This window comes from Theobroma cacao, chromosome 5 (assembly GCF_053813885.1).
Source record: "Theobroma cacao isolate CCN51 chromosome 5, ASM5381388v1, whole genome shotgun sequence".
Classification (NCBI taxonomy): Eukaryota; Viridiplantae; Streptophyta; class Magnoliopsida; order Malvales; family Malvaceae; genus Theobroma; species Theobroma cacao.
In genome coordinates, this window is record NC_142643.1 from 9,078,134 (window position 1) to 9,147,888 (window position 69,755).

Here is a 69,755-nt window from a genome sequence, read left to right on the forward strand (position 1 = left end):
TTTTGCAATGTGTCTAGGAGGAGAGCCTTCTGGTAAAGGCAAGGAAGTTGTACCCGACGAACAATGATCGGGGCACCTAAAAAGCAATTAGTTTGTACAAACGGTGAGTAAACCTATTATTATTGTAAATTATCTAGAGTTTATTTTTAAATGCTCTTCATGGATTTTATGAAACTAAAATGAGATTAAAATGAGATTTTTGATGTTTTAGAAATAAATGTGACAAATAAAAATATATTGTATTGATTATGAAATTGAGTAATTGGAGACTGTCAATTATTTTGAAATATATATTTTCCTATGAATGGCTTATGATATATGAGTATATGTAACTATATGTTATAATTGCATTGATAATTTATGTAAGCTGTCTTTTACTATGCAAGCTGGGTAAATAAATAAAAGTCACGCTATACTGTCGAAATTTTATTAAAATTGGTTGGTTTAGTCACTACAGTGACAGGTTTCCGTGGACTGCCTATTAGAGGGGCACGGTAAATCCTGTTATATAGTTACTCCAGTTGTAGAGGCGAGGAGGGTAACTCCCGGGGTAGTGTTAGAGCTCACTTCACGTCGAACCCCCACATGAATGTGTAACTCGGCCAACGCCAAGGAACGGCTTGTTTTCAAAACTAACATGTGTTTAACATGTAAATATCTTAACAACCTTGGCGAACTCGGTTAGATGCCTCGGTCAAGCTATCCCCGAGGACTAGTTTTGGCTTGAGCCTTGTTTTTAATAAATGTCAGAAGCCTTAACAACTATTTTGGTAAATTACAAATATTTTATGGTTTAAGAAATAAATTGAAAACCTTATGAAATTGGTTGTAATTTGTTGTTTAAACTTGCCTCCATTTTACTCGCCTTTAGATATTTATGATAATGTCTGTTTACTCAGTGAGATTGTAAAATCTCACCCACCTCCTTTCCAAATATTTCAGGCCTGTGGTAGCTTGTAGATACCCGATTTTGTCGAGGATTCCAGTTGACCCCTTTATCACACAGACAGTAGGTTACTATCACCAACACTTGGTGTATTTATGGGCCACTTGTCATTGTAATTATTATTGTACATTATAACTTTGTAAATTATTGTATGTATGAATTTAGTTTACTTCTAAGTTACAAAAGATTACTTACATCTATTTCTATAAATATTGTTTTATATAAAAATGCTATATTTTTGTCTTTTGATTTACTTGAGTCGAAAACGACTGAAAATTGTTTAAAACTTATATATAAGCCTTGCGGGGTTCCGATTGGTATTCCGGGTAATGAGTATCAATCGGGATGTCGCGACAGTTGTCATGGGCCCGAGGGAGGTTCCGGGTCGTGACAGAGAGACTTTCCATGATAGCTTGAGTATTCTTGAAAAGGAGTTCAACTACAAATCCACTAAGGTGAGTAATGAATGAGGATTGATTTTAGATTGTTGATAATGCCTAGTAATTGGAGTTGTGAGTTGTTTTATTATTGAGGTTTGTTTATTTATTTCTAGAGTTACTAGAGTAGAAAGAATAGATAGCCATTTAATGGCAATTAGAAGCTAGTTAGGAATAACTAGTGGAACTTGATTTAGGAAAAAGCTTTTGGAATTATATTAATGCCAATTTGGGTTTGTTGTGATGTTGTGTGTGACAATAGGTTCCAATGAGACCTCACATGTTCACTTGAAGCAATAATCAAGTTAGAGTCAATTAAAGATTCAACAAATATCGGTGAGTGAACTTGCATCAAAGTGTTTTTGGAAAATACATATGTGTTGGGATGAAGTATTTAAATGATTTTACTTGGCTTTTTATTAAATTATGCATGGGAACAAGCCCTTGATAAATTGTCTCTATGTTGTGACATGTGGCTGTTATGGATTCATGTACCATTACATTATGTTGGTATATATATGTATATATATATATATATATATATATATAGGTTGTGTAATGATATTGACCCGGCTATGTGCGAGTAGGAGTGCGCATAAGCCGATGATGACCCGACTATGTGCGAGTGGGAGTGTGTATAAGCCAATGATGACCCAGCCATGTGCTAGTGGGGAGTGCATATGAGCTAATGATGATGGGAGGGTGTGCATGATGATGGATATATATATATATATATATATATATATATATATATATATATATATATATATATACATAGATATGTGTGTTATAGAAAGTTTATGAAAATAATTGTGATTGTGTTGTGTGTTGGTATTGTTAATTGCTCTAAAAATTACTTTTCATTTCAACAAGAAAAGGGCTTTTGATGTAACAAGACCCATTTCACTCAAAATGCTCTGTTTCTGGCTGCAGCGAGATTCATTTTCGCTACAGCGAGAAACTCTCGGGTTTTGGAAGTCACACTGGCCTGATTCTCACTGCAGCGAGAAACTCTTGAGTGCTAATGTAGTACTTTTATTTTGATAAAGATTTTGACCACATTCCCATTTGAACTGGGAAAAGTGGTAAATATAAAAATTGTAGCCCTACCTCTTAGCTTTCTAATGGTTTAAAAATCAGGTCAATTGGACTTCTGTAGTGGGAGATATGATAGAAAAACTGAAATATATACAAACTGAAACTGTTTCTCGCTGAGCGAGAAACTTGCTGCCATGCTTGCTACCTTGCTTGATTTTGACCTATTTTCACCTATTTAACTTCATGGATTGATCATGGATTTTTGCAACACTATGAGGTTATTGATAAAAGTTTGAAATGAGGGTTTTTAGTAAGAAATTAAATCAATTGCATTGTTTTGGAAACAAGTGCATCATGATTTCCAAATTCCTTCTATCGAGTGCGTGTTCCCTTCTTATGTTCACTCACTGAGTTTTATACTCACGTTTTTAAACTTCATGTTTTCAGATTTGGAAGACAATTGGGACCTAGATTGAGTGTCCACATATGCTCGCCCTCTTGATAGGTACTATGGCATCTCAGTAGCTGTACCTTCACCCACGGTCACTCTTGAGTGGCCCTCTTGACCCCTCTATCACACAAACAGTAGGTTACTATCACCAACACTTGGTGTATTTATGGGCCACTTGTCATTATAATTATTATTGTACATTATAACTTTGTAAATTATTGTATGTATGAATTTATTTTACTTCTAAGTTACAAAAGATTACTTACACCTGTTTTTATAAATATTGTTTTATATAAAAATGCTATATTTTTATCTTTTGATTTACTTGAGCTAGAAACGACTGAAAATTGTTTAAAACTGATATATAAGCCTTGCGGGATTCCGATTGGTATTCCGGATAATGAGTATCAATTGGGACATCACGACGGTTGTCATGGGCCTGAGGGAGGTTCCGGGTCGTGACAGAGAGACTTTCCATGATAGCTTGAGTATTCTTGAAAAGGAATTCAACTACAAATCCACTAAGGTGAGTAATGAATGAGGATTGATTTTAGGTTGTTGATAATGCCTAGTAATTGGAGTTATGAGTTGTTTTATTATTAAGGTTTGTTTATTTATTTCTAGAGTTACTAGAGTAGAAAGAATAGAAAGCCATTTAATGGCAATTGGAAGCTAGTTAGGAATAACTAGTGGAACTTGATTTAGGAAAAAGCTTTTGGAATTATATTAATGCCAATTTGGGTTTGTTATGATGTTGTGTGTGACAATAGGTTCCAATGAGACCTCACATGTCCATTTGAAGCAATAATCAAGTTAGAGTTAATTAAAGATTCAACAAATATCGGTGAGTGAACTTGCATCAAAGTGTTTTTGGGAAATACATATGTGTTGGGATAAAGTATTTAAATGATTTTACTTGGATTTTTATTAAATTATGCATGGGAACAAGCCCTTGATAAATTGTCTCTATGTTGTGACATGTGGCTGTTATGGATTCATGTACCATTACATTATGTTGGTATATATATATATATATATATATATATATACATACATAGATATGTGTGTTATAGAAAGTTTATGAAAATAATTGTGATTGTGTTGTGTGTTGGTATTGTTAATTGCTCTAAAAATTACTTTTCATTTCAACAAGAAAAGGGCTTTTGATGTAACAAGACCCATTTCACTCAAAATGCTCTGTTTCTGGCTGCAGCGAGATTCATTTTCGCTACAGCGAGAAACTCTCGGGTTTTGGAAGTCACACTGGCCTGATTCTCACTGCAGCGAGAAACTCTTGAGTGCTAATGTAGTACTTTTATTTTGATAAAGATTTTGACCACATTCCCATTTGAACTGGGAAAAGTGGTAAATATAAAAATTGTAGCCCTACCTCTTAGCTTTCTAATGGTTTAAAAATCAGGTCAATTGGACTTCTGTAGTGGGAGATATGATAGAAAAACTGAAATATATACAAACTGAAACTGTTTCTCGCTGAGCGAGAAACTTGCTGCCATGCTTGCTACCTTGCTTGATTTTGACCTATTTTCACCTATTTAACTTCATGGATTGATCATGGATTTTTGCAACACTATGAGGTTATTGATAAAAGTTTGAAATGAGGGTTTTTAGTAAGAAATTAAATCAATTGCATTGTTTTGGAAACAAGTGCATCATGATTTCCAAATTCCTTCTATCGAGTGCGTGTTCCCTTCTTATGTTCACTCACTGAGTTTTATACTCACGTTTTTAAACTTCATGTTTTCAGATTTGGAAGACAATTGGGACCTAGATTGAGTGTCCACATATGCTCGCCCTCTTGATAGGTACTATGGCATCTCAGTAGCTGTACCTTCACCCACGGTCACTCTTGAGTGGCCCTCTTGACCCCTCTATCACACAAACAGTAGGTTACTATCACCAACACTTGGTGTATTTATGGGCCACTTGTCATTGTAATTATTATTGTACATTATAACTTTGTAAATTATTGTATGTATGAATTTATTTTACTTCTAAGTTACAAAAGATTACTTACACCTGTTTTTATAAATATTGTTTTATATAAAAATGCTATATTTTTATCTTTTGATTTACTTGAGCTAGAAACGACTGAAAATTGTTTAAAACTGATATATAAGCCTTGCGGGATTCCGATTGGTATTCCGGATAATGAGTATCAATTGGGACATCACGACGGTTGTCATGGGCCTGAGGGAGGTTCCGGGTCGTGACAGAGAGACTTTCCATGATAGCTTGAGTATTCTTGAAAAGGAATTCAACTACAAATCCACTAAGGTGAGTAATGAATGAGGATTGATTTTAGGTTGTTGATAATGCCTAGTAATTGGAGTTATGAGTTGTTTTATTATTAAGGTTTGTTTATTTATTTCTAGAGTTACTAGAGTAGAAAGAATAGAAAGCCATTTAATGGCAATTGGAAGCTAGTTAGGAATAACTAGTGGAACTTGATTTAGGAAAAAGCTTTTGGAATTATATTAATGCCAATTTGGGTTTGTTATGATGTTGTGTGTGACAATAGGTTCCAATGAGACCTCACATGTCCATTTGAAGCAATAATCAAGTTAGAGTTAATTAAAGATTCAACAAATATCGGTGAGTGAACTTGCATCAAAGTGTTTTTGGGAAATACATATGTGTTGGGATAAAGTATTTAAATGATTTTACTTGGATTTTTATTAAATTATGCATGGGAACAAGCCCTTGATAAATTGTCTCTATGTTGTGACATGTGGCTGTTATGGATTCATGTACCATTACATTATGTTGGTATATATATATATATATATATATGTTGTGTAATGATATTGACTCGGCTATGTGCGAGTAGGAGTGCGCATAAGCCGATGATGACTCGACTATGTGAGAGTGGGAGTGTGTATAAGCCGATGATGACCCAGCCATGTGCTAGTGGGGAGTGCATATGAGCTGATGATGATGGGAGGGTGTGCATGATGATGGATATATATATATATATATATATATATATACATACATACATAGATATGTGTGTTATAGAAAGTTTATGAAAATAATTGTGATTGTGTTGTGTGTTGGCATTGTTAATTGCTCCAAAAATTACTTTTCATTTCAACAAGAAAAGGGCTTTTAATGTAACAAGACCCATTTCACTCAAAATGCTCTGTTTCTAGTTGCAGCGAGATTCATTTTCTCTACAGCGAGAAACTCTCGGGTTTTGGAGGTCACACTGGCCTGATTCTCACTACAGTGAGAAACTCTCGAGTGCTAGTGCAGTACTTTTATTTTGATGAAGATTTTGACCACATTCCCATATGAATTGGGAAAAGTGTAAATATAAAAATTGTAGCCCTACCTCTTAGCTTTCTAATGGTTTAAAAATCAGGTCAATTGTACTTCTGTAGTGGGAGATATGATAGAAAAACTAAAATATATACAAACTGAGACTGTTTCTCGCTGTAGCGAGAAACTTGCTGCCATGCTTGCTACCTTGCTTGATTTTGACTTATTTTCACCTATTTAACTTCATGGATTGATCATGGGTTTTTGCAACACTATGAGGTTATTGATAAAAGTTTGAAATGAGGGGTTTTTAGTAAGAAATTAAATCAATTGCATTGTTTTTGAAACAAGTGCATCATGATTTCCAAATTCCTTCTATCAAGTGCTTGTTCCCTTCTTATGTTCACTCACTGAGTTTTATACTCACGTTTTTAAACTTCATGTTTTCAGATTTGGAAGACAGTTGGGACCTAGATTGAGTGTCCACGTATGCTCACATTTTTGATAGGTACTATGGCATCTCAGTAGCTGTACCTTCACCCACGGTCACTCCGTTGACAGTCAAGAGTCTTATGCTTGTGTACATGTATAAGTAATGAAGACCACTAAGATTCATGTTAAAAATCAAATATGTATATTTGATTATCGATGCCACTGTAAGGTGTCAAATGAGTGATACTATGTTAACATAATACAAATGTGAATATTGGATTGCTATAAAATGTTACTGAAATATTTTTAGTTCAGAATTTCAATACGTGGTTTTAGAAATGATGGTTAGGAATGATGATCGGGTTTACTAAAAAGGCTTGCTTGGGCTTAGTGGGCTATGCCCATTGGGCCTATGCGCCGATCATGGCCAGATATTTGGGTTGTGACACCCCCATCCCCTTAGTGAGCTTTGTATTAGATACTTATTTGGATTATTATCAGCTGTTTACACTGGATTTTTTTTATTAATTATGATTTGTATTGCATTTTCATATTTTTATATGCATATACGTTTGCTATATGTTTACTTTATCAATAACAGCATCATATAATAATTTTATTATGAACCGAAAAAAAATTAATTTCCCAAAAAAATCGGTTCTGCAATTATTATTGACAGAATTATGGATGGAATTCATCTATTACCAACAGAATTCATCAGTTACTAACGAAATTCATCCTTTACCGATGAAGTTCATTCGCAATATCAATGAATTTGAAGCTATTGTCGACAATTACTACTAGTGAGCTTCAAAGTCGGCTCTATTGGCTATCTGTCAACAAATTCGTCAATAAATACCAAAAAAATTACCAGCATCACTATTCCGTCAGTAAACACCGAAGGATTAAGATCTGTCAATAATGTCATTAACGGAATTCCCCTATTATCGACGATAAATTAACCAACAAATCCAAGCCTTTGTCGACGAAATATTCGATCAATAATTTATAGACGAAATATATTATCACCGACAAATTTGTCATTATTGACCCTAGTATATCTGACCAAAGATTGACGAAAATTTCTGTCGATAATGTAACAAACTAATGGAATCTTAACTATTACCAACAAAATTTTCTGTCGATAATGTCTTGATTTTTCTAGTGTCCTTTAATTTTGTGTTCACCAAAATCACATTCTTTGCAAAAAGAGTTTGAGTGCATTTAGTCTCTAAAATTTTAATTTTCAAATTCTTATTTGCTTATAAAATTGAAATTGCAAAAAAGTTTCAAAATTTCTAATTCACCCTCTCTTGAAAACTCACCACTATTTGAGCTCTAACTCTAACACAATAACAAATATATATTTTTTATATAAATATAATATATATATATAAGATTAAGTTCAATTTTTTGATCGATTTGGCCTGAAAATTTTCCTATCCAAAATTGATCGAATAAACCAATAAAACTAAAATTTTTGGATCGAAAAACCGATTGCACCAATCAAATTGAACCGTTTTACACAAATTTCATTTGGATAGGCTGGGTTATTGGGATCAACCCATATTTGCCAACCCTAGTCACATCAAAAAAAAAAACCCTAGTTACATCAAAGTTCTAATAAAAATTTGTTTTTTTGACTCTTTTTGTTGGCTCAATCAAAAAATAATCAATTGAAATCAATTGAATTCGGTTTGATTTGTTCGATTTCGGTATTAATAGATTAAGAAAGATAATTTATTCAATTATCGTCATTGGTTTTCGATATTGAAAAGGTAGAATCGAATTGATTGAACATACAACTATTAATAATATATAAAATATTATTAATATTTTCAAAAATATATCTCAAAATATCCCTTATTCAAATCAAAATAATTGGTCGAGATAAGTCAATTATTGGTATTTCAATTTTTGATTATAATTCAGACGTTTTTATTATTTCTTGTGAAAATTCAATTAATTCAGTTTTCAAAATTTTAAGATCGAAGGAGCCAAAGACTCATCTTAAATAAATATATTTAGTATATATTTCTTCTTTGTAATGTGTTTTGTTTGGATGGAGTGGAGGGAATGGTCATAGGTTGAAACCGGTAGAGCCCCAAGCACAAAACACCAGAACCCTACAATAGGGGTTTGGTTGTAAAGGCCCTAGACCTTGGTCCGGAGTGCGCCTTGCTATTTTTTGCTGACTAATAAGGAATGTTAGGGACCATCGGATGGTGACACGCTTTACTTTGCTGCTGGTAAAAGGGTTGAATGCCATTGGCAATCTCAAAACCTGCACTTTTCATTTAGAATGTCTCTTATCTGCATTTAACTACAAAAACCTAAGGCTTCATCGACCCATCATATTCAAACAAAACTTACCAATCTTTTATTAATAATGGACAATTTTCATTCATAATGATCTTACAACTTACATAACTTAACCATCTTTTGCTCGGCTTGATTGCAACTCCAATTTGAACAAGGCAAGAAATGGATGATCAAGTTTCAATACCTCAAAGTAAAGAGTCTCTAATCTTCTCCAATCCCAATCTAAGATTAAAAGGATTCATGGCCCAACTGATGTTTGGAAAAGGAAACAGAAAATGCTGAAATAGAAAGGTAATTAAAGAAATTAATTTCTTCTGCTCTTTGTTAAAGTATATAGGGTGCCCATAACATTAAAAAAGGATTAGTATTATTTCTTTGCAAAGATAACGTTTGGTATAAAAAAAAGTGAAATCAGATTTTCTGTGCTCAATTAAATTACATTACAATATTATTTTACAACAAACCAATGTAATGCAAAATTAAAATAATCAAATTATGTTACGCTCTATAATATTATTAAAGATATGTTTACGTTTCAACTTTATTACTTTGTTCAAAACATTTTACAATGTTATAATTTATTTTTTTACATATAGATTTCAAAAAATATCTTTTTATTATTCTCAATACTATCAATAAAATTATCTTAAAAAAATAAAAATACAATATATGACATTAAAATTATTTTTAAAAAATAATATTATATAAAAATTAATAATAAAAAATATAAATATATTATACTTACATTTTAATAAATATATTTTATTTATATATTAAAATATTATAACTGTAATCATATTACTTACAAGCGAATTACCTTTATTCCCGTTCCCTTATATAATCTCAAACGCCAAATGTATGACATAAAAGGCGAAAGTTAAAGTTGACCATTCCGACATATCAGAGGCAATAAATAAACTTCGAGAAGAGACCATACTATACAAGCAAATCAAAATTGTCTGTTTTTTAAGGAGGTTTTAAATATTCTACTACTACTGTTAATAATAGGTGCATAATACAAAAAGATGGGAAAAAGCAAGTCAATTCACCATAATGACCTTTCCAACACACACTTTATTTATCTCTACACTACAGAGGTTAAGAAAAGAGACTAGACCTACTTGCCTCAATGCCTGTTATATTTTCTACAGGCTGCACAAAACCCAAAAGTTTATTTCACCTAGAGCTCCCTTATTCTCTATCATCATCATATTTTATGGCAAACCACTGGTTGCATGGAAGAGTGAAGAGAAAAGGTCAGTATGTCCAGTCCCTAGGCAACCCCATCTCCGCAGGAAGATGATAATAGCAATCCTCCTGCTTGGCAACAGTAACACCAACCCTTTTCATGGAGCTGACTTGACTCTCCTGCAATTGTCTATTTCTCACACCTGCCAAAGAGAATAAGCAAAATTTGAATCTTTTAAAACAACCCATTTAATAGAAATGTTGTAGCTAAAGAAAGGTTTTTCTTAGCAGCTACAGCTAGCAAGGAGATTAAAGTTTCAATAACTCGTGGGCTTTCCCCTCACCAACCTACAATAAATGTTTGGGTAAAATGGAATTCCTCTTTTCCTTTGAAGAACTAATATAGATTCATTCTGTTTGCTTCATTTCATATTAACATATCCATCAATGTACACAAAAAAAATACCCCTCTGTACTCCCTCCCGCTTTCACTTGGTTTTGAACAGCCTAATTTGTCCAGACTGTAAAAAGTAAAATACAGAGACCACATTTCTAGTAAGAATACCTCCTTTTATCTTTCATGCAAAGACCATATAACCATCTATATACCCTTTCATGCCAAAAGTATTTCATAAAACAAAGAAAATGAGAGGAGCTGCCTAGTAAAGAGATGGTACAGAATCAATTTATTACCTTTGCTATTTTGATTATCTGTAAAAAAAATAAAGCAACAAAAACTGCAGAAAACCCTATGCCTAAGTACCAAAAATAAAGAAAAACCAGAACCCGAAATAACAAATATCAGAAACCCTTACTACTGAAAACCAGTTCACCTCCAACGGCGAAGAACAAATGCTTTAACACAATACCAAAAAAAAAAAAGCAAATAAAAAAATTACTTTGTTTCTTCTTGTAATGAAAAGTAGTGCTGGCATTCAGGTCAGTGTTAACAGTGCGGGGATGAAAAACTCCAGTGCCTCCACATTCTCTCACCAAACCACCTCCTAACCCATACTTATTAGTATTAAAACCACTTGCTTGAAATGGAAAAACCCGGTTTTGAATGAGCCGGTTTTGTTGCCTTTGCAGAACCCTAGCCCTTGCTTCAACATAGCTCTCAACCTACAAAGAAAAATAAATGATGACAACCCATTATTTAACATCCCATCATTACTGCAAAAATAGTTAAAGCACTGAAAAGACCGTTCATAACTGTATTGAAACACCAAAACCAAAAGCTTTCACAAAAGGCTTTTCGTACCTGGGCTGGGGTTGGTTTCAAGAACTGAAATTCGTGAACCGGCTTAGTCCCGCCGAGAAATGGACCGGTTCTGAAACCGTATAAGCTTTGACCCCCTTTAAAACCACTGCCATTCATCGAACCGCAACAAACCGGTTCTTTAAGCCTCTGCAAAGAATTAAAACACACACACACACAACGAGAGAAACTAGACGAGGTTACTAACGGGCACAAAGGCATGCAAACCAAGAAACAACAAGTAAGGGGTAAAGAAAACAACCTCAAAGTTGGTAGCTTTAGGTAGCTTTTGCTGATGTTTAGGAAGAGAAAGGGAGGCAAAGCGAGGAGCTAAATCGTCCATGCAAGAGAAAGGGAGATGGTGGGGAAGGAGGGGCTTGAATTTGGAAGGGGCTTCGTTAAGGAAAATATCAGAAGGGAGCCACAGTTCACCATCATCCAAATTTGGAGGAGAGTTTGACAACTCATTTGCCATTGTTTTGGCTTCGTTCTGCAATGCGAATATATAAGAAGAAGAAAGTGAAGCGAATTTCAAGGGTCGGGAGCGGGCTTCCTTTTTGATTTCTAGGAAGAAGAAAAGAGGAGGGCTGGGGTGGGTGGCTCTGCGTTCAAAGTGACGTTACGGGTTCTCTTTAAAAAGGAGAGAGAATGGTTGATAGAGAAAGGGCATATATGTTAGGGCTTGTTTGTATTTTTTGAAATTATATTAAATATGTATATTACACTTAATAATTTTTTCTCTAAAGCTTCTAATCTCATACTTTTTTTGTTCAATTATTTACTTTATATTTAATTATTTAACTTAAAAAAATACATATATATTCCATTCAAAAAATCAAATATGTATTTCTCTTTTTTCAAATAAAAAAATCTTTTATCGATCTTATTGCTAATTCATATATTATCTTATCAGCTCAAAGTTTACTTAAATTAATAAATATGTAGTCCCTACAATGGATGCATCTAATCCAACAATAAGTTGATGGTTGGATTGATGAAATTTTGTTATATACAAAATGTGGTGTTTCAAATTATGAAAATATGAGATTTAAATTAAATTCTGAAAATAATGTGCAATTTACTCAAAGGATAGAATTAAGCAAACTAATTATTTCCTCTTTTAACATTCAAAATTAAAAATAAAATAAAAAACTAAAAATGAGCCCAAACAGGGAATTAGGTTGCTACTGGGATGAAATGACCGTACAGAGGTCACGTGACCAATTCGACACACGCCTAGCGAGTCAGGGCCGTATCGCTCGGTTCCCCTCTCCCTCCACCCCTCAGCCGTTTTGGCTCTGTGCGTTTTATCCATATCTTCCCCCCCACTCCCTCTCCCAACAACCGTGTGCCCACTCTCCACCTTCAACAAACACATGTCCATGTTGACACGTGCCTTACTTGGTGCAGGCTAGTACATGATCTTGCGTACGTGCGAGTGAAAATCGTGGAAAGGCTGAAATCTCGCCAGGGAGAAAATCGAAGCAAGGGGTGCTGATCTGCACTACAAATATTAGTCCGTCGTTTTCATTACACGTGTCGACTCACCATTCACTGGAGAGAGGTTGAGTTACGGTGCGAGCGCTTCCATTTTTTGCTAAGCTTGAGGGTGGGGCCTTTTCACGGAAATGGAAATTATACTGTAGAAACTTGAGAAAGGAAAGCTTCAGAGGCCTGGACGGGTTTTGGGCTTGCCCGCTTGGGTTTCAAGCTGGAATTCAAGATTTTTTTTTTCTCATTGGAAAAATAAATTAATAGTAGTACTTGTTACACAATGAAAAATAAAATAATAGTACTATAATAGATTATACTATAATTATTTCCAATTTTATGTAAATTTTTGTCTTTTATTAATTTTAATTACTTTTTATTATATTAAAGATTATAGTATTCAGATAAAAATACTTATAGTGATAGGATGTCTATGAAATAATTAAATAAAAATAAATAATAAAGCTTTGTTGGGAAAAAATATAGTAAATAAAGAGATGAAAAAAAGGTAATTTTCTAAATTACTTAAAAAATTTAAATAAACTTTTATTTTTTTATTATGTTCAATTTCCTCTTTATATTTTTATTTTGAGTTAAATAAGTTTTTATATTTTTATTGTGAGTCAAATAAATCTTTATAACTAATTATTAACTTAGTCAAAATATCACTTGTCATTCTATTCCACATGATCCTAACGTGACATATTGACATATCATAATAAATGATAATATGACATATTAATATGGTATAATGACATGGTTATATAATACTTTCATACTCCATGTCAACGCCATGTTGTTATAAAATAATAAGTAGTATTTTAAATAATTATAATTAATCAATAATTAATCATAAGGATTTATTTTATTTAAAATAAAGATACAAGAACTTGATTAAACAATGTAAAAGAATAATAACTTATTTAAATATTCTTGAATAATTTGTAAATTTTTTAAAAACTTTATGCCTTTATTATTTTATTATTTGGTAGGATCCATCGCAAAAGAAATGGATAATAACATTTTCCAAAGTGGGATTAATCAGAGAAGAGAGAAGGTAAATGAAAAATATTTTACGTCATTCTTAGACGTAAGACATTTTACATTGATTATTATCATATTTGTAGTTGATCTGTAAAATATTTTATATTCCTAAAAAGTTTCTCATTTTCAAACAAGAGAAAAAGATTAAAAGTTTTTTTCAAAAAAACTTTTCAATCTTACCAAATGCAACCCAAATATAAATAGTTTTTCACAATAGAAATATATCAAAAAGAGGTAGCTATAAAAAAGAATGTGTGAATTTATTGCAGCATGTTTCTCTATTTAAAGAAAAGTAAACGTAGGAATGTATAATCTAAAAGCATAATGAATCCTGCCTACATATCCCTTCTATACATGACATATGTCATTGGTATTTTAACATGTTTAAACTGTATTTCGAGCTTTTAGACATTAACCCAATATAATTTGATAATTTGGATAAAAGGTAAAAGCCTTTTCGAGTTTTTTTAAACACAATGGTGTTTTAGGGGTTTTGCTCTTCTCCTTTCTTTGGAAGCTTATGTTCTCTTCTTCTTTCTTCTTGATCTTTTCTTCATTTTCCCCTCTCTCTTCTACTATTCTTTAGAAACTTCCCGAGCATGTTCTATTCTTTTACTTTTTTCCCGATCTCCCCTCCCTTCTCATTGATGGATTCTACAATTTTGTTCTTCAACATATTGCTTGGGTTTTGGAAAGTGAGTACTTAAGAAACACAAACTCCTTATTGTCTTTGCTGATGATTTTGGAACAGCAGTAAAAGTAGCCAAAAGCCATAGATAAAGAGTATGATGCCATAATGCCAAAAACTGCTCTCAAGAAATGCATCCTCAGTGGTCTTCTTTCTATTATGAACAGACTCAAAGTCTTTTTTTTCGACTTTTTTAAATTTTCTTTAATTAGTTTTATTTTTGCAAGCATGACTAACCTTACCTAGGCTTTTAACTTTAAAATTCTAAAAATGGTTACTCTAAGTTAAAGCGATTAGCTTGCATGACATACACATTGATGTGTAAAGAGTGAAAGAATGGAAAAGAAAGAGAAAGGGCTTTTTCTTTTTACATTACAATCTGTTATAATGTGGAGCACTATTGGGGGTTTTCAAAGCCTCTCAATTTTAAAACTAAGGGAGCTTTGGTCCTTTGTATTTTAAGCTGAGCAAGCCAAAGGAAAAAAGAAAGAAAAAAAACTTTTTTGCACCTTTTTAAAGCTTTATATTAAGACTTTCTCTTTTTTTGATAAACCCTTTTAATTTTTCAGTTCTTAAACCATAAATTAAAATTTGTTCCTTAATCTGCTTTTGCATGTTGATTAGAATATGCATTGTGAAAGTCAGCTCTTTTTGTTTTGTATTTTTGGATAAAGTTTTCAAAGTTTGAGTGTTTGTTATTGGATGAATACTTATATATTACATTTTATGTTGAGCTGAAATTCTATGTTATCTATGTTATGGCCTTTTAATTTTTACAGATTCTTCACCAAATGTTTATGTCAATGCTAAAGGTACTATTTTCTAAAAGTAAATGATCAGTCTCATTTACTTGTTTATAAATTCTTGCTAAGTATTGTTTTTATAATTTGTTTCACTAATCAATTTTATAGTATGTTTTGGATAATATTCAATTCCTTAATTCTATTACAGATCATTTTGTAATGGTTTTTACAATTATCTTCTTTTTTTTTTTCTTGTTACAAGTTTGAAATTTCCTACAATCCTATTGTCTTTCCCCCTTTTTTTTTTTTATCCCTTGCTTATTCTTTGGTGCTTCACCTACACTGACCATTCTTTTTTTTTTTTACTATATTGATCACTAACTTACCCTTTCTTCTCTATTACAAGGTTAATAAAATCAAATTTATATTGGAATTATACGAAATTCACAATAAAACTTATTGTTCTTATTAAAAGTGGTTAGAAGATGTTGATGATACCCGAAGGGAAAGGGTGGAAAAGTGGTTCGAACATTATAATGCTCAAAGGGCAAATGGTGTGGAAAAATGGTTCGAAGAAGAAAAATTCTGTATTGAATGAGATAATTCTCATATCGTAGAAGGGGAGGAAAGGTTGGACTGATGAAGAAAAAGAGTACCATAATTTTCAAGTAAAAAATATCCTCACATTGTCAATTTAATGAAGTAAGTAGCATAATTGATTGGGTTTGTTCACTCTTGGATAAACTTGTGATCTATAATGCACCGTTCTTAGCTATTGTGCTGGATTATATGTGTAGCACAAATTCAGATATGTGGTTTTATACGACGCTTTGATGCTAACCTTATTTCTTATTTCTCCCCTCATTCAAATTTTGATATATTTTATAATGAACACTACTTTTCAAGATATCTTTCATTGTTTCATTTTCTGTTTTCCCCATATTATAAACAGATAGAAATTTATTATTAAATCTACAAAAATAACAATATTAAAAATGATGTAGATGCTATTGTGTATAAATTATTACAAATAACTTCATTTTTGTAGATTGAATAATAACTTCCTTATAAATAAATAACTTCATTTTAATTTTTTTAAACAATTTACAAAAATATCGCTAACTTCAATTTTTCTATTCAATTTCTTATACAATTGTTTATAAAATTTTACACACCTGTTGTATAGCACAAGTCCTTTTCTGTTATGAATGAAATTCTTCATCGTATAAAATATAAGTTTCACATCCGTAAATACCTGTAATTATTTTGAAAATTACATCTCTCTCTCTCTCTCTCTCTCTCTCTCTATGTATATATATGTATAGCTGTTTTTTGTAATATATTAATTAATAAAAACTTTTATTGAAAAGTGAATGAAAAGAAGGATTATTTGACTTTGAAATCATGTTGTGGGAAATCCTAAATTCATTGGTTACTCATTAGCTTATGTTTGGTTCACTAAAAAAAGTAAAAAGAATAATCGCTAGACGTAAGTAATTTTATGAGAGAAAAACAAAAAAAAACAAATTGGTAGTATCTCTTTCTTCTCCCAAAGCTCCAACATATTGAAGTGAATAATTATTTTATTTATATTTTGATATTTTAATTATTTAGTTGCATATATAGAGAAAAAATATATATTTTGTAATATTGATAATTAAAAAATTTATGCCTTTCAAATTATAAAAACTCGTAAAAAACATTTGTAATCTATTATCTGTACATAAAAGTAAAACAATTTTGTATATTTAATATAAATTATATATATGAATTTGCCTTGAAAAATGAGTTTGTTTTGGTTTATTGATGTGCAATTGTACATTAAACTTACAATGTTTCATCAAAGGGAAACATGAATTTTCTTTTTCTTTTTAGTAGAAAGATGTAATTAAAATTAAAAATATACTTCCTCTTTTTAAAAATTAAACTATTCTTCAAATATGACCATGATACCAATAAGCTAGCGGTAACTTATAGCATAATTTGTATTCACTGTGCCAACCTAGTTTTGGAGAAAACGGAATATTCTATTCTAGTTTGTTTCAATTTTCGGTTTCATAAAGTAAACAATTGAAATTATCCGACTAAAATGTAATTTTTATAGTACTTGTTATTTTTTTATAAAAAATATTTATTTTAATTTTTAATTTAAGCAAAAAAGTAAAAATAAAGAGAATGGCGTTTGCACCAACAGCGCTTGCACCAATGGTGCTTTTGCAAAAAAACTCAAATCCTGCCACCCTTGACGATAGATCAAGGAAAAAAGGTAGATTTCGTCCCTTGAATGATGAGATTTCATTATTGAGTGATCAGATGACTATTCATAGCAACCCTTCATTTAAGAAGGTTCTACTTAGCTCTGAAGGAGAAAAGACAAATCCTGATGTCAACTCTGACAATGAGAATGAGTCAATGGATGAAAATGATGCGGACATGGCAGAAGAGGATGCAGATTTTGAATTAGATGACGAAGTACAATTTGGATTGGTCGGTGGCATCCCCTCCATTACCGTTTTCGACCGAATACAAGAAGTTTTGACAAAGAAATGGCAAGAATCTGTCATAGTGTGATTGTCGGGACGGCCATTGTCTTACAAGACTCTATATGAGAAGATCCTGTTATTGTGGAAACCGAAGGGTAACTACAATATCGTAGATCTAGAGGAGAACAGCTACCTGATTTGCTTCCAAAAAAAAGATGACTTTCTAAGAGCATTATTAGACGGGCCTTGGGTGGTCTTAGGACATTATTGAACAGTACATCCTTGGTCACAAACATATTCGAGCAATATGCATAACATTTGAACAGTGGCGACTTGGGTTCGTTTTCTAGGTATGCCACTACATATATACCACAAAACTATCCTTTGAAAAGTTGTTTCTCTAATTGGGAGATTGATCAAAATTGATTACAACACCACTGCTAGTAAATGAGGCAAATTTGCTTGTGTGGCTATTGAGTTGGACCTTTCAAAGCCTTAACTACTGAGCTTATACTTAAATGATAAACTGCAGCGGATAGAGTATGAAGGATTACCTCGAAGCTGCTTCAACTGCGGCATGTACAATCATACTAAAGAGGTTTGCACTAAACAAGCTGTAAGTTCGGCTTTAAAGGAGTTTCCCCAAGAATCCACTCGGGGGATTGAGGCTGAGGAGTCTATATATGGACCTTGGATGATAGCTTCTAGGAGAAAACAAAGAAGAAATGAGTCTCGAAGCAACCAAAGGGTGACGTCCACCATAAACCGGGTTGAACACAAGGGATCCAGATTTAGCATTTTGGATGACATATCTCATGATCCAACCAATGAAGACCAGAATGGTTCACATATTGGGGAAAGACTAAGTGATGAGCGGTCAACAAAACCAACTCCCAATGTCATTGCTAGTCAAAAAAACTTGATAAATACTAGCAACAATGTAATCCAAGGAAACCCTCCTACTAATAAAGCGACTGCTAACATTGACTGTATGGATGCCAATAACAAGGGAAATGAGATTAGGAAGGCCAAAACAAATGATAAATTCAACCAAGAGCTTGATAGTATAATGGATGTGGATCTTTCCAGTGTTATTCAGTTAACTATAACATTAGACCTTTCAAGAAATTCGGTGGTCAGTATTCCAGCTAATCAACTGAAGTCGAGCAGTATAGTATAAGAAAGGCAAACAATACAAATAGCTGAAAGACGGGGTGGTGTGCATTTACAAATACGGTAGGAAAAACCCCCTGATGGAAAAAAAATCATCAAATTGGGTCGTATCTCATTAAAAAAAAAAGCAAGAAGGAAAACATCCAGCTCTTTTGAGCCAAGCAGTCAGGTTGCAGCATTACTGGGAGAGGAGGCCACTCAACTCATAAAGCTTAAGGTTAACACTGGACCAGTGTTAGTTTATGAGGAACCAGCGTATAGTAGAATGCGGCGCCCATGCCAAATAGTGAGAACAGGTCAGTATAACAAGCTTATTTTTTCATGTTCTTATGCTTATTAATTCTCTTTTAATCATGACAGTCAGATTATGCACTTGGAATTGCCAAAGGGCAAGTGATAAAATTCTTCAGAGTGGTGAAGGACTTGGTGAAATCTTATGCAATAAATATGCTAATTTTATTAAAGCCTCGTATAAGTGGGAGATCAACTGATAAAACTATTAAATAGTTAAGATTTGATTACTCATACCATGTCGAGTTTGTGGGTTTCTCAGGGGAAATATAGTGTTTGTGGAAGGAAAATGTGAAACTACAGATTATTAAAAATCATAATCAATGTGTTCATATGACTATTGAAGACAAGCCAAATGCATTTTGGTTTTTCACTGTGGTATATGGTAATCCCTCACCTAATATCAGATGCCAATTATGGGAAGAATTGAGTTCATTCGAAAGCACAGTAACTGGACCTTGGCTCTTAGCTAGCTACTTCAATGCTTTCTTACATAGCCATGAGAAAACTGGGGGCTTTCCATGAGGTAGCAAACCTTGTACTTCTTTTCAACATTTTATTAATAAGGTTGGCTTGCTCGATCTTGGTTATAAGGGGCCTAAATTTACCTAGACACAGGGGTTAGTGTCTGAAAGGCTAGATAGAGGCTTATGTAACCCGAAATGGAGACTCAAATACCTAGAAGCATCCATCCATCATTTGCCAAGGATCAGCTTTGACCACAGTCCGCTATTAGTTAAACTTCATGACATTCATTCCCCTATTTCAAATTGTTCTTTTCGATTTCAAACTGCTTGGTTAACTCACAGAGACTTCAAAAGCTTTGTTGAAAGGACTTGGGATGGTTCATCAAGGGTATAGCGTGCAATGACCATGTTTGCAACTAAAGCCAAAGAGTGGAACAAAACAGTTTTTGGAAACATATTCTTTCGTAAAAGGGGCTCTTGGCACGTTTGAATGGGATCAAAAAGTCGCTTGAAACTAGACGATCCACTTTCCTTATTCAATTAGAGGGAGAGTTGCGACTAAAATATGAAACTATCCTATGACAAGAAGAACTATTCTGGTTGCAGCAAGCCAAATCAAAATGGATTAATTTTGGTGATAGATATACCAGCTATTTTCACATCAGGCAACCCAAAAGGAGAAATAAGCTCAAGATAAGTAAACTTCGACTACCTACCGGAGAATGGTGAGATGATCAAAAACTTTTACAGCACCAAGCTATTAATTTTTTCAAGCTTTTGTATTCTAAAGAAAATAACACCCTTCCTCTTTTCCCTATGAGAGGAGCTTTTCCCAAGTTAGATGACTCAGCATTGAACAATCTTACAAAACCAGTGGAGGAGAATGAAGTTAAAGAGGCTTTGTTTGAAATGAAACCTTTAAAAGCACCAGGTATTGATGGTTTTCCAGCCCTTTTCTTTCACTCTCAATGGCAAGTGGTGGGCAAAGACATAGTGCAATTTGTGAAAGACGTCTTCGAAGGAGCAGAAATTAGTCCATAACTATGTAAATCTCTGATAGTCCTAATTCTCAAGATTAAGGATCCAGAGTTCATTAATCAATTTAGACCTATCAGTCTTCTTCTTGTGGTTTTTAAAGTGTTGATAAAAGTTGTTACTAATAGACTTAAACCTCTCATGAGTTCTCTTACCTTAGAGAATCAATCCAGTTTTATCCTTGGGAGGCAAATAATTGATAACATCATCATAACACAAGAGGTAATCGACTCTTTTAGGAGAAAATAGGGATGCGTGGGGTGGATGATTATCAAAATTGACCTAGAAAAAGCTTATGATAGACTACGTTGGGAGTTCATCTATGACACTCTAGTTGATGCCAATATCCCATCTCAAATAATATATCTGTTGGTTCATAGTTGGGTCAATAGTACATCTCAAATTCTGTGGAACGGGGAAATCTTTGAAGCATTTACTGCATCTAGGGGAGTCCGCCTAGGATATCCTTTATCTCCATATCTCTTCGTACTTTGCATGGAATGTCTATCACATGGAATTAATGCTGCAATTTCTAATGGCTTATGGTGACCGATTAAGTTAAGTAGAAATAGCCCACCACTCTCTCATTTATTTTTTGCTGACGACTTTGTACTCTTTGCAGAAGCCTTAGTCCAGCAAATGGAGGTTATTAAGGGAGTCTTGGATGACTTTTGCATCTGTTCAGGAAAAAAAGTCAATGCTGAAAAATCTTCCTTCTACTACTCCAGCAATGTACCAACATCTATCATTATGGATATTGGTGAATGTTCAGGTTACTTTCATACAGAAAATTTGGGCAAATATCCGGGCGTCCCTCTTATATACAAATGAAAGAATGCAAACCTCTTCACTTACTTGGAAGAGAAAATCACAAGCAAGCTTAGTCGATGGAAAGCGGCCTCCCTCTCCTTTGCAAGTAGACTAACGCTAGTTAAGTCTGTGTTAATGTCTACACCATATTACGTCATGTAGACAGTGGTAATTCCATCCAAGACCTACAAGAAAATTAAAGCTCATTGTAAGGCCTTCCTATGAGGTGGATCAATAAATGCCAAAAAGATTCATTTGATAAATTGGAACAACCTTTGTTGTCCAAAAGAAGAAGGTGGTATAGGCATTAAAAACTTAAAGTTAATGAATCAAGCCTTTATATGGAAGGCATGCTGAAGACTGGTCACGAATCCATATGCTTTATGAGCCAAAATCTTGCATTCCAAATATGGCATGGGAAGCTCATGCTTGCCAGATAATATTCACAAACCTGGTGCTTCTACTTTTTGGACTGCTATTACCCAAAGCTGGCCACAATTTAAACCAAACATTAAATGGGCAATGGGCAACGAAATTTCAATACGCTTATGGACTGATCAGTGGCTTGATGATATTATACTAGTTAATGTAGCAAAATCTATTGGCATAGAAATCATTGATGAAAGCAGTGTCAAAGAGTATGTCACAACTGAAGGAGAGTGGGATTTGGATAGGGTGGTAAATTTAATCCCACCTAAAGTATGTAATCGCTTGCATGAAACGATTCCCCCTACCAATAATGTGGAGCAAGATAAACCTTTTTGGGCATATACTCCGTCTGGCATATTTACTATGTCATCTGCCTACAAGGTTTTACGAGGCTTGTCTCTTTCAAATACAAGTCTAGACAATAAGATATGGAAACTAATTAGGAGCTAGTGTGGCCCAGAACGTATCAAGGCATTTCTTTTTCTTTGTTCTTACAAAAAATTCTAACAAATCAAGAAAGAGTGCATAGAAAACTTGTCATTGATCCGAGATGTCCAACATGCCAAGCTGATAAAGAATCTATCTTGCACCGCCTTAAAGATTGTCCCGTTACAATCGCTGTCTTGTTTAGACTTCTCCCACAGAATCATCAAGTACTTTCAATACTCACTCCTTGAATGATTGGTTATTTAACAACCTCAATAATAGTAGTAAATTAATTTATGATGCACTTTGGAATCGCATGTTGGCTGATATGGAAATGGAAAATTCATTTGTATTTGAGTGTATACAAAAGGCCACAGAAAGTCGTTTGTGCAGAATTTAAGGTTTAGTTGTCACAGCCCAAAAATCGGGTCATGACCAGCTCATGGGCCCAATGGGTATAGCCCACTAAGCCCAAGCAAGCCTCTTTATATAATTGGGGTCCATTATTTCATCAATCATACATCACCATTTCTAAACCATAATTCTTAACTATACGTATTCCGGTAATGAAACATAGCAACCAAATAGTTATATTTGTAATATCCCAAAGTATTGTCATTCATTGCCATCTCATAATGGCATCATAAATCAGAATATACATATATCGTTTGCAAAATGATCTTATCACTTCACATCTAATGTACATATGCACATGCAAAAGACTTCTGATGACCAACGAAGTGACTTTGGATGGGGGATACGGCTATTGAATGCCATGATACCTACTAAGGGTGAACACCAGTGGACCCCTCAATCTACGTTCCAATTACCTCTAGATCTGAAAACATGAAGTTAAAAAAGAGTGAGTATAAACTCAGTGAGTGAACATAAGAAGGGAACAAGCAAACGATATAAAGAGATTTTGAAAACATAATGCACTTTAGTTACAAACAATGCAATTTAGTTTAATTTCTTGTAAAGCCTCTTAATTCAACCCTTGATTATTTAATTCCTTAGCATTGACAATCCATGATATATATAAGCATATACACCACCACCGCCTCACCCAGCTCATGTGCACTCCCACACTGCACATAGCAAAAGTCACCATATGCATCCCTCACATCGTGCACAGTTAATACCATCGTGTGCATCCCCCACATATCTCGCACAGACAATATCATCATCCACACTCTCGCACCCAGTCATCACCTGCATGTGTTTCCCCACATCGCACACATGCATGGCTATATTTATTACACAATATCACCTCTCAATGCACAACACATATATGTTTATATCAACATAATAAAGGAGTACATGGATTCATCACAGTCACATTTCACAACACAACACAAAAAAAAAAAACGTTTCATCAAGGGCTTGTTCCTGTGTGCATTCTGAAAAAAAATCAATTAAAATATTTCAAGTGATTCATTCAAACATATATACATTTACCCAAAACATTTTAATACAAGTTCACTCACTTGTTTTTGTTAATGCTTTTGGATTGACTCCAACTTCGACTAATGCTCCGAGTGAAAGTGTGGGGCCTCGTTGGAACCTATCACACACAATAATATCACAACTAACTCAATTTATATAAATGTTACTCCAAAAGCTATTTTCTAATTCAAACTTTACTGGTTATTCATAACTAACTTCCAATTACCATTTGACTGGCTATCTATTCTCCCTACTCTGGTAACACTAGAAATAAATAAACAAACCTCAAAAAAATAAAATAACTCACAACTCCAATTACTAGCCATCATCAACAACCTAAAATCAATCTTAATTCATTACTCACCTTGGTAGATTTGTAGTTGAATTCTTTCTCAAGAATTCTCAAGCTATTATGGACAATCTCTCTCTCTCTCTCTCTCTCTCTCTCTCTCTCTCTCTCTCTCTCTCTCTAAAATGTCCAAGTAGTGAGAGAAAGTATTGAGAAAAGACTTTTGAGGGTTCTTGAAGTGTAAAAGTGAAAGAGCATGAAAAATCCTATGACAAGATATAAAAAAACATAAGTTTTGGGGTTACCATGAGAAAATTTATGGAAGTGTCAAAGCAAGTTTCCATGGAAGATGAGAAAACGTGAGAAGGGGAGAAAAGATGGAAAGAAGAAAAAGAAGCTGCTAGAAATTATATATTTATATCTTAAGTTTATCCAAATTTTACTTAATTTACAAAAATGCCCTTAACAAGGTGGCTTTATCTTCCTCTTATTCTTTATGCAATTTTTTTACTCTTTTGACACTAAAACAAAGTTCATAATAGTCTAGAAATACTTGGGTTCACGAAAACTCAAAAATTTCGGCTTGATATGAAAAATGACCATTTTACCCCTACTATGAAAATTATCATTATTTTTATTTTCTTCATTTATTTATCATTATATACATCATTCATTTATTCCTTAGGCCTACTTAGGCCTTAATAATATTAGGAAACCTACTTTTAGGAGCTCACCAAGAAAATGATGAAATTACTTCTAGTCTGTACTCTTACGTCTATTTCTAACTACGTGTCTATAAAGGTCGAGGTCTCACATTAGTACTCGATGTTATGGCTGCTATCACAACCCCCATTCTAGTCAGTAGAGAAATACCAAATGGCTAGACAAATTGCATGAAAGGTTGGCAACCCCCAGCAACAAATTTTGTTGCATTAAATGTTGATGGTGTTTCACGGCCATCTCTCAACAGAGCAGCTGCAGGAGGGGTGTTAAGAGACGCTCATGGTAATTGGATCACAGGTTTCTTTCTTCAGTTGGAATTATGCTCAGCCTATAAGGTTGAGCTATAGAGCATTTTAAAAGGTCTAACAGTAGCTTAAGAGTCTGGGCATAGAAGGATTGACTTGCAAATTGACAATAGCACAGCTGTGAAAGTTATAAATCTAGCATCAATAGTCATCAACCATAATTATGATTTAATTCAGGCGATTAAGAGATTGCTTTTTAAACAGTGAGTTGTAGAAATTAGACACGTCTTTCATGAAGGAAACATGATCGCAGATCGTATGGCGAACATGGGGATAACACAAGAGGGTAGTTTTATGTTATTTGATGTTCCTCCTCCAGAGATTAATTCTTTGCTATTAGATGATGTAGCTGATCTTCACTTATCAAGTTAATAAAATTCTTCTCATTTATAAAAAAAAAAAGTAAAAATAATATTTCAAAGATTCAAAATGTTTGATTTTTAAAATTGAGCAACTTCAATAAATAAAATCAAACCAAGTTTGGGCAATTCTGAAAAAAATTGGATTCTTCTTCAATTCGATTTTTGAAAAATAAAAATATAATAAAATAATCAAAAATAATTTTCACGAATGGTATGCGATCTTAAATCTAGTACCTAAAAACTTATAACCAAGGTTGGATCAAATTGGAAGACTTGAGTGTGAAACTCAACCATTGAACACCTCTAAAAATATTTTAATTTTAATGAAATCACAAATATCTTATAGAAAAGTAAATGGTGGTGGCATTTGCATGTAAAAAATTGGTGTAAGATTCATCCTAGAAAGGTAATGCCAATGCTTGGGCCTCAACTTTGTCTCACGAATTTAAAATTTAGAATGAGAGGTACCTAAAGATCCCTACCAAATTTGATACCAAGGGAGAAACATAAAATGAAAATCCCAATAGAGTTATCCATTGATTTCCAAAAGGGAGTGTCCGTACCATACATACACAAATAAAGCAAAACAAGAAAACTTACTTAACTATAATTAAATTCCCAACTTTTTCCCATTGCCGCTTGCTTGGGTTGGGAACACAAAGTCGTCAAACTCCTATATTCCTTATCAAGTAAAAAAACCAAAGCTCCTTCATCCTGCAATTTTTTTTTTTAAAAGCAATCAATTTTCAAACCATGACCAAACAGTCCACCCAACGTGCCTAAAAATATTTCTTCATCTTTCAATTCAACCCCTCTTTCACCAGGGGCTCACCAAAGAAAAGAAAAAACATTGTTATCCAATCCTTTCATTTCTTCACTTTTCAACCACTATACATAAAATTAACCGGGACCTTTTCCGGGTCGGGCAATCGGACCTGCATGTGACCGGAACCCGAATGTAACAGCGTCGTAAACGCACCAATGAAACCCAGGAGCTCTTCCCACAACCTTAGCATCCTCGCACTCTTCACAAACAGAGCTTTTCGATTCCCTTTCAAATTTCGAATTCACCCTTCCCAAATTCACCAAATACCTCTCTTTCTCCATCTGCAAATCCCTTACCCTCCTCTCAAATTCATCCAATCCCGTAAATACCCTCGCGTCCATCAAATTATTACCTCCACCACCGCCTCGCCTCAACAACATAACGTTCGTCGGCAGTTCCTTCTTCATCGCCGCCGCTGGAAAAGACGGTTCCTCGTTCTTTCCCTTTCTTGTCCCCGACCGCCACGATCTTTTCAATACGACGAGGAAGAAACAGTCCTTTCCGCGAGAAACCGCCGAGAAATTGACTTTCCCGGTGATAGGGACACGGTTGTGCGAGTTGTTGCCGTCGGCGATGTAGACGGAGAATTGATGAGGTGAGATTCCGATCATACGGCTAAGAATCGACTGGAAAGCCTTGAAATCCATAGCGGGATGAATAACGACGTTTCCTATACCGGTTTCGCACTCTCCGTCGAAGAAAACGACCGGAAAGGGAACTCCTCCCCCCCGACCTGCGGCCTCCACCATGTTTATGGTGTCAGCTTTCAGCAGAATGAATTTAGATGAAAAGAAATGAAAAGGAAACCGAAAGCAAAGTGTTAAGAGAAGGAGAAAGGGTTTTAATATTAAAAGAGGGGGTTTAAGGGCGGGGATACCAAACAGTAATTTCAGAAAGGCGGTGAGGGTAATTTTGGAAAAGAAAAAAGTGGAAGAAAGGGGAAGCTGGGAAGGTGTGTCGGGGAGTTTTGTATGATATTAAAGAGAGGGAGAAACTTGGGGCTCAAGGAAAAGAGAGTTGGGTTTGGGATTGGGTTTTCGGCGTGGAGAGACTGGACAGGGTCAGACTTGTCAAAACGACGCAGTAAAATGGCAGGGTGTGAACTGGTGGGAAATTCGGTGTTTTATAGGACTGAGAGACGAAACTGCCCTTGTAAGTTGGGTAAATTTTCCGGGGTGCCACTGTTCTATCATCTGCTGCAAGCACCATTGACAAATAGCTCGGCTTCGTTGTCCGTCGAAAGTCCTCCCGACGGGTATAGGAAAAATGTCGGAATTTGTCTTCTCAATCCTTCTAAAAAGGTCTCCTCTTTATCTCTAATTTTCTCGATGGTTAATTTCAATTTGATGTTTTTGCTTTTTGAGAGTCTTTTCTATTTGGATTTTTAGATATTTACGGCGTCGAGGATACATATCCCTAACACCTGGCAAATGCCTCAGGTATTTGGCTTCTTTTTCAGAAATTTTTGGGTTTATCTTGTTGGATAGGATTTCATTGGTTGATTTTTTTTTTTTTGCCTTTCTTTTTTATTTTTGTTCATCATTACCCAACTGGGTTCTGCAGTTTAAATTTGAACTTAGTTCCTGCATTTTTCAACCGTGGTAATTTGATTTTCGTTTTCATGTTAGATTTAGTAAGGTAGAACTGGTGTTGTAATGGTCTGCATATTTGTTGGCACTGGCAGCTGCCCAGTCAACAAATCTGAAATCCTCAGACTTTAGTGCAGAGAAACAAGAAAGTAATCTATTGGTTTCAGTACAGTCATGTCGGTTACTAACAAGGAATGCTGTGTGCCAAATAGTTTGGGAATCATTCATGGATTCTTCTTTGGAGCTGAGAGCAAATGCTTCCGGTGTCAGTGTCCCTTAAAACAACTATGGAGTATCTAAGCATGGTTTTAGGGACTTCAATGAAAGCGTCCAGAAGCACACTTTTGACCTTAGTTGTCATAAGATTGGTGAAAACTTAATTTTCTTCTTCTGAAGTTATTTTAGGTGGACCTGGAATCTTTGATGAATATAAATAAAATGGAATAAGATAGAATTGTAGTTTATCTTAAGGCATGTGTAGGCTATGCTACATGTCACTATCAGTACTGTTCTCTTCACCCTGGGACTGTTGGAGTTCTGTAGCATGACCATTTTTTAGTGTCATTGGCTTCTCCATCTTTGGATCCGATAGACTTTGTCACATGCTTATGCTAATTGTCGTGAGTTTGTGTTGTGCAGGGTGGTGCTAATAATGGCGAAGATCTTAGAAAAGCAGCCATGAGGGAACTGAGAGAAGAAACTGGTGTTACATCCGCTGAATTTGTTGCAGAGGCATGTTTCAAGACTTTTTGCATTGATATACATCTCTGTTACTATATAACATCTCAAATGATGAAACAATTACTCTGTTACATAGTTATTGAAAGTTATTGAACTGATTTCTGACATTCAACGTACAGGCACCTTATTGGCTGACTTATGATTTCCCAATCAAAGTAAAAAGTAAGCTTAATCGTAGATGGGGTACAAAGTATAGAGGTCAAGCACAGAAGTGGTAAGGATACCATCTGTACTATAGACAACTAGACTGATGCATCAGATATATTGAACATCATTGTATTACTTTCATCAACTACGGCTGTGTCATTCAACTGACTTAAAGTTTGATTGCTCATGTTGACATCTGCCTAATGCTTTGGCTTCGATTATTGTTTGTTAATTTTTACTATGAACTGTGAGATAATTAGTTGCTTTGTGTCATGCACTGCTTATAGTTAGAATCAACTCTAAGTCAAATTACATTCTTGTGTATTTTTCATTAACTTTTGGGTGCAATGTGCTATCCTTGTTTACCTTTCTTCTGGCTTTTTCCACATCTTGATCGCCTTTGCTTGTTAGTCAGGATTTACCTTTCTTATCCATATGACACATGAAAGGTAAGCACTGAAGCAACTAACCTCCCATCTTGCTCCCTTGTAACTTGCAGTAAGCACAGTTCAGTTTTTGTTGTAAATTTTTTAATGTAGAGTTGGTTAGCCATCCTATTCAAACTCCAATCTTTCTTTGAATTTATTTAGTAACCTTCAAATTTTTGAAATCTGATTAAAATCCATGCTTTATTTTGGACTTTCTTTGATGCTCCTGAGGCAGGTTTCTTTTTAAGTTCACCGGAAATGAAGAAGAGATCAATCTTTTGGGTGATGGTTCCGAGAAGCCAGAGTTTAAAGAGTGGTCATGGAGGTTACCAGAACAAGTTGTGGAGCTTGTGAGTAGCCCTTGTTGCCTGATACTTTATATATGGTTTTTATAAAACCCATATTATTGGGAATCTGGTATTTATCATTGAGTAATGCTTCAAAAACCATACTTGAGCAGGCTGTGGATTTCAAGAAACCAGTGTATGAACAAGTTCTGGAAGTATTCAGCCCCTACTTATTATTGGATACAGATGAAGAGCAGTCAACAGTAAAAGAAGCTAATTGGGGAGAAGTAGGTCAGTGAAGTAAAGGAGTTGACTTTTTTACAGGGTCAAGCATCATAATTTTGCCAATAATGTCGGAAACTTTTGTGATCAACCTGATGCAATTGAATGAAAGTTTCTTATAGAATGAAACCAGATTTTTTTGTTCACGGGGCAATCGTTACTGTCTCTCTCTTTTTAGGTACCATGTTTTTGACTGTGGAGGATATTCAAGATTCATGATCATTGTCTTGAAATAGGAATTGAGTTGGTATCTTACCTTTTCTTGGTACATCTCTCTCCCTTTCTCTCCTCTCACTAGACTTTTAGGGAAAGGTGAGCATTTGATCGGTCCAGTTGATTTAGTTTGAAAATTTTAAAAACCGAACTACCCTGGGAGAAGAAAGAACCAAGGGAAGTATATGGGAGAATTAAAATAACCAAAAACCGAACTAGTTAGGTTGATTATTTCGATTTTTCCAGCAGGGAGAAGGTAATCATCTGTGTATGTAAATGCAAAATGAAGTGGGAAATGTGGGTTTGTGTTAAAAATTTCTTTAGCACTAATAACAAGAGGGGAAAATGAGAGTAGTAGCCTTACTTGGATCGAGGGGAAGCAAAGCCCAAACCATGGTTCACTGCCTATCTGTGAATAACAAGTAATTAAAACCAAATTCCCTAAGATTATTACTTTTAAGGGGCAAACAGAAGAAACTGCAATAACTAAAATCTTTAGTTTAAATTATCCATTTACTCGATCATTTTGATTGAAAATTTTTAATATATAAATTAACCCAACAAATCAAAATAACTAAATTTCCTAATCAAATTATAATTAAATCAAATTGATTGAATTTGACTAATTTGATCAATTATTTCAATTCCAATTTCAACCTAATTTTGCTCAGCTTAACCTCAAGATTAAACTTCAATAAATTAATATTTGATAAATTAATAACTTAATTAAATAATATTTTTGACCGATCTAAGCTTGGATCAATATAATAAATTAATAATTCATTAAATTTATAAGATAATATATTTTAGAAAAACACATAAGTCACACATAATATATAAATTAATAATCTTGTTATACATTAAAATTATATATCTGCATGATTTAATTAAAAAACTTTTATAAAATATTACTCTGATATTATTTGTTTCTTCTTAAAATTGATAACTCTAATATTACTTGTTTCTTCTTAAAGTTGATATCTCCTTAAACCTCATCTTTTAACCTTACTTAATGCACTAAAAGTTCTAATGTAATATTCTTCCATTGTAAGAAAAAATTATACAATACAATTATTTCTTTGAATATATCTATGCATGAGATAAATTCCAATACAAAACTATCATCTTCAACTTCATTGTTACATTCTTAATAATTTATTCGTCATGAATAATAATAATTCATAATTCAATAATTAAATAATATTCATATAATCATAATAGAAAATATATGTATTAAATTTAATATTTTAAGAAAATAAAAATACTTTGATAAATTAATTTTTTATTAATTTAAATATATATATTCATAATTATTAATTTATCGATGAAATAATATCTCGATTAATTAATAAATTTTCATGATTCCAAAACTATTAATTTATAAAAATTTTACTATAGTTGTACCAACCTTTATTATTTCTTCATATCCCTTTTACTACGCCCATTGTTCTTGAATGGCCTTCTATTTATACTTCCCTTGCAATTCTCAAAAATCAATTATTCATAGGCACAAGTTATAAAACTGCCACCTAATTTATCCAAAAAAACAAATGATATCTAATTCAAAAAGACCTCAGCCGAACAAGAAGTATATGAAGGAAAATAAATGATACACTCAGGATGGAATATTATTGGTATGGTAGGTTATAAACTGTGTAGAAATGTTTTTGAATTGAAAGACATGCCACATCTTTCCAACAAATAAAACAATGAATTTGGGCATTGAATGCAGAGGTGAAGGGATAATTATCTAGGAGCACAAATTGCCAGTTTTATAAACCAAGAAAGATCCTGTGCCTATATAGTTGGATGCCAATGCCTGTCCCTCTGAACTTGGTTGAGAAAATGCCAACTGAGATTTTTCAATAACAAAGCCCATACAGAAACTTTTCCTGCATTTAGAAACTGCACAGTCAATACAAATTGAATGGAACAAAAAAACACCACATCACTCTATCAATTCAATCACCAAAGTTTTCATGTAATGGGGAACTTTGCAAAGGCATACGTAAAGTTGTCCCTGTGGGGAATGAGAATGGCTCTAAATGGGCAGACTGTTGCTTTGCAACTGCTATTTTTAAACCTTTTTTTTTTCTAGTGACAGATCAAGTACGAATTTCAGCTTCTAGTCTTTTGAGAATCTGCTGATATGATCTTATCCATAGAAACCATGTATAGTTGAAGTTGCAAGATCAATCAGAAGTAAAAATCAAATGACAAACCATAATATCAATCATAACAGAATGGTATATGCTCTTTAGAGAAAAGGCAGAGCAAGGTATATGACAGAAGGCTACTTACTTGTAGCCTATGAGCAGCATACATGCGCACAACAGCTAATATAAAGATTGAGATCAGTCTAAAATAGAGCACCAGTATGCATACTCCATTAGTGCAAAGGTTTACTCTATTTTAACCGCTGACTAAGTTGATGTTCTTGATTTTAAACTTTGTAACTATTAAGATAAAATGATCAAAGTATCTAATTGATTAATACTTAGGCTACACTTCATGATATAAAGTATAACCTTCTTAATTAGTTTGTTCTAAGAAGCAAGATAAAAATAGTATAACTCCATGAAGGCATCCCACAATGAGTCAGATTACTACGTATGAGACAATCAGACATCGCAACAACCCAAGCCAGTATAGAAAGAACAGTTGGCATTAACTACAAAGTACAAGGATTTACCTCACTGCTTCCAATAATTGAGTGGCAATGCCTTTTCTCCTGTTGGAGGGTGTGACCCAGATTGCTCTAATGCCACAAGCAGCAGGTACTGCTTCCTTTTCACAGAAAATTGCTCCAGTGTGGTTTCCAATCAACGCCTCAGAAGGACCTCTTTTATCGACTTCTCTCTGAAAAACAATTTCCCCAAACTGAAGTTTGCTTGATTTTGACATTGTTTGCTTTGCTGGGGCACCATCATGTCTTTCGCCAACTGAGCATGAGAGGACTTTGGATGCTTCCTTTATTGGTTCTGCAACTAGACATCCAGCAATTCGTTGGGAGAAGACAAACAGGTATACCTGCAAACAGTAGAGTTAAAGAAAAAATCTAGTTAACATCTCAATCCAACCATTGATTGTTTAACTCTGCAACCATTGGAGTTAAAGGATTGTTCAACTCTGCAACTGTTCTGGATTTTAGATACAGTGACATAGAAATTGGGTCAAATGTGACCAACAAAGTGAGAAAAGCAAAGGGTATTAAAGGTATATGCTGAAACTTGGGGAAAATGAAGTATTATTTGCCAACAAAAATGGGGATAACTGAAATGGATTTCCTAAATTATGCATAATATGCCAAATTACCAATATGTAAAACGGAATCAGGTCACCTTACAAAGCTTGTGAAAAATCCATTCCCCACCAAGCTCAATTTCCATCATCTTCACAACCTCTTGCACCTGCTAATACAACAGTTTCCCAATGAAGAACCCCACAATCATCAAATGCATAATTAAGTTACAACAAATTATAAAATCTAAACCATGTAACCATAATCTCAAAAACCCAAAATCTTAACCTTCTTCCTCTGAGCTACAGGATCAGAATCCAAAACCAAAACGATACGACCTCCTTCAACTTTAGGCATACAAACAACCCTCTCATTTCGCCATCCCTGCAAAATTAAGCTAGCAATTGAAGACTCCATTCGATTGTTACTTTTGCTATTTACTTATGCTTCTTAAACAGTTGGTATAAAGCAAAAGTAAATCATAGTAATTAAAAATGAACAAATCATTAAGATAAACCAATGATTCGATATAGTTATCCTGTATAAAGGAAAAATCGTGCATTTGTTTTCATCCAAAAATACTAGTAAAAATTTGCAATTTTTAATTCTTCAGACATACTATATGCTTGTGGATAAAAACACACGTTTTGCTTATCGAATTGTGTAAATAGCGAAAAGCAAGAATTAAATGCACCTTGAATTGAATTCCACGGGTGAAATTCTTGTGCAAAATTGAATGGCTCTTTTCATCCTCTTCATCTCCGGGAGAATACTTAACCCGGCAAGTTGAACAAGCATGGAGAAGAAAATCAGATTGACCTAACTCCAAATGAAACTGTGCATAACTTCTTTTCTTATTAAGATTTCTCCCATTGGAACCACAATCTTTACTAGAAAACTCATTCTCTGAAATGGGTTTCTCGAGTCTCTCGTTGCTGGATTCCTTTTTGGCGTCATTCCTTTACACAAACCCCAAAATAAAGAATTTTTTTAAAAAAAAATCCTAAACCCAGAAAAACCCATAACTTTTTTTTCATTATTATTGTTATTATTAAAAAAACATACCCATGAATTTTTGGTGGTCTACGCGTATAGGTGTTAACAATGGTGTGTTGACTGTTTTCCCAGATGGCAAACTCATCGTTGCTGAAAACTGGAGACGACTTTTGGGACTTGATTGAAGAAGAAGAAGAAGAGCGCTTGAAGAATGAATTTATTTTGGATTGCATCTTACAGTTGTTTTTTGTTTCGGTGGGTGATTGATTTTGGAGATTTTTTGTATGAGGGAGCTTTTGATGTTCCGGCGCCAAAGATTTAAAAAGAAAATTCAAAATTGATAAAAGAGTTCCCGCTTATAAACGTAGGCCCTTTTATCTTGGCCCAACAATTTGTTTACGTACGTTCACAGAGGCCCGGCCTTTCCTTATTTTTCGAGTGAGACGCTGCGTTTTTGCTTCTGAGATTCCATTTTTTGCAATGCAGTCCGAACTCCAAAAATTGACCTGCAAACCAATACAAGTTTGGTTTGGTGATAAAAATTAAGGTCACAGTCGAATATCATAATATCAATATCAATAACGAAAAATTAAATTTTAAGAACTAATTTTAAAAAGATCAATTTTTATAAATTATTATAACAAAAATGAATCAGACATCCTGTCCTGTCCTGTCCTGTCCCACTCTTTCAATAAAGACCGAAAAACACAAATCAAACTTCTGCTCTTCCCCACGCAAATAATAAAAACAAGGAACATGCCTCCTAACTTACGTTCGGAACAAACCCTAAATTAATTGCTTGCTTTGTATTTTCCATATATTTCAGCGACACATATACATCAATGTAGTTGGCATTATTCATTTTCCACACCCAAAACTGAGAATACAAGAACAATCTATCTAACTGGAAATTATAATAGCAAAACCTTAAAAACCACACACACAAATAACCTGCCTTCTCTCTCCTCATTGAACCATGGATCAGTTCCATTTCTACAAAAACTTCATCTCACACACACAACTTCCTTCCTTCCTGTTCCCTCTCATACAGCAAACACCCGTGGCCAAAATTAGAGAAAGGGAACAAGCTGATCTCCCGCAATTGCCGATATTCATGCCATCAAGTTGCACCACTTGCTGCCTGCTGCTTTTATCATGCCAGCATTGTTAGATATCCCCTCAAAAATTTTGACTTGATTCATTGCCATTAACAACCCCCATTGTCAACAGCTTCAAAGTATGCCGTTGCTCATTTTGAGTCGTCATTACTCCAGATCCCCTGCATCCTCAAAGCGGATAATGTATTTTTGCTGCAAAGAAAAAGATCGTGTGAAAGATGTAAGATTTATGCCTAATGCCTAATGCCTTCTACTGATTAACTTAAAAAATAGGAGCAAAAATGAAGTTTCTTTATACATAGACACAAGTGGACAAACAATCTTCATGCTTCATAAAGCACTGGTTCAAAGGGACCTTGACATGGGGTAAAATGCGTGAATGAAGAAATAAAGAAACACCCAAACGGTGAGTATCATGCACCGGAGAGGCTGATGGAAGCATCATCTATATAAACTTCACAGTAACATATAGCAGTAATCTTAGCCACTCTCAATACTCTTGTTCAAGCCTCCCATCATATGTAAATTTCCCCTTGTGTAGCTAGACAAACATGGACGGAACCATTCAATTAAAAATGGATATAGAATGGGTTACTCAGCTAACTTTTGCAACAATGACAAGTATAATGACCTACAGCATGTTGAAATCAAAGATTCTTCAATATGAAACTCACTTTTGTACCCACAAAAAGAAAAAAAAATAAAACACTAAGAAACTCACCATGCACAAAGTTCACTGGATCATCAACCCACTGGTGATGAACTGGCGACAATCTTTAACCGTTCAAATGAACACTGAAATTTGTGCCTTTCTTCAATGGTCATGTTGACTTCTGAAGACTGCAGGAACAATAGAAAAAGAGACCAAGAACATACAAATTAATCACAACTGAAGATCATGGAGGTATATAACGCAAGCTAATTTGCTGTATGAACAGTAACAAAAGAATGTGTTCCTAAATTTTAAATAAGTAAAAGCATGTGTAAGCAAATGTGTTCAAAGAATGTCCAAAGAATAAGTAAAGGAATGTGTTCATAAATTTAAAATCATATAACCAGACAAGATCCAATCCTGTTTAGGATCACACCCAGCAGGAAAAAGAAATTGGCAGGTCTTAGCTACATTGCCAAATCAAGGAAAGAAGAGGGGGCCTATTGCCCAAAGCAAAAGTTTCTTTCACCATTTAACACATTTTGCAAGGCCACAAAATTAGATGTGCATGCCAGACCAAATAATGCAAACCAAAAGCTTCCTAAACTAAAATGTGATTTTGGCAGAAATCATATGCATGTATGGACAGCTTGAACAATCAGATTGGCACATCACAATGGAAGTTACAAAGCACAAGGATAAGTAATAGACAATTAGAAGGCATAAATATTTAAAGGAATCTAGGTCCTAGGATCCATGTGAATTTAAGTCATGTTCAACACACAAAAAAAGTCATACATATTTTTGGTTTTGCTTACAAAGATAAGGACTCTTCATAGAAGAAAAATTCACACTGCAAAACCATACCTGTAAAGAAGCTATGCTTTGCATAATAGAGCCAATCTCTGTTCTAAATAGAGACATAATTTTCTGAACTTTAACATCCTTATAAATTAATAGAAGAAGGGAAACAGTTATATTCATCCGACTTAAACTGTCAGTGACATATTGGGTAGAATTATGAGATTCAAGCGACAAACTACTGTCGGTTAAGGATGAGCCCATCACATTCAAGAAAAGCTTCACAAGCTGGTTACTCCTATCAAACAAGAAAAAGCATGGTAGAAGGTAATAACGGCATGTCTGAACATGATTAGAGACTGCCACTTCATTGCCATCAACTTCTGGAATACACTGCACAAAACAAAGGATATTTGGCAATAAGAATAAAGACAAAAATGTTGTGCTGTAGAAGCAACAGATGCACAGCAAGTTTCATCTGTTGGTTTTTCTGGTCGTAGCATATTTGAAACCTATACACATGCACTAAGAAGTAAGAACAATTTATACCATAGTTTATACAATTATAAAGGGAGCCAATAGATGACCACCAGCGACACTACTAGAAATGAGAAAGATAACAGGAACTAATATGAAACACATGGAAACATTTATAATAATAATGTCAAGGGCAAATTCTAATAACTTACGTGTACAACATCCATTAGATATCCAGGAAGGAAATTGCTTAGAGCAATTATACTCTGTTCAGAAAGTCTAGTGGGTTTAGAGTCCAGCATGATGAGCACTCTCAACATTGCACATGCATTGTCAAGCTGTGGCTTCAATGACTGCAAAAAATGTAATACCACCTCAAGCATTGTAGCTTGCAAATAATTCAGGGGAAAGGGACCAAACTAAACAAAAATAACTTATCCAACAAAGTCTCAAATCTTTTACACAGCCTAGGCTATTGGTGCAATGAAACAATGCTAGAAAGGAAGATGCAAGCCGTTCAGTCACTCACTATCAGGTCAAGTATTGCTTTCTCCAGTATCCGGAAAACAACAGAACTATCACCCATCTGTGAAAGGCATGAGCAAACCATGCAGGTGAGAGACTTAAAAGTTCCACAATTTGAAATCTGCACATCACTCTCTTTAACAGGGCATATGTTTTCTGCAAATAGCAAATCCACATTGAGATAGATTATAATTAATCATCGAGTACAAACACAAGTAAAAAGTTGAAGTGCCAAAAGAGAACATCAAAGTAGTAGTCATTTGTTCGCATATAAACACTATAAATGAAGCAGCTTCTTCCCCAACCACAGTAAGGGAAGGATTAGGCGCAACCAAAAGAATAGAATAAGCCAACCTCTCTGTAATTATTAAAGTCAAAACATTACAAATCATCACATCATGGAGCATGCTAATACTCAAAATATTTAGAAATGCTAAAACCAAGAGGAATGTACCAACTACTGCAAGTTATAATCAACAAAACATGACAGGTGAATGAAATTCTCTAATACCAGGGTAAACTTTGAAACGAGATAGTAAAGTAATGAAGAAGCTGATGTGGTCAGCAAATTGGATGTGTCCAGCTTTATAGGCAGCATGCACAACCTCTATAATGCGGAACAATACATAGGGCTCCAACTCAGGACCTGCAATATACAGAGGAGGCAGATATTAAAGAATGACATGTTTTATAACAATCAGATGACATGTAACTTCTTTTCTATTTTAAACATCTTCACCAAACTTAAGTTAAGATCTTCTACTAAAGGGAACTAGAGCTATTAACACCGAGCACCAGATATGTCCAAATACACACTTCACTTCTTTGATAGGGATGAATTTGGGAAATTTAGTCCATCTCTCTTTCAGTAAAGGAAGATAATACTGCCTCCTTCCTAAATTACATGTCCAACTTTCCTTTTTGGGATGTCTGAAACTCTATTCCCCTTTTTTTTTTGAACACTTCTAACCCTTCTTTTTTTTCATATTGGTTTCTCAAGATTCATTTATTTAAAGGTTTTGGCATCACAAAAATAAAATTTTAATATAAAAGAACCTAAGGTCAAGGGTTTTTTCTAAAACCAGCAAATAGTAAGTAGCACTTACACAGGCAGCAGGAAGTTATTGCTTTCAGCAAAAGTGTACTAAAGTTGGAGAAATAATAAAGGCAACAGATAGACAGCTCTTGAGAATCCCTAGGAAGTCTCATGAAAGGACCATAGTATATGTTTCCTGCAACAAAAGGAAATAAATTGACAAATCAAATCTAGAGTTTGTAGGTTTGTTTCATCAACTAAAGTTTCTTTATGAATTAACCTATACCTTCTCGACATGTGCTGTAAAACTCACAGAGTGCAAATTGAGTATTTTCATATTCCCAAATGAGGGAAGAGTTCCAACATGCAAATTGTCCCAAGCGAAGTAGAAGGTGCAACACCACCTGAGTTGCAAGGGAAATAGTTACTGTTATTTTGAAGACTAACAACAAAGTGGATCATTGGGAAGATAATTATAACTCTACAAGATGCTCTAACGTTTTCAACTTACAATAATTCTGTCCAAAGCCTAATCATGCTGGTGAACCTCATAAGGTAAAACACAGATTAATACCTGGGAAGAGGATGGCCATTTATCACCAAGAAGGATTAGCAACAAGGGCAGCTCTCTTATCCAAATAGTCTGATAGTCTAATGCCACAGGATCACTTGCTTCCGTGTAGTGCATATCTCCTCTCTGTATTCAAACAAGAGTATTGAATTTAATTTTCTGGCGGTGTAAGTGAGGGCAGCCAAAGAGAGAAAAGGTTGTATGTGCACATGCATCTGAATATGATCCCTTCTTAGAGAGACAAATTGTATCTAATTGAGCTTACAGGAATTAGCATTTCTTCAATCATGGACAGACAAGCCAATTTAAGTGAAGACTCCGGATTGCAATCCCTGAATGTCTTTGTAAATGCCTGCAATAAAGTTTTAATCAGTTAATTAGCATTTCTCAAGACTTCTGAAACAAAAATCTACAAGCACATCGCTGCCAAAAAGCAAGAAAACCCAAGTCAAGAAAACACAAGAAAAACCTATGAATATAGTTTGCTTAAATGATGCTCTTTCAAAATAAAACTCAACCTCAAGAAGGTGTGACTGCCAATCAGTTGTCACTTCTGAGACAAGTTTTGGAATGAAAGGAAGCAACGAAGGTACATGCTTTTCCCATGTTGCTTTACCAGACCTTGTGCTACTACAAGTCTGCAAAATGCAAGTTATGAGAAACCAATTCCAAATGGTCAGCACTCAATAACATAAAACAAGTCTTATAGTTGAAAAGCATCAAAATACTTTAGAAAACTTAAAAACTAATCCAGCGAAGTTTTATTAAGAGTACAAAAAATTTTGAAATTCTCTAATGCAATAGAAAATGCAAAGCTCATAAGCAGAGAAAATTACTTAGTGGTAGACAATTGATTCATCAAGCAAACCACAAAAAGAATAAACAAAAAAAAAAAGACAAAAAAGAAAAGAAGTAGAAGAAGAGCAACTTTTACATAATACTTTTTGCACTAAATCTTCATCAAGTTCAGCCATGTTAAACCGTGTTCAAATTTTCACCCATTCTTAACTTTCAAAGATCTATTCACTACTATAATCTACAATCAAACCCTTTAAATTGCTGAAATTTGAAAGATCATGCACAGGCAAACACTCATCTTCAAGGAATTGTAATGACTGTCAGCCAAGTTTCAATGTAATGCACATAACCATCATCACTATAATGCGGTCTCACATGCAGGCACCCCCTCTGGCCAAACTTCATTGTCCACTAATTTTCCAATAACAAACTACAATGGGTACAAAACATAACTTTTTGAATCTTTTACATGAGATAAATTTCAAACTGATAGCTGTTAGTTTTTACCTCAATGAGCAAGTTCTGAAAGAAAACAGATAAAGAAGTGCAAGATGGTTACAAGAAGCAGACCTTGCCAAGCAGTGCATTTTCCATGAACTCCAGAAATTTCGCAAACACATTTGCAGAAGGGCAGATCCATTCACGGAGGTGCAAAAATATCTCCGTTATCACAATATTCAAGCTAAAATACCTATCATCCTCCTAAAATGAAAATATAAAAGGATCAATCATTAATAGAGAACAGTTAATACAGAAAATCATCTAATGGCTAGGAAAAAGAGGTCACCGACACACACACACACACACACACAAGCGAAAGGAAGGGAGGGGGGGGTGCAGGATACTTAAATGATTTATGTTTTTCTACAGTGGCAATTCTTTTCCAAAGTGCTTTGGGTATCAACATAACAATAAATGGTGTTTGAAGCAAGAGAAGCAAAAGACTGCCACCGGAAGAAGGTTTCAATTTCTAAGCACTTATATCAAGCCCTCAAATTTTTAGTATAAAGTATATTTTGATATAAAAGAGAATGCAAGATAGCAACAACTGAAGCATCAGAAATAGATAGAATGCAAGATAGCTCAGCATCCAACAGCAACTCGAACTTTCCTTCATTTTGTTTTATTATTGCTAGACTATGAAACAGGTTGACTTTGTGTTTTTACAGAACCAGAAGCAAGTGAATGGTGAGAAATCAGAAGAGGACATTGTTTACAAACAAAAGATAAGAAATGTCACTTAGAAAGCCAAAATGGAGATTTCAAAAGTTATTGTAATGAAATACCTTTACAGAAAGGTGATGCTTTGGATAGAGGGGAAACACCCCCAGTAACTTCTTTGACAAGCCAGACAAGAGAGTTTGATCCCATGTTACTTGGAGAGGGTTTGCTTCTGGTGATTCCTCATGGTTACCATAAATAAAAAACCTTACTGCAATATCTATGCTTTGAAGTATAGATAAAATACAATCAAATGATTGTGCATCCAATTGCGGCATAGAATTTAGCAATGGAATAAAATCTTGGAAACAGTTGATTAAAACCAGAACAAGCTCCTTTAATTTCTTTATGATGACGGAGAACCCTACAGAAACAAAAACATAGATGTTAAAACAACCAGAGCATACCATGATAGTTTTGGACCTGCCAAATGAGAAAACTGAAAAAAGAGAAAAAAAAAAGTCGAGAAATTCTGGAATGGAGTAGTGAGCAAGGAAAGAGGAGGGTGAGAAGGGGGGGGTGAGAGTTAAGAAATTTTGTAGTTTAAATCACTTTTTATTACTATAAATGTAGAAACGATGATATTCAATGATGATTGTCATATATGGAAGTCACTTTCTCCATGACTGAGAGATTGATGCAAACACAGAATTTGAATACTTTGAGAAAAACAAACAGAAAATGATGTGAAAAAAAAACATGACTAATGACTAAAGATTTTGTGAGAAAAACTCACACAAGGCATAATACATCAGAAACAATACTAGGCACTTTCACAAAAATGGTGACTAAAATATCGCCACTATGAGGATAAGAATGCTAACATGATGAAGAAACATAATGTAACAAAATCACAGGACAAGGAGAATTAAGCTTTCACATACCAGTATTTTCCGTAGGCAGATCAGGCTCAAAAGCATGAATTTTCCTCTCTCCTAAAATATTCTAAGAAATTTAATGGAAATAAATAAAGACATTAGAAGTTGGAGGTTCCTATGAGGAAAAATGTTTAAGTCAAAGAACATAAGTATTATAAATAGTAACATATAGATGAAGATTAATAACCTTGTATTTTTCTTCTAAAAATCAATAGCCAATAAAATTCACACGATTGACACTAGGAACACACCTTTTGACATCCTGGCTTTTTACTTGGCAATAATGACAAGCAGCGGACTAACCCAGAAAGAGTACTTTTGAGCTTTCCCTTGTCTTCTAAATAAAACTGGTTCTTCCTTAAAATATCTTCATAACTCTGAAGAATCTGCTCATAAAACAACTAATAAAGAAATAAACAAACTAAAAAAAAAGGTGATAACAATAAGAAGCAGTTACTTAAATTAATTTGAGAGTACCACCACCTTCAAACAAAAATTTTCAAAGAAAAGATGTAACAGAAAATAAAACCACATACAAATACAACCACATAGAATAAGGGCAATGAGTGTCTGACTGTAAAGATCCATCTGATTGCTAATTTTATCTTGCAAAATCAAATAAAACCCTTTTAAAAAGAAAACCAAAAAAGCTTCAACCTCTATAGATGATATTAAAGCAAGTTTCTTTTTGTACTATGAATGAATTCTTGAACAAGTTTCTTATTTTAACAATGCCAATAAAACTTCAGTAATAAAATATAAAATTGCAATAATTACTAACATGACTGAATTCATGTACCTTTTCAGCATATAAGGAAAAGCATGGAGGATGGTACTGCACAACAAGATCAAAAAATCTGAAAGCCATCAAGCGAATGTCTATTGATAAATTTGTCATTGCATTGAAAATATAAGTCATCACCAAGGAGATGAAAAGCCCTTGATTATCCTGAATAAGAAAAGCCAAAACCCTCTTGTCAGTTAATGGATAAGAGCAATCACAATAAAAAAACTAATAAAATAGTAAATGGCAGAAATTAAGCACAACAATATCTGAAATTAAGGACAACAAATGACGTGGCACATGCAGAAAAGATGAATAACCAGAAAGAAACTCTAAAGCATTATTCTTTCCTGTAAAATATATATGAAATCAATTCTTGTTCCTAAGAACAGTACTCTGTTGTAAACACACCTACAAATGATACTGATTCCTTCACCTAAGCAGCACTATACCCTGAGCTGCATTTGAACTATGAGAGTAATTTCACATCTTAAGCACCACTTCAACACATCAAAAATTACTGAACTTATAGACAAACAAAATATAATAGACCCACTTGGCATTTCTCCTGCTTGTCTGTGCAAATATGTATGCTGTCAGAATAGCTAATAGATGACACTAAAAGGTAAAGCATAAAAATCTCAGCAAAACTCAAGTCTCTACCCAATGTAATGAGGTAGCAATACAGAAAGTTATTGTGGCAAACTTAATCTTTGAAAGTAGCCACCAGCTCTAAGTTAGAGTAAATAAACAAAAAGGGAAAGAAAAATCACCTCAGCACAGCCAGGGAAAATTTCAGACTTAAACAGTTGATATAATGCTTCTCTAACTACTTTATCATCATCACTTATGCGCTCCCGCAGTTTCTCTATAACCGCATATCTATGCAACCTCAACTCTGCTGGATGCTTAAGGACTAAATCCTTAATGCCCATTAGTGCATCTTCAAAGCGAAAAAAACTTATATCAAGATCAATTTATGGCACTTGATACAAACACTGACTCCAAAAAATAGTATCAATAAACAGCTCATTTGAAAAGGAAAAAAGAAAAGGACAGTTGTCTATCCCTAAATTACAAATTAAAAAACACAAATAATGTACTTGGGCAATAGAAGGTTATAATTCTTTAAAATCATATAAATTCTATAATAACAAGAAAAAAAAAAAAGGTAACCTCTTCGAACTTTGGCATTGTGATGAGATGTTTGCTGAAGAAGTTCTTTCAAAGTCAATCCTTTCTTGCTCACAGCTAAGCCTTCCTTGTTTGTTGCCACACTCTGCTCAGGAAGTACAATTGCTGCTCTCGCAATACACACGAAAGCGAATTCCGATGAATAAGTTTACTTCTAATAAAGTTACAAGAGCACTTTTTCGAGAGAGCAATCAAGAATTTTTATGGCAAAAGAATTATCTAAATTCATGCATTCTAATTCTAAAGCAAAATTTAATATACAAATTAACTTTCCACTTCTCACCCTTGGATTTAATTTCAGTGTTTGTCGCATTCGTCGGTGGAGGCAACTTCCGTCCAAGCTTTCTCTTTATTTTCTGCGGATAAATTCAAAAAAAAAAGTGTAAAAGAAAAAAGAACAGTAATCAATTAAACGATAAAATTTCAAATTTTAGAACCAAAAATAAGGAAAAAAGTGTAATAATAATGGAAATTACTTTGAAATCTATGCCTTTCTTTTGCTGCTTCTTTGAAGGAGCCTTGGAACGCACCATTGTACTACACACTAAACAACTATTAGAATTCTAAAACGAATAAGAGCAACAAAAAAAATGTTGTTCATTTATTTCACTCAATTCGGTTTTTATACCTGAATATAACTGTTTGGCTTCCGAGAAAAATAATGGAATAAAGTTTTCTCTGCAAAATAAAAACCCTGGTTCCTACTTGCCAGCGAGTGCAAGGGTTTAGAGAGTGGAGTCGGGTCGGAGCCTTGGGCCCTCCCTTGAAAGGGTTTTCGGTTTTTGGACGTGGCAATTTAAACAATGTTTGCGGGCTTGGATCTGAGTAGGACCTTTGCGTTTTAGAGATCCCCTAGACCAGGTTTTGAAAGGCCCAGCCCAAACCAGGTAATCTTTTTATTTATTTAAATAAATAATATATTTTATTTTATATTTAATTTTACTTTTTAAAAAAACATATTAACTGTAAAATCCTAATTTTTAATTAATATTTTAAGTTTATTTTAGGGTTGGATGATCTTGGCTTGGTTTTCAAAATGTTGCGACTCATTTCGAATCCCCACAAGCATACCCTACCCACATTTCTATTCTAGGAGGCAAAACAATTATCTCACACCATGGATGTAACGGTAACTTAGTCCAACAGTTGAAGACAACCTCTTGACGCGTAACCAACCAAAGCGTAAATCAAATGACAATTAAGTTATTGTCAAATTAAGTTAAAAAATGAATAACTCCAATAATAGATGAAACAAAATTAATGAAGACTTAACTCAAGCAATTCAATATGAATTAAAATAAATTTGTACTATTTGTTAAATGTTATTTTCATAGATTTTATATACCAGTCCAAGTCTATATGATATATAAATAAAATGATATCATATAAATTAAATTTATAAATAAATAAATAGTAAGTTTCTTTTGAAATTATAGCTTGAATATGAAATGATGCTGTTAAAATCTAATGAAAAGAGTAGAATCCTTGACTCATGCTTTTTATTACAATCAATTAAACCCTTAAGTTTAGTTTTGAAGCGTCCCTTGAGATTGGCTGTGGCTAAAAAAGGCTCAAAAGCTGGAGCTTGGCCGCTTTGTACGAGCATTTCACATTTGCGGAAGTCGACCAGGCTCCATTATAACTCTCTCATCCCCGAAATAGCACCCAGAAAAAAGAGTCTTGGCCCTTTCTCAGCATCTCGTTTAGCAGATCCTCCAACATCGCAATTAGCAAAACCCTAATGCTGCAACAGCATCAACACTACCTCCAGTCCGCGGCTACGGCGGCACCGCCACTTCCACCGCCGGCGACGTCAACACCTCCATCATCAACCGCCGGGGAGGCGCCACCGAAGCAGGTGGCACTAGCAATGGACAGACTGGGACACGCCGCTAGACTCATCGCCGATATCCGTCTAGGTGCCGATCGACTTCTCGAAGCCTTATTTGTGGCCGCGCAGCCGCATCAAAGCTCCAAACCTCTCCACTTGTTCCGCCAAGAAGATGACTCCATGCGCCAACACCTCCAAGACCTCCGCACTATTGGTAAAAAGATCAAATAATTAAATTTCCTTAAAAACTTTTTGAAATTGATTTATTTTTTATGTCTGTACAGTGAAAATGCTGTCGTTTTTGTGGTTTAGGTTTTTGAAAATCGTGCTTGAATTTTGTTAGGAAGGCAGCTGGAGGAATCTGGAGTGTTAAATGAGTCACTTAGGTCAAGGAGTAATTCTTGGGGTTTGCATATGCCATTAGTCTGTCCTGATGGTGCCGTGGTGGCTTACGCTTGGAAACGACAGCTTGCTGGCCAGGCTGGTGCATCTGCTGTTGACCGGACAAGGTTCATAGTCATGGACATGGCGAATGTTTGATAGGATTGATATCTACTTAAGCTTTGATGCAATGTCTTTATGAGTTGATATTGTTAGTTGTATAATTAGATCCGGGAATTTCAGTTTCCTGTTTGGTTCAGGGTTTAGGAAACTTTACAGGGTAGTAAGGGGTGCAGCCCTAGTGTACTGATAGTGTTATAATTAATTGTGCATGTGTTGACTTGAATGGAGAATTTGTTAGGGTTCAGATCGGAATGGATGTGAATAGTGATAGGGGATTCAAATTTATTAAAATTTTTTAGTCTTATTCATTTTATTAGATTGTGAGATGATGTAATATGCATGGTTATTGTTTGATGTTGTTTTAAATGGCTTGCTGCCTTCCTAAGTTCTTATAAAATATAACTTGTTAATTACTTGTTTCATCAATGTTGCTAGCTTGCGCTGATCCAACACTGAATGAATAAGGGGGATACCCCTGAACGAAGTTGAAACCAAGCCGCTAACTTATTGGCTAGGCTTAGTCTCAGCAACTCGTACAATTGTGAAGAAAGTTGCTTTGGGTAGAATGAAGTGATTTTTTATGCTCTATCTATGCTGGTGTTTACTAACTTAACGTGCATCGCTTGTGGCATACTGTTGTTTTGTGACAATATTTGCAGTTGAATTCAATATGCATCACATTACGTTGCAACGTAATATTATATAGTGTGTCCTCTTTAAGTAGCTATGCTTCATTGGGATTATAATAGTTGTTTGTGTTGAAATTTGGGATTCTCAAATTAATTACCATGTGCTTCTCCATTTCACAGGCTTGCTCTCAAAGCCTTCACAGACCAGAAAAGGCGATTTTTTCCTCACCTTGATGATGAACAAAATGGTCAGGGTACTGATTCTGTGTCAAAGAAACACCGCAGTTCGCAAGCTCTGCTGGAAGATAATCAAGATAATCTTAGCGATTGCAAAACATTATCAGATGTTCTGACAAGTTTGGAGAAAGACATGCCAAATTTGAAAGTTTTGACTTATGAGAGACTGGACTGGTTGAAAAGAGCTTCTTCATTACCTGCTTCAGCAAATGATAATACCATGGAAGTACCAAAACATAATTTTCACAGCTCAAGTATACTCAGACCAGGACCCCAGACTGTTGTTTCTATGGATAAGGTTGCTGTAATTGAGCTGTTATTTCCTTCTGTCTTCAGAGCTGTAGTATCGTTACATCCAGCTGGTTCTACTGATCCAGATTCAGTGGCCTTCTTTTCTCCGGATGAGGTAATTTTTTTCAGAAGATGCAAATGCTACTGGTTCCATACTTGAAGTTCATTACATATTAAACCTTTGATCTGCATATGACCATTTAAGATGCAAATAGTGGTTACCTTAGCTGAAGCTTGTCCTATTAGCCACGTGGTAGAGGAGTTAATTAGTTTACATAGTAAAGATCTATCTTTGTTTGTATTTTTTCATGCTCCCATATTTGCATCTGTGCATAGAAGCAGAGGCAACTTGAGCACTTAATATAATCAAGATTTTGTTGAAATTGATCAAGCCTGTTCAAGGCTCAAATGTAACTCAAAACTAATTTGTCTGCTTCAATTTTGTTTTACACCTTGAACAGGCTACTAATTGATCAAGCTTGTTCATGAGTTTGAATAACTGACTATTGGCTTAGTGATTGACAATGGTTCAAACTGTTGGAGTCTTGGTTGCAAAATAACTGTATTTTCCTAATCCTGTCTGGCTGGACTTGTAAATAATATCTCAGTGGAATACTGTATCTGAGAGTTTGCAAAAATGCACAAATCAGGTAACTAACAAATATTTTCTCAAAGATATGTTACATTAGTAATTTTTGTGAAATGTATTAGGCATAGGCTTGCTTTGAATTTAGTTAAATTAAGACAGGCAAAAAGCATTGAAGTGGTTTCTTTAGTTCAACATTCTGTGATGAATAAGCCACCTTTGCCCTTCAGAATTAGTAGCAACATCATTCCAGATAGGCTTTTATTCGTGCTGTCACACCTCTCTCTTGCTTGCTTTGTCTCTCTGTCTGCATGCAGCATGTATGTGTGCTGGTGCTGGTGGGTGGGTTGTTTTTTGCTGGACTCAACTGGTATCTTGGGAAGTTTTGATGTTATTTGAAAGCAAAGGTGCAATGGGAATTGTTTTCTCTTTTTGGCCAAACAATGGGAATTTAAATTTGCTGGCAGAAAGTCAGACCAGAAATCATGTTCCAAAGCATGAATTTACTACCTTCAGTGCTTCAAAGTTTTCAAAGCTGCAAGTTTGGGGCTGGACCAAAGTTTATCTTGTGATTTCACAAGAAAGGGAGAGTGCAAACCACCTTTCTGTTCACAATCAACCTTTGCTAGCATAATCATATTTCAGTTTGATACCATATATGTTCATTAACTAGAGAGATTTATTTGGACCTTCATCATATAGCTTGGTTAGCTCTAGAAGCTTTTGTTGCTTGCTGGCTCTCAATAAGGCAGTTTAATTGCTATTCTGTATTTACCTTTCGCATTCTTGTGCAGGGTGGCAGCTACATACATGCTAGAGGTTCTTCAGTCTATCATGTATACAGGCACATCACGGTAACAATCTTGGAAGCTTATCTTGTGTTATCAGTTTTCTGTAGTGCAGGTTGAAAATATCCAGTAAACTTGAAGCTTTCTGTTAAGACATGCAATTATTTCCGTATTGCAGGAGCATGCTGCTGTCGCCCTCCAGTATTTTCTTGGAATCAGAAGTGAAACAGCACTCCATTCTCTTTTGGTACGGTCTGAAACAATTTGTGAATTTTTGATCAATTTTTAGTGGCCATTTATGCTAATGATGCACCATTACTTTTGTTTTTGTAGCACTGGATCTGCAGCTATCGAAGTTTATTTACTGACATCTGCAGGTACAATATCTTCCCCTTTCTTCGTTTTTAGCTCTTCTTAGCTTGTGCAGTATTTTGTACTAAAATGATGAAACTGTTGGTACAGCAAATGTGGACGGCTACTGGCAATGGAAAAGCAATCAGCTTTGCTCTTACCCCCAGTCCATCGTCCTTATCGAACATTTTCTCCTTCAAAAGTTTCATCGACCCAAGCAATTGCCTCAACAGGAGATCAAAGTTGTAGTGCCCCTGGAGCTTATCATATTGGTTGCTTTTCAGATGAAGCATAGTCTGATTAATGAGGCTAGGTGTGATAGCGGAGCTAGGAAATAGAAAGATTGAATTAAATAGTGACAAAAGGAGATTGTCTTGACTCCTAGGTTTGTCATCTGTTTTGTGTTTGTATATATTTATTTATTTTACATTTCAGGCTTTGCTCCTGTTTGTGGCAGTTGATCTGGAAAGTTTGTATCCTGGGGTTTGTTGTAGCTCAATTTAAACAAGAAGAGTTATTGGTTAAATCCACCATAATAGTGATGTATGCAAAACCATAATTTGTAAAAAGACAAGGAAAGAAAGGAATGATAATTCTTTCTGAGGGAAAGAGGAATAAGTAGTTGTTGCATCATCACTGCCACTGGGGCGTGGGTTGTAAATTTCAGAAGCCAATTATTCCAGCCAGCGTTGCTGATTACATGAAGCACGTCTTGGTTGGTTGTAGAAAGTGTGTTAAATTTATTGTTGGCATTTGGTAAATTCACATTTTCGTTCTGTATCACTTAACTATGATATATCATGCATGCATGACATTCATCACACCTCTTGCACTCCTTTCATTGACAGAAGAATAATCTCGTGAATCATTTAGATTTTTGCATGCAGGTTAGTTGAGTACATCACGTTAAAAATAAAAATGCATTTTTTTTTTTACACAATATTTAAATAAATTTTTACTTTTTTATTACATTTAATTAAATTTTTTTTATTTTAAATTAAAAAAATTATGATTAATGATTGATTAATTAGTATTAATTAAAATATCATTTGTCATTATCACGTGATGTTAACATAACATATTGATATATCATAACGAATGATAACATGAAATACTAATACATGTATCATATTTCACTTATCATATCAATAATAATATAAAATGAATTGTCCGCGTCACTTGGCATGTCTTTATTGAAAGAAAAGAAGTACTATCCTCTTAATAATTCCAACGATAGAGGAGTGGCAAGCTGTCCAAAAATGATAGGAAAGGGCCAACCATATGTGGAGCAGTGCAACTGACGTATCTTTATTCCTTCCTAGTAATCGTCCATTCATGAAGCATCCAACTTGGGCAAATGACAATAACAAGCAGCCTTCCCGTGGGTTGACATGAATGCAATGCACTGCCCCACTTTCCTCCTTTCTTCGTAGCACCCAGCTTATGAGGTAAGACCCAAAACTGATTGCCCCCTAGATTACATTGATTGAACTCAGCCAAACTGCATAATGTTTACGCCCTTTACTTTATGGGGTCCATCTCTTTGTGAGGGTGCCGCCTCTGCTGTTGCCCCAAGCTGACCAAGTCTGGCCATGCAGGCATTATGAAACCAACTTGGCCGTGATTATACATATTTTAGACCATTACTAGGTTCGCACTAATCATAATGATCTCGTTTCTTCATACCACCATAAAAACTAAAAAGCTTCAATCTTAATGATCTCTTTTCAAGGTATATAAAAGAAGGGGACAAGAATTCAAGTGTTGGTTAGCGTAGGTGCTACAGCTATAATAAAATCCAACCAAACTAAATAAATGGATCTGCTTTGATTTTCAAAACCATTATAGAATCAGTTTTGGTTCATTTTCAGGCATTCATTGTTTCTCAAGCAGAATTTTTGAGTGGCTACCAAGAAGTCTCTGCCTGCCAAACTAATCAAACCAAACCTACACCAATGCAATTATTTGCACTTCAAACATCAACAGTCGGGTAAAATTGCCATGGTACATTGAGAAGTTGGTCACAATGAGAGAATATAGCTATGAACCAACAACCAAGAGGTTTTCCGGCTACATTGATTCAACTTCAGGCGTGTCTTTAATTTGAATGTAGGAAATTTCCTACATACTCAAGAATGACTCTGACCAACCTCAGGTGTGTGCTCGTTCAAAGCAATTTGCATTCAAAAAACATGGTAAACTGCCTTAGTGACTAGAGAGTATGGGATAGCCTTCATGACTAGAATCTTATGACATGCATAAAAATATGTCTTTTATGGATTTTGACAGCAAGGAACTTAGAAAATAAGGAACAAGAATGTGGAAGGACCAATAAATAGTTCACATTCACCATTGCTCTCTATCTACATCATCATAAGCAGGAAAATATTACAACTGAAAGTGAAATGCCTAGACATGAGACTTTCAAATATCTGGAAATCCACCAATAAAGCAACCACAATAAAAAAAATTATATATATATTGACATTGAATTCTCAAATAGATAGAACACAAACTGCTATCTACAACTACCAAATGAACATGGTAGTCAAAGAAATGCAACAAAGTACCTCATTTATCGACCATCAGCAGAAGTGAATGACTCTGCAAAACCAGTAGGCCTAGCCGGGATACTACCTTTGCTGTCTTCTAGGTCCATATAACTAAAATCCTTTCCTTCTGCTTCCTGCCAACCCTTCACCATTTGGTTAAGGGGAAGGCTGTAATCAATGCCACAATAGTCATCATTATCATCATCCAGTGGTTTCCATTTTTCAACAAGTGGAGCCAATACATTCACAGCATGGCCCATGTCTGGCCGTTGGCTGGGTTCCCTTGCAGTGCAATGACCAGCAAGTTCAGCAATGATGGAGATACTCTCAAACGTTTCATCTTTTACATCAAGATCTGGGTCAATAGCAGCCCTCAGTTTCTCCTCGTCTGATTTGATATGCCAGAACCATGCAGCTAAGTACTGGGTCTCCTCAGGCCTGTCCTCATCAAGTGCCATCAATCCAGTCAAAAGTTCCATCAGTACAACACCAAAACTAAAGACATCAGCTTTGGTCGTGATTTTTCCAGTCACTGAATAGATTGGCACATGAAATTAGAGTCAGCGCAAAAAAAAAAAGGACATTAAGAACAAAAACATACGAGTCTATGGGATGCCAGTCTACTGCTTAAACAAGAGAAACACAAGCAAAGTTTCTTGTTGCTAGGAAGCGCAGGTGCTTGGAACATATTTTCAAGGGCTGTGTTTAATCGTTAAGATTATACATCCCAATTTGAGCATCGGTATTTTCCAAATGTCAATTGAAAGGCAATACCAAAGATTTGAACTTTCGTTTTGATTTTGATCTAAAAACAAAAATTTCACATAGTGCAAACTTGGGTCAATGTGGAAAGATTTTAACTTAAACTGCAATGTGAAGCTTAGTTCAAAGATCTGATTCAAAAGTGAATACAATGATAAATGTGCTTCAAAAATGTTTAAAAACTTGACCAAACCAACTTAAAATCCTCTAGAGCAGCTTACTACTAGCATTTACTATATGCAAGAAGACTTTGTCACTTCAAGGACGGAACTCAAGCTGCAGATAGAAAGAAAGTTGGGACAGTTAAAAGTTTAAACAAATTAACTATTTCATTGAGAATTTATCATGACTATTTCTGCTTAATCTTATTGCAAATGATTGGAGAACCTTAGATATATTGCTTACCTGCATACTCTGGTGCTAAGTAACCAAAAGTCCCAGCAAGCCTGGTCACAACAGATTTTTCCCCATCAGGAGCAAGTTTGACCAAACCAAAATCTGAAACTTTTGCTTTGAAATCATCACCAAGTAAAATATTTGAAGACTTAAGATCTCTATGTATGAAGCTCTGGTGAGCCAGACTGTGAAGATACTCCATTCCTCTGGCTACATCCAAGGCAATATTTAGCCGCCTCTTCCAAGATAAAGGCTCCAATTTCAGGCTCTTCCAATGGAAAAGATGCTTACTAAGAGCTCCTTGAGACATATATTCATAAACAAGAATTCTTTCATTGCCTTCAATGGAATAGCCCAAAAGAGATACTAAATGACGGTGCCGGACCTTTGAAAGAACTGCAATTTCAGCCTGAAATTCATCCAAAGCCTTGCTTGTGATCACACCAGCCTCCATTCTTTTAACTGCAATTTGTGTCCCATCATCTAGTTCCCCTTTATAAACTACACCAAAGCCACCACGGCCAAGCTCATTTTCTGGTGCAAAATTTTTTGTCACATTTCGAAGAACTTGAACTGATATGACCAAATTTCCAGCTTCAATGACGTGAGACTCCCCAATGCTGCTACCGTTTCTGCTTGCAGAACCACTCCCGGTTAGTGTAGAAGTGCTTCCATGGGTGTTATTGGCAACAACAACCTTAACCACATTATCTTCAGATGGATCCCTTGGGTGGATTACCAGGGAAGTTGAAGCCAACTTACTGTCTTTTCTCTTCTTATAACAGTAGATGGATAGAGGAATGACCAGAAAAGCAAGAACCGCAAAACTTGCAACAGGGGCAACAATTGAAACAAATGTGTTCCTTTTGAAACTTTTTGTTTTGGTTGATTCCACAGAAGAATCAGTGGGACTAGAACCTGAACCTTTCAATGAGGAAGATGGGCTATTCAGTGGAGAATCTGAACTCACAGATGGTGTGTTGTCTCTGTTGGAAGGGGCTGTCTTATGACCATCAGATATAGGATTACCGGTTGTGACAAGCTTCACAGTGCTACTAAATATTGGTAATGGACCAGATATGTTATTGTCACTGAGATCCAAAGTTTCCAGAGATTTCAAGCTAGTCCAGTTTTCAGGAATTGGACCAGTTAGATTGTTAGATTGAAGCCTAATTTCAGAAAGGGAGTCCAACTTTGCAACTGAAGGACTCAAAGTACCAGAGAGATTATAATGGGGCAGGTTTATGATTGATACCTTCCCGCTAAAGCATCTAATTCCCACCCAATTGCAAGGCTCATTGTCGGACCACGAATTAACAAGCCTTTGAGGGTAATTCACCCAATCAAGAAACCCTATAAGTGCCATAACTTCTGGGGCACAAGGAAGCCCCTGAGTGGCTTGACAGAATTTATTTGAAGCAAAAGTCACGTTTGGCGTTTTAAACATTGGAATTGGACCCATCAACTGATTATTGTTTAAATCTAAGTTGTTGAATCTCATATTTGCTAAACTATCAGGAATCAGGCCAACAAGGTTGTTACTGTTGAGATTGAGATCCTTCAAGAGAGTTAAGTTACCAATGTTCTCTGGAATCGGTCCGGTGAACTGATTCCCATGCAGCCATAGAACTGAAAGAGACTCCATTGTTGCCACAACATCAATTGGACCTGTCATCCCCCCACCAAGCTGATCATTCAGCCAAAGCATCTGTAGAGCACTGCCATTGAAAGTACCCGGAATTTCACCAGACAAACGATTACCAGAAAGCCTCAGGTTTGTCAAGGAAGGCATGGAACCAAGAAAATCCGGCAATGGCCCAATCAAATTACAACTCATACAAGAAAGATTGGTCAATTGAGCAGAATTTTGCAAAGCCTTGGGGAATGACCAACCTGTACTAGCATTAAAATTATTCTGATCCAATGCTAAGAATTGCAAATTATCTAAACCATCAAAGAATTCAGCCGGAATAGAATCAAAATTGTTGTAATCCAAATACGCATACACCAAGTTTGATAAGCCACTAATAGAAGGCAACTTTCCACTCAACTGATTCTTTTGGAGACCAATGTTCTTGAGCATGGAGAGCTTGTTCAAGTTTTGAGGCAAAGTACCCTTCAAGCCCACAGCTTGAGCCTGAATCTGAGTAACCCTGGACTTATCACAAACCACGTGGTTCCAGCTTGGAGGACCGCAAGGGTCATCACCATTTTCAGGCCACTTCAAGAGCTCAGGATTCTCAAGTCCATCTCTGAATTGCATTAAAATATCAAGGTCACCAGGGTCAGTGGCGCTAAAAACCACTCTAACAAGAGATAAAAGAAGCACAAAAGCAAACTTCTTTCTCATTGCAGATATTTGGTGCTGCACTGGACTGGATCACCCCAACTCCTATAAAAGAAGCTTCATTTGAGCACCAATGGTGGTTTCTTCAAATACCCACTTCAAATCTTGCATCAAACATTGAAAAAAAAAACAGACTTTAGATTCCAGGAACACTGAGAGACATTGAAGAAACACGAGAATTCTTGAAAACAAGGCAAAAGAACATAGAAAAAAAGAAGAGTTCAAGCTTTAGGAGTCATAGAGCACCAAAGCCAGATCTTTGGCATGAAAAACAATTCAAAAGACTGAATCAAGCAGAAGAGTTTGAGCCAAACTGAAACAAAATGGAGAAAACGAACCTTGGACCATACCTTAAAAAGTGACTATCTGAATTAGCATTATAAATAGTATATATCATCATCAAGATTCTGGGAAAAGCAGGTTACTTTCATTTGCCACACAGCATACCAGACATTTCCTTTTCACTCTCACTTGCTTATCAAGAAGTGCAAAAGGAGAAGGGTAATACTGTCATTTGGACAGGTTGTGACATGCAGGTGTGATAATATTTTAACATTAGTGGTTTGATCATAAAAGAAAAGTGGTACTCCTAATACTTGTGGTTTGTTTAACGCAAACAGACAGGATTAACAGATTGATTTTATAGCGACAATTAAGCTGGTGGGTCAATCTTGTTGAGTGGAATCATCCATTTCTCTGCTGCTTTGATTTCCGTGACCTGCTGGCTTCACCCTGATAGAACCTACTCTTCAAATTCTCCTGTGGTTTGGGCTGTGGATGATAAAATAACCACTGTTTTCTTTTTTTCAAAACATTTTACAGTACTATGCTACAATGCTAACTTTCCCCGTAGATTCTCTTTTCTAGAAAAAAGACATTCATAAAATATAGAAATGTAAATTTTACATTGAATTTTGATTTAATTTTGATTAATTTAGTCTTCTTTTTCTTTGTTGAATCCGGGTTAGGTCAGGTCAGGTCAAGTTCTTACAACCGATATCCTTCACTTATAACTAAGTAATCAGGTTCAGGTTGTAATAGGTGTTGTTAATTGGATTGGAGTACATGCATGCGTGTGTTATAATATATTCTTATAGTATAGGGTATGTTACACGAACTCTTGAGTATGGTGTTGAAGGTGGGTAGGTTATGTTTTTGACAATTTTTTACATTAATTTTGAGGATCAAAGTCTTATACTGCTTTGACATGTCGCGAATTAAACAACGTCTTGACATGTCCCATTCTCTGCTACTTAGATTTGCTTCTCCTTGCATTTAGAGTTCTCATCTTCTTGTCCTTGCTTTGGTCTACCATAAGAAAAAAAGAAAAATTCTATCAAGAAATCTATTTTGTTTACACATAAAAAAAAATTCCAAAAATTACAAGCATATAGAAATTAAAAATAGATATACATTACCCAGAATTTCAGAGAAAATATTGGATTTAAAACAATATTTTTAGAAGCAAGAATTCACATACATTTTCATGGAGGATTGCATATTAAATTGCTGGACCCAAACTCCTTCTGATACAATTTAAAAGCATAGGGAGTTAGAATTATGTGAGTTTGCTCCTCTAATGGGGACATCATTACCAAAGAAGATCTCGATCTTATATATATGTCTAACAAGGTATCCGAGATTGAGTTTGTTCAATAGTATTATCAAACTGAAATTTTAATTTATAAATCCTTTTAAACATAACTATAATGTTTTAAGCATATGTCAAATTCAAAAGAGTACTAATTGCGTACTTGTTTGACAAAATCTTTCAAAGAAAGGTGAGAGCCAATGAATCTCTTGATAAATGCATTTTTATTTTTTGACCTTCCAAAAAAATGTACATAAAGATATGAAGACATCCACAAATGCTTAATGCCCTACAAACCAGTCACTTGCTCGTAGCGGGTTGTCGTTTTTATAAATATTTAATCTGAATTCATTTAATTAAAAAGGTATTCAAATTCTATTAAAATATGAATAAAATTACAAAAACACTATCTAAAACCGAATTTTAATAATATAGCACTATTCCCAAATTCGTTAAATACTATATTAAATAACTCAAACAACAACTTAAATAACTAAAATTCATATAAAAAATTAATTTTATATTTATTAATTTACAAAAAAAAAAGTTGATTAAGATGATAAAGATTGGATTGAAAGGAAGGAGGATAAATGTTTGAATCTCATAAATTATAAAATTTTCAAAGATTATATATATAATAGGATTCATGTTTAGGGACTCGAGTTGGGTATTAAAAGCTTTACTCGAATTTGCTTTATAACTGAATATAAAGTAACTAAATCCTATGTTATTGAGTTGGGTATCTATGGATCTCCGTATAATAACAATTTGTTTGCATCCCTACTTGCTTGTTGCCTTGTAAGCTATACATTGCAAATACTTGTTGCTAGTGAAATTCAAACTCCTCTGATGAATCTAAATTAAACAAGATTTAAAGTCAAAACACCGTTTGCATATTGCTTGCCAAGAATTGCTTTGTGAATGGCATCAGCTTCGCAATAGCTTTTGTCATCCATGGATCTTGGTTAGTCAAAATGGACTTTGGCTTTTTTTTTATATATATATATATATAATTAGAGGAAGAGGGATTCAAACTTTGCTTTTTAAGTAGAAAGATTATATATTAACCAATTAGTCAAATGCTTGGAAGCAAATTTTGATTACTTCCTCATTAGACATTAAAAAAAATATGATAATTATTCTAACAAATAATGGTATCCGTATAAACAATAAATTAAGCAAATTGTTTTTTAAAGAAATTGTAGGTACTTGATTTTGACTTATAACTTCTTATTTCTCTAAGAGTTGTTTTACCGCAATTATATTGTTATATAGAGAATACCGCAATTATACTGTTATATAGATCAACAAAAAGGAGTAAAATAGTTATATTATGCGACAACTGTAAAAGTAACTTAAAGTAAGTAGTAGGTTCACGTGTTAATTTCACTTTTAATGCATTTTAGAGAATTTGATTCGGTGATTTAGATATTAAAATAGTTTAAGAGATTTTACTTTTAACTTTTCGTTAATAATTCCTCCCATTACATGCATATTACTCTTAATAAGAGTTTTCAATAGGCACATGTGACTCTCAGGTAACCATTCTTACTATGCGCATGTTAAGTAACAACTGTTTCCTAAAGCATATATATTTCTATTACAATTTATCAGGGACACCTCGAGAGCTTAGAGTATAAATAGTGTTATTAAAATTTATCAAGGACACCTCGAGAACTCAATATACTCTTTTCTAAGATCTTTTTAAATATTTTCTTTCTTAATAAGTTATCTCTACTATGCTTTGTGTCACAATGCACACCAATCTTTATGAAATATTGTTTATTTTGACTTGTTGACTTTACGGTTTTGTTTTATAAAAAGCACCTCATAAGTTAAAGATGATAAAAATCTTTAAAAGTATAAACCTTTAAATGTTAAGTATCACTCTAATACATAATCGATGTGAGATTCACGACTTCTTTTAGAACCACAACATCCTTCTTTAGCTCCCCTTTAGGAATTTTTTTTCAATGTGAGATTTATGACTCTACCCATTGAGAACATATCTCTTTGATGTGGAATTGACATGGTTCATATTAAGACCGTGATATTTTGTCATTACATTTTTTCTATTTTTTTTTTTAAATATTATCTATCATCACTTATTACCATACTCAGTGCTTTAAGGATGGTAAAATAATTCAAAAATTAAAATAAAAATAAAGAGAAAAAGTTACCTTTTTTAAGCAATTTGATGCACTTTAGAAATCATATTCAGACTATATGTAATTACACGAACAATATTCAGAAAAGAAACAGACAAGCTGAAGTATGCACAAAGGCCTAAATAGTTCGCACTGTCCTAACGTATACAGAGGCTATCTCAGTTCCTCCTCCAATTTTATTACTATTGGCCTTTTGGATGGAAAGAGACGAAATGCTCTATTTTAGTCTTTTTAGTAATTTAACTATGTTAGGCAAGAAAGCAAAAGACATGGAAGGGTAGAAAGGTATTTGTGCAGAAGAAAGGAACAAGTTAAAGAAAGGTATTTTCCTTTACCAAGAAATCATGGCAGATGGCAGATGGCAGATGGTAGATGGCACTACTTTAAACCTCCTTCTCAGGTGCCCTTAGCCTTAGGGCATCTGTTTGCAAAACCACAAAACTTGAAGGAGAAGTGTTTTCTCTGTCTGGGTTTTCTTTCTTTTTCCTTTGTTTGGAGGATTACTTGGGGTTGAAACCATAATTGTGAATTTATGGTATGAGAAATTCTTTTCAAATTTTCATGGAGAAACTGGTAAGATAACTCGATGGATCCTGTAGTTGGTTATGATTCCTAAATGAGTTCTATATTTTTCTCAATCAATCTTCACATTTTCCTTAATCACTTGTTTGTAAATTGGACAGAGAAGAGTGAAATGAGATTTATGAGATGGAAAAGGATTATCTTTTGTTGGATAACTCTAAATAAAAATGCTAGGAAGAACAGTTTCATAGCTTTGAGAATTTTCAATTGTAGCAACAGGGCATAAAGAAATATATTCTTGACTCATGATTTAACATGTCACACATGCACAATAGTGGAGTGACATGATAAGGCAAAATGGCATCTATTTTCCAACTCATTAGCAGCGTGTGATCATTCCAGATTTCCTTAATCCTACAAAGACGTGATCAGCCACTTAAATTATCTTTTTAATATTCTTTATGCTATCCATCATTAATTTAGTAGTCATCGGACAAATTCTTGAAGCAAGGTATTTTATTTATGAGTTGTTAATTACTATACATTATCAGATTAATTGGTATATCATTAATCTATTTGCTCGTACAACAACAAGAATATATAGTTAGTTCTAAAGTAAGAAATTTGATTCTATTCCGTAAGATTTGGATCTAGAGATTGTTAAATTGTTGACTTTTCCATGGTGAAAAGTAAAATAAATATGAACGAGATGCCATTAACAGTGCTTAATCAATGTGACAATTTCCAACCACTCAGAGTGAAAGGTAAGAGAAGACCGGAAGTTAAGACTGGATTTAGACAGTGGAAATAATAATAAAGAAAGTGCCAAATTAATCACAAGAATGAAGAATCCAACTGTTAATTAGTTGGAAACTTGAATCTAGGCAGATTTGATTTGATTAAGAAAGAATACTTATAAAAACCATTGCTTTAGATCGACTATATATGACTCATCTTTCACAAGCCCTTTTTTGCTCTCTCTATCCGTAAACAGTCACATGCAATTATCATAATCATTGCACCAACTTTAGCTGATGAAGATATAAATATATATACACTTTTCTTCTAGTCATGATCTTTCTTCCAAAACCCAAAATTATGCCAATTAAAGGTAAATTAAACTTACAGTACTTCCATTTATTATCTCATGATATATTACAATTATTTCAATGTACATATCACAATGTATTGTATATAGCTAACATGACATAAACTTAATTTAAAAAAGTACTTAAATATTTTATTCATAATCGGTCAATTAACATTTTGAGATTTTTTATTTTGATCATTCAATTTTAAAAATATTATTTAATTATCAACATTTATAAGTGTTTTTATTTTGATTACTCAAATGTTAAATGATAATGAATCTCCCATTTGACATCCCATATTACCAATAATTGTTTTTTTTAACTATATTGACATGTTCACATAAAAAGAGTAAATAACGTAATGGTGATATGAAATGTCATGTGAAAAATTTGTTACTTATAGTTGTTGAATGATTAAAACAATAATATTTGTAAATGTTAATATCAAATTGAGTGATGAGAACAAAAAATTTTAAAAAATTTAAGTGATCAATAAAATAATTTACTCATTCGATCTGAACTGCATGTCTTTTTTTTTTTTTTGAAGATTTAAAGAAGAAATATTTGAACCCTATTCTTTAAGCAGAAATCATATACCAACCAATGAATTAAATGTTTAGATGCATACACCACATATGCTTGAATCGAAATAAATAAGGAAGATAGTTCGGTTGGTGCCTCAGAAAGGACAACTAACTTAATTATTATTAATTAATAATGCAAAGTCAGTTACTAATTTTTTTTTTTTTGCGAACCAAAGACTAGTTATCATAAATTGATATTGTACATGAGTTAGAAAGTAGAGGGCAATGATAGAAGAGCAAGATTTTAAGCCAAATAAATGATTAATATATAGTACCATAAATATGTTATGACTATCAACAAATGATGCTCAGCTAGCCTAATGGCCTGCAAGACAAAAGACAGTGAGAGGTTGTGTAGTTTTATTCCTTCCAATCCTCTAACCATCAACCAAGTGAAGGTTGGAAAAGCAGTGGGAGTTAATTCCAAAATTATATTGATATAATAAATATTAGCCAACTTTTCTTGGGTGGTAATTAGCTTGTAATTTGTTTGTCGGTGGGTACATTTGGCCTAATGTCCTTGGGTCATTTCATATGCACCGAACTTGACTTTATTTTCATTAATGGAAGTTAGAGTGCAGTCCAAGAGTGGCCATGGGGCGGCTTCTACTCCCGGTTGCCATCAATTTCTTAACTCATTTTTCAACCAAAAAAATAAAAATTCAAGAATTGGAGTCACATCTTTTTGTTTCCTTCTTTCTATTCAAAGAAAAGACCTCACAACCTCTAACCAAGAGTTAAACTCAAATGTAATCCTTGATTTGAAGATTATAACGCATCAATATTTCAATGCATGTGCTTTACTGTTATTGTCATGTTATTGGTTTAATTGACATTTTTCTTATATATATAAATGAGGGACACACTTTAATCCAAACATATAACTCTGATATCTCTCATTAAAAAATTTAAGTAACTTTTAGATTCATAATTTCAATTCAAAAAATATACTTATTAAGTAAAGAAATACCTGTATTTATAAATTCAAAATCCATCTATCTCTTACTTATATGAGATGCATAATATCATCACTTTTCTATTTATTTTAACTGTAAAATTTTCTTATATATAAATGCGTTATTGATGTGAAAATTCTTTGAATCTCATAATTAAATCACATTGGAATAATATCACATATTATATAACTTTCATGCAAGCTTTCAGTGAAAGCAAAGCAAAGCAATGAACATTCCAAGCAATTTCAACCTAAAACTTTTCCTCAACTCATTCCATGAATCATTCTGAGCAGAGAGCAAGACCATTGTGGGAGCCTAGGAAGAAAAATAATTTTTTAGCTATTACAGTTATATATATCGTTTTGGCTATTTGGACCAATTATAAGGCTTCCACAAATCCACCAACAAAAGTGGGACACAGACATATATCCACTATTCCACCCTGTTTTGTTTTCTTTCTTTTCTTTTTTTTCCTACCTGTTTTATTTTAAGGGTAAGAAAAAGCTGGATGATTATTTAATTCTGGTAAGTGGTGGCGGTGCAAATTAAGCTTGTGATTGAGCCACGAAGCACAGGCAAACATGGGGTCCCATATCATATGATAAGCTTTTTGTTTGGAGTGGGAGAGAGTGTTGTCCAAAGAGTCAAAAAGTTTGAGGCCCTCCCTTCACTCAATTTCAGCTTTCTCTTTATTTGATTATTATATCTTCATGCATCAGTCTTCAGATTTGCTTTATTATCGGAATCCTAAATTGATGTTGATCCTATCATTATAATAATATATACTAAGCTGAATATAAAATCTAAGTTTGTTGCTTACCAACTTGCAAATTGGGTCGGTGTGCAATGTGCCTTCCTTTTTTAAAAAAAAAAAAATTAGTATATGGGAATGATAGTAATATCATCAATCTTACATCAATAGATGAAACAGTTTATAAATAAAAGTTTTCTTTCATTTATCAAAAATGTTATTTAAATTAAAAATATAAACTCGTAATTTTAATATTTGAAATTAATTAAAATCTTAAATGATGTGAAAACCTTTTTAAAGATATCAAAATCGAAATAAACTCTAACCAAAGTATGTTTCCTCTCCTATATGAATATCACGGACACATTAGGCTTATAAATTTAGTATGGGATTTGACTTATCATAGGGAACATAAAGAAGACTGTTTTCCTTCCCTCTATTCTTCTTTCCTTGCTTAGGGGACAATGATGTTGTGAAAGTGAAAAAAACACAAGAAATGGTCTTCTCCACGTTCTTTTTTTCTCTCCCCATGACCAAACCCTATACCTGTGTGTGATTCGTGACAAAATATGAAGGAAACAGGGTTGGAAAAAGCCTCTGTAACTTTAATTGGATCAAATGCGAAATAGGCTCTTTAAGGAACAAAGAGTCAAAAGGCAATTAAGATTAGGAAAAAAAGAATGAAAAGCCAAAAGCTTCATCCAGATACGCAGCTTGAGAAATTGGCCAAGAAGGAGCTGCTCAGTTTAAAGTTGCAATGAAAACACCTCACAAGGAAGAATCATTGAACAAAAACTTTGTCAAAGATCACAGTATGATGGAGCACAATTAATTAGTAAATAATTAAAGAAGAAACAATCTCAGTTGAAATTAGACTTGGAATATGATGAAAGTTTCCCTTTCCTTCTGCTTGCCGAACCAAGATTTAACCGACATAGATTTTGTTCACTCAACCTGTCTGTTGGTCACGGAAGTTTTTTAATCATTGTATTACAAGCAGTACTTTGAAAAGCGAGGGTAGTTTGCCCATCGATGGGGGCCACATAGCAAGAGGGGAAAACATTTTCCTGGTTTTAGTTTACCCCAACGTCCCCATCCATCAATGCAGCCTTATCATTTGCCTTCCCAAATTACTGTGCAGTTTTAGAAATTTTGTCCAAAAATGGAGTGGGGCCATGGACCTGATTCCTTTTCCTGCCATGGGGATTGAATTTATCTCCAAACTGATTCCAAACAACATTTTCTCTCGGAACTGATTCGATGTGCTTGCCATGGTGTGTGCAACGTTGCTATCAAAAGATTTCAGTTGTGGAAAAATGAAAAGATTCATGCCCCTGTCATCATCAAGCACAAACTAGTAAAAATCATAACATTTTTCTTAATTTGTTCTTTTCAATACTTTGTTGCAATAATAGAAATTACTAGATCAATGGTCACTTGTAAAAGAAAGGGATAGTGGTTGTTAATGTGCAGAATTCCTAGTTCTCAATTCCTTGATATGTACAGATAAGGGAAACTTATTCTAAAGTCTAAGCCAAAAGTAGAAAAAAAAAAAAATTCTCCTTCGTTTCTCCACTGTTGTTTTAAAACCCAAGACAATGAAGCTGATAAGGAGGAAAGAAAAGATAGGCTAAGGAAGAATGATTCTGATATATTGCCACCCAGCTGCAGCTAGCCATTTCCTAGCTGTACAGTGAAGTAGAACATTATTCCCCTCGCTACAGTCTGCTCCATTCATGAAGAGGATAAGTTTGTCACCTAGATTTAACATTGTTGAGAGCATACGTAGGCGTATGCTATAAAATAGCTAGTTTATTTGGTAGATTCAGTAATGGAGTGTTTGAACTAAATTCAAATATTCTAAATATATTTTACTATTTTGATAAAAGCATTTTACTATTTTTGTTAATTTGAATTTGGGCTCTGAAGGAGTAGACCATTAGCCCAGAATGTGTTCTTACAGGGAGCCCAAGCTCTAGCCTTAAAATAATAATAGCCCCAGTTTCTTTGTTCTAGCCCAAACATGCACCAACCGGCATTTTTAAACCTGTCTTCGCCAAACGGGCCGAAAGGAATACACGATTTGGTTTTGTCCACAAAATTATAAAACCCTAAGGTTTTACGTCGCTCTCCCTTTCTGTTTTTCTTCCCCAAAGCAAAGATCAAAGCTTCGTCGCCATGGTCGGTTCATTTCGAATTCTCTCTTATTGCTTTTGAAAAACTTCTGTTTTCTAATTTCAATGGTTGATTTTATTTCTGCTGCTAATTTTCTTATTTATTTTTTCTGTTCAGCCGCAAGGAGATTACATAGAGCTACACAGGAAAAGGCATGGCTATCGCCTTGACTTCTTCGAGAGGAAGCGCAAGAAGGAAGCTCGTCAAGTTCACGAGCGTTCCGCTAAGGCTCAAAAGGTCTTTAATTTTATTTTTCCCCTCTTTTTTTTTTTGTAATTTTGCTGCTTCTTTTTCTTTTTTTGTGGGATTTTTTGAGCTAATTTATTTATTTTTGTTAAATTTGTATAATAGGCCCTTGGTATCAAGGGTAAGATGATTGCCAAGAAAAATTATGCTGAGAAGGCCCTCATGAAAAAAACGTGAGTTTTTTCTTTTTCCATTATTATTTGTTCTTATTAGTACTTATTTTACTTCAATTAAGATCTAATAAAACTTAAAAAGGGTGATGTTAAAAAATTGTTGTCTTTTAATAGTGTTTTGTTTGCTGACAGTTAGATTCTGCAAATTTCAAATGAAAGCACAAATGAATATATTAGTTAGCTTCATTATGATAATGCATATAATGGTCGTATTGTCTTTCACTGAAGCAATGCCATATTCATGCCACTTAATCATGGTAAGTTATGTGGCTGTTTCTGATTCTTATGTTGTTGAAAAACTTAGTTGGTAGTGAATTGGTACATGGTGGTCAATGTGTGTCTGTGGTGATACTAGACAAATGTGTGCCTATGGTGATATTAGACAAGAGATCAAATGGTATTAAATGCTCCCTTTTGATGTTAGTCTGGAAAATTTCTTCTAGTACTAATTCAAACATGTAAAATTAAGGAGCAAAAATACCTATCATTTAGGATGTCTTGCTTACATGAAGGGATTATGGTGTCAGAAGCTTTCCCTTTGAGACTTGAGTTTCTTGTTTTGAGATGTTGAGCACCTTAAAGCTTTTGCTTTGGGTTTATGGCTTGTTTTGAGGAGAGAATATTGCTTCATCATTGCTGCTCTTTTCTTTGTTAATTGTGTAATAACTAGGAAATGTTTTTGCATCATGTCAACAGATTGGCTATGCATGAGGAATCATCAAATAGGCGCAAGGTTGATGACCAAGTGCAAGATGGAGCTATTCCTGCCTATCTTATGGATCGTGAAAACACAACACGTGCAAAGGTATGCTGATAGATGAGGTTGGTACAGATTTATACTATATTTATGTCATCAATAGATATTAAATTATTCTATGTTTAGGTTCTAAGCAACACCATAAAGCAAAAGAGGAAAGAGAAAGCTGGAAAATGGGAGGTCCCTATTCCGAAGGTAATAAGATTTCAAACTTTTCTGTTTGTTATATCTTAATATGTGCTTTCTCCATTTTTTTTCTGTATCAGTACGTAATTTTTCTGTTAACTTAAGTTGTTTGACTTCAAACTTTTGTCCTTCAGGTCAGGCCTGTCGCAGAAGATGAGATGTTTAAGGTGCTCAGATCTGGTAAAAGAAAAAGTAAGTATATAGAATATATAATATTAGTTTATTCTTTTTCAATATGCACCATTCTAATTGAAGAACACAATCTTTTCTATCTGGAGTTTGGTTGCCCAAGTTAAGAGGATATGTGTTTTTTTTTTCTTAATTTCTTTTTGTTTTTTCTCTTGCAGCGAAGCAATGGAAGAGGATGGTTACAAAGTGCACTTTTGTAGGACCTGGTTTTACAAGGAAACCTCCCAAGTATGAGCGTTTCATCCGTCCTTCAGGATTGCGATTTACTAAAGCTCATGTTACACACCCTGAACTAAAGTGCACCTTCAATCTTGACATCATTGGGGTGAAGAAAAATCCCAATGGTCCAATGTATACCTCTCTTGGTGTTATGACCAAAGGAACTATTATTGAGGTATTGTTTTTCCTTCAATAGTATTCAGCATGACTTCTGTTTGCTTGCATTGATACTCATTTGTTTTATGCTGAATTCAGGTGAATGTCAGTGAATTGGGTCTGGTCACACCAGCTGGGAAAGTTGTTTGGGGTAAAGATCCGCCTTTCATTTTATTCTGCATGAGCAAGCAGTATTCTGGTTTTGCTTTATGCTTTAATGCTTATTCCTATTTGTTTTTGGTAATGCAGGAAAATATGCTCAAGTGACAAATAACCCAGAAAATGATGGTTGTATAAATGCGGTTTTGCTTGTGTAAGAGGTTAACTGACGACATTGCAGATTGATTATTCAACGAAACATCAAGAGTGCTAACCAGTTTGGTTTGAGTCACATCATTGTTCTGTGGAACATTATATGTTCATCTTCGCGGCATCTTAAGTCTGCTAACCTTACCTTACCTTTTCTTTTCTTTTCTTTTTTTATTTCGTTTCAGTGTCGGATGTATCTTAGATTAAGAACAAAAATTTTGTTTTTGTTATGCATAAATCTGGGTTACATAAGTTATGCCATTGCATTGAGTTTTGCTCATGACCATGTTCTTGCCATGTTGGTGATAGCATATTATGATTGTGTACAAAGTTGAAGAGTAAAATGGTTATCCAATAAAAGATGCAATAATGGACTTAAGGACTCCTATCAGGTATAAATAAAGACTTGAAGCCAGAGGTTCTCAAAGAGAATGTTGAGAGAACACTCATTATGGTTTCACACACAAATGGTTGCTGCTCCTATCAAAGACATGAGTAAACAAGTTTTTGGAGCATATAGTTCTTTAGATAATAAATGGCAGATCTGCAGATCTGCATATCCGCAAAACAACATTAGTTAAAACTACAGTTTACAACAAATTTGATGGACCTTGACGTATGATTGACCAGATTCGGAAGAAACAACACCGCAACAACACTCTTAGTAACCAGTACGAGATACTAATGGGCAGGGGCTGCCGAAACTTGGGGTTCAATCACCTGAAGCAAGCCTGTTGCCAGTCTTCTCGTGAGATCCTCAACTGAAACCTTCACTGCATCCCTCCTCATGCCAATATCAGCAGCATATCGACTTGCACAATAAACCCCAACTGCTGTAGCTGCCATCCCATAAATGTTTGTAGTAACAAGACGCAGTGGAGTTGACAACACAGCTGCAAGAGGCCCACCTATAATCGATATTGCTTGACCACTTTGCCCAATGGTTGCTTGATCTAGAACAAGCAGCCCAGTTTTGCAGTAGATCGCAAAGTCCTCACAGTTGTTCTTGAAAACATTATAGCAACCAAATCCATTTTCAAGCAAATATTTTGCCCGATGGACCACTAAATCATTTGGATCTGACACTGCAAGAGTGCAAGTTCCACCTCGTGCTTTTGCAATAAAGAGAGCAGGGCTGACTGCATACTCAAAACGGTACAAAATGCCACCAGCAAGGAAGCAGTTCAAGCATGAGGAAACGACACCATGACCTTCATCTGGTGGGGTACAGGTAGGGCAATGCACTTGAGTTCGAGCTGGCCCCGAGCTCAGCAACAGGAGATCCAGAACAGTTCCTGTACCAACTTCTTGGCCGTGTCTTGTAAAATGAATGACTCTATCATTTCCAACGTAGATGCCTGTTCTCATATAGAAGCATAAAGATATAATTAGAAGAAGAATCCCAAATAATAATATGATGGGATAGAACAATATAACTGGCAAATGAAAACCATAAAAATAATCAAATAATTCCTCAACAGGCCACATTAAAACATCTAAAATTCAGAAAGACATACTTTAACTAAACCTAATTCAGAGAGAATGCAATCTCAAGAGCCACAAAATATACACATTTCTTAATTTATACATATCGTTACCAATTCCTAGCCCAGCAGATATATTAGCCCCTTAGCATTTCTTATTGCCGAGTCTCAAAGTTGACATTACAAGTACCATGAAGCGAATGATTCAACTTGGTCACCCTTATTTTTAAGGAACCTTCGGATTAAGAGTAGTAACTTAAGAGAAACTCATGGCAGCTGCACCACTAGGTACTGCAACTATAAGTGATCCTAGATGGCAAAACTATTTAAAAACTAGAAATCTAACCAACAGCATTCATTTGGAATGCAGTTCTAGATTGGATAATTTATTTACAAAAATATCGCTGCCTCTATTTAAAATTATACAGTTTGCTAGCTAGAGTAGATGATCTGGGCTAGGTAACAGTAATGCCTAACAAAATCATCATACGATATTAAAGATGAGAATGGTCCTAATGTTTAACCAATAACAATTTTCGAACTGGTGCACTTGGCAAGAAAAG

At 34.5% G+C, this 69,755-nt stretch overlaps 9 protein-coding genes across 12 annotated transcripts in view; 3 read left to right on the top strand and 6 right to left on the bottom strand.

The window, feature by feature from the left end:
- Positions 1–9,822: 9,822 nt before the first annotated feature.
- Positions 9,823–11,943, bottom strand: EDA12 (embryo sac development arrest 12). Its single transcript, XM_018120848.2, has 4 exons — positions 11,614–11,943; positions 11,355–11,501; positions 10,993–11,215; positions 9,823–10,296 (listed from the first exon to the last, which is right to left on the bottom strand). Exons 1-4 carry the CDS (start codon positions 11,824–11,826, stop codon positions 10,163–10,165), a joined length of 717 nt encoding a protein of 238 aa, XP_017976337.2. The 5' UTR covers positions 11,827–11,943; the 3' UTR covers positions 9,823–10,162.
- Positions 11,944–26,299: 14,356 nt separating this feature from the next.
- LOC148762415 (uncharacterized) lies at positions 26,300–27,217 on the bottom strand. Its single transcript, XM_088806731.1, has one exon. It carries the CDS (start codon positions 27,129–27,131, stop codon positions 26,457–26,459), a length of 675 nt encoding a protein of 224 aa, XP_088662857.1. The 5' UTR covers positions 27,132–27,217; the 3' UTR covers positions 26,300–26,456.
- A 131-nt stretch (positions 27,218–27,348) lies between these two features.
- Positions 27,349–30,124, top strand: NUDX27 (nudix hydrolase homolog 27). Its single transcript, XM_007027899.3, has 6 exons — positions 27,349–27,683; positions 27,771–27,821; positions 28,611–28,703; positions 28,832–28,926; positions 29,523–29,637; positions 29,748–30,124. Exons 1-6 carry the CDS (start codon positions 27,354–27,356, stop codon positions 29,871–29,873), a joined length of 810 nt encoding a protein of 269 aa, XP_007027961.3. The 5' UTR covers positions 27,349–27,353; the 3' UTR covers positions 29,874–30,124.
- Positions 30,125–31,602: 1,478 nt separating this feature from the next.
- CTF7 (protein) lies at positions 31,603–34,613 on the bottom strand. The gene is made up of 6 exons (XM_007027900.3): positions 34,376–34,613; positions 34,005–34,269; positions 33,599–33,694; positions 33,411–33,479; positions 32,762–33,099; positions 31,603–31,961 (listed from the first exon to the last, which is right to left on the bottom strand). Exons 1-6 carry the CDS (start codon positions 34,537–34,539, stop codon positions 31,820–31,822), a joined length of 1,074 nt encoding a protein of 357 aa, XP_007027962.3. The 5' UTR covers positions 34,540–34,613; the 3' UTR covers positions 31,603–31,819.
- Positions 34,614–35,093: 480 nt separating this feature from the next.
- On the bottom strand, positions 35,094–45,115 carry LOC18598398 (ARM repeat superfamily protein). Of its 3 annotated transcripts, none has more exons than XM_007027903.3 (21): positions 44,990–45,115; positions 44,838–44,898; positions 44,645–44,717; positions 44,344–44,466; positions 43,941–44,110; positions 43,183–43,332; positions 42,635–42,769; positions 42,390–42,450; positions 41,571–41,869; positions 40,855–40,986; positions 40,005–40,124; positions 39,752–39,838; positions 39,490–39,612; positions 39,202–39,319; positions 38,986–39,111; positions 38,391–38,525; positions 37,884–38,035; positions 37,567–37,707; positions 36,944–37,270; positions 36,146–36,264; positions 35,094–35,585 (listed from the first exon to the last, which is right to left on the bottom strand). In XM_007027903.3, exons 2-20 carry the CDS (start codon positions 44,892–44,894, stop codon positions 36,169–36,171), a joined length of 2,625 nt encoding a protein of 874 aa, XP_007027965.3. In that variant the 5' UTR covers positions 44,895–44,898; positions 44,990–45,115; the 3' UTR covers positions 35,094–35,585; positions 36,146–36,168. The 3 variants fall into 3 exon arrangements, with proteins under 3 accessions (XP_007027965.3, XP_007027964.3, XP_088662206.1); XM_007027902.3 differs by having other exon boundaries at positions 35,094–35,616; XM_088806080.1 differs by having other exon boundaries at positions 44,838–44,905.
- Positions 45,116–45,874: 759 nt separating this feature from the next.
- LOC18598399 (mediator of RNA polymerase II transcription subunit) lies at positions 45,875–50,104 on the top strand. Its single transcript, XM_007027906.3, has 7 exons — positions 45,875–46,406; positions 46,536–46,701; positions 47,506–47,968; positions 49,234–49,293; positions 49,406–49,474; positions 49,561–49,604; positions 49,690–50,104. The coding sequence occupies exons 1-7, from the start codon at positions 46,103–46,105 to the stop codon at positions 49,871–49,873; spliced, it is 1,290 nt and encodes a 429-aa protein (XP_007027968.3). The 5' UTR covers positions 45,875–46,102; the 3' UTR covers positions 49,874–50,104.
- Positions 50,105–51,898: 1,794 nt separating this feature from the next.
- On the bottom strand, positions 51,899–56,139 carry LOC18598400 (receptor-like kinase TMK3). The gene is made up of 3 exons (XM_018122126.2): positions 55,986–56,139; positions 53,298–55,739; positions 51,899–52,662 (listed from the first exon to the last, which is right to left on the bottom strand). The coding sequence occupies exons 2-3, from the start codon at positions 55,636–55,638 to the stop codon at positions 52,154–52,156; spliced, it is 2,850 nt and encodes a 949-aa protein (XP_017977615.2). The 5' UTR covers positions 55,639–55,739; positions 55,986–56,139; the 3' UTR covers positions 51,899–52,153.
- A 9,181-nt stretch (positions 56,140–65,320) lies between these two features.
- LOC18598401 (Ribosomal protein S8e family protein) lies at positions 65,321–67,960 on the top strand. Its single transcript, XM_018121801.2, is given in 10 exon segments — positions 65,321–65,479; positions 65,591–65,710; positions 65,825–65,892; positions 66,589–66,697; positions 66,776–66,844; positions 66,970–67,027; positions 67,183–67,418; positions 67,499–67,513; positions 67,515–67,550; positions 67,649–67,960. Coding segments are annotated over 10 exon segments (732 nt in total). The 5' UTR covers positions 65,321–65,476; the 3' UTR covers positions 67,667–67,960.
- Positions 67,961–68,127: 167 nt separating this feature from the next.
- The window catches only part of LOC18598402 (NC domain-containing protein-like protein), a 2,633-nt gene continuing 1,005 nt past the window's right edge, over positions 68,128–69,755 (bottom strand). For both annotated transcript variants that reach the window (XM_088806496.1, XM_018121802.2), the window contains exon 3: positions 68,128–69,066. In XM_088806496.1, the coding sequence (XP_088662622.1) occupies positions 68,390–69,066 (677 nt within the window). In that variant the 3' untranslated portion in view covers positions 68,128–68,389. The remainder of the gene's footprint in view (positions 69,067–69,755) is intronic.

What these genes read in the sequence shown, in the direction of transcription:
- EDA12 (XM_018120848.2), bottom strand. Translation starts at nt 11,826, where the DNA reads ATGGCAAATGAGTTGTCAAACTCTCCTCCAAATTTGGATGATGGTGAA. An exon ending in TGAAACCAACCCCAGCCCAG is followed by an intron (nt 11,216 to 11,354) that starts GTACGAAAAGCC and finishes TTTTCTTTGTAG; the next exon opens with GTTGAGAGCTATGTTGAAGC. An exon ending in TCATTACAAGAAGAAACAAA is followed by an intron (nt 10,297 to 10,992) that starts GTAATTTTTTTA and finishes TCTCTTTGGCAG; the next exon opens with GTGTGAGAAATAGACAATTG.
- LOC148762415 (XM_088806731.1), bottom strand. Translation starts at nt 27,131, where the DNA reads ATGGTGGAGGCCGCAGGTCGGGGGGGAGGAGTTCCCTTTCCGGTCGTT.
- NUDX27 (XM_007027899.3), top strand. Translation starts at nt 27,354, where the DNA reads ATGATATTAAAGAGAGGGAGAAACTTGGGGCTCAAGGAAAAGAGAGTT. An exon ending in ACACCTGGCAAATGCCTCAG is followed by an intron (nt 27,822 to 28,610) that starts GTATTTGGCTTC and finishes TGTGTTGTGCAG; the next exon opens with GGTGGTGCTAATAATGGCGA. An exon ending in CCGCTGAATTTGTTGCAGAG is followed by an intron (nt 28,704 to 28,831) that starts GCATGTTTCAAG and finishes TTCAACGTACAG; the next exon opens with GCACCTTATTGGCTGACTTA.
- CTF7 (XM_007027900.3), bottom strand. Translation starts at nt 34,539, where the DNA reads ATGCAATCCAAAATAAATTCATTCTTCAAGCGCTCTTCTTCTTCTTCT. An exon ending in TTTTTCACAAGCTTTGTAAG is followed by an intron (nt 33,100 to 33,410) that starts GTGACCTGATTC and finishes TACTGTTTGCAG; the next exon opens with GTATACCTGTTTGTCTTCTC. An exon ending in CAATTATTGGAAGCAGTGAG is followed by an intron (nt 31,962 to 32,761) that starts GTAAATCCTTGT and finishes TTCTAAATGCAG; the next exon opens with GAAAAGTTTCTGTATGGGCT.
- LOC18598398 (XM_007027903.3), bottom strand. Translation starts at nt 44,894, where the DNA reads ATGGTGCGTTCCAAGGCTCCTTCAAAGAAGCAGCAAAAGAAAGGCATA. An exon ending in TTTTCCCTGGCTGTGCTGAG is followed by an intron (nt 43,333 to 43,940) that starts GTGATTTTTCTT and finishes TTTCTTATTCAG; the next exon opens with GATAATCAAGGGCTTTTCAT. An exon ending in AATAACTTCCTGCTGCCTGT is followed by an intron (nt 38,526 to 38,985) that starts GTAAGTGCTACT and finishes TGTATATTGCAG; the next exon opens with GTCCTGAGTTGGAGCCCTAT.
- LOC18598399 (XM_007027906.3), top strand. Translation starts at nt 46,103, where the DNA reads ATGCTGCAACAGCATCAACACTACCTCCAGTCCGCGGCTACGGCGGCA. An exon ending in TCTGCTGTTGACCGGACAAG is followed by an intron (nt 46,702 to 47,505) that starts GTTCATAGTCAT and finishes TCCATTTCACAG; the next exon opens with GCTTGCTCTCAAAGCCTTCA. An exon ending in TTATTTACTGACATCTGCAG is followed by an intron (nt 49,605 to 49,689) that starts GTACAATATCTT and finishes CTGTTGGTACAG; the next exon opens with CAAATGTGGACGGCTACTGG.
- LOC18598400 (XM_018122126.2), bottom strand. Translation starts at nt 55,638, where the DNA reads ATGAGAAAGAAGTTTGCTTTTGTGCTTCTTTTATCTCTTGTTAGAGTG. An exon ending in CTTAGCACCAGAGTATGCAG is followed by an intron (nt 52,663 to 53,297) that starts GTAAGCAATATA and finishes CAATCTATTCAG; the next exon opens with TGACTGGAAAAATCACGACC.